Source organism: Megalops cyprinoides, chromosome 11 (genome assembly GCF_013368585.1).
Source record: "Megalops cyprinoides isolate fMegCyp1 chromosome 11, fMegCyp1.pri, whole genome shotgun sequence".
Lineage (NCBI taxonomy): Eukaryota > Metazoa > Chordata > Actinopteri > Elopiformes > Megalopidae > Megalops > Megalops cyprinoides.
Window position 1 is genome coordinate 36676135 of NC_050593.1, and position 72089 is coordinate 36748223.

A 72089-nucleotide genomic window follows, 5' to 3' on the forward strand; every position below is an offset into this window, starting at 1 on the left:
TATGAATATATGTATTATATCAGTGACCCTGCTCACTGTCAGGTAACACTTTGTGGTGTCGTGGGCCTGTGTTTTTCTCAAAGAGTGGCACCACACTGCCTGTTGTTTCCAGGCAAGATCTAATTCCTGGTTCAGCCAATCAAATTGTCTCTTAAGGCTTAACTCTGGTCTCCAGTTTCTGTTCTGGAAGCACTGCGGCTTCCATATGCTAACAGGTAGCCCCATTCCTGCATCCTCAGACTTGTTTTCATGCCATAGCCGTGTTACTGGCCTTGCATCCCTGTATGCTGGTAGGAAAATGAACTTGCCAGAAACACCCTACAGATGTTATTGGGAACACACCTGAAATGTAATTCAGTTCAAAATTACTTTCCATCAGTTTAACCACATTTCAGTGTATGGCCATAATGCCAGATTTCATTCTGTAGTAGACACGTGAAACCAGCCTCTGGTAGTCTAGTGATGCTCATTTATTACATGAATGAATATAGTTCAAAAAGAATATAGTTCAGTTATCTATCATAAGAATATTAGTATATATTATTAACATGTGCATGGGCAACTCTGCATGCTCTTGCTTTTCCAAGGCTCTGATCACTCAGCTAAGCACTTTATGATCCAGGTGAGTCTCCATGTTGCTGTCTGTATTAAATGCTTAATTTATTTAATTCACTTTATTCATGGACAACTGGATTCTCATCTTTGACAAGTCTACAAAACAAAATGTTGCTAAAGAATTAATCCAGAAGATGACACAACTCTTTCCAACAACACTGACAGATTGTGTTCTTCTTTCCAAAAACAAATCTTTCACTCATGTAAGTCACATATCTCCCATAAAGTTATTTTACTTTGAATGTGTTCATTAATTTTCTTCTCTTGTAGAGGTGGCTTGGCTTATACCTGTCAATACAGAATACAGGTGTATGCAGTTGTAATATTCATTATGCCACACAGATCAATGTTAATCAAAAATAATAATAATAATAATAAAATTGTCGGAAATTCATACAGAAACTAACAAATATATGTACATGTAAGAAAAGTAAACCTTAAAACCAGTATCATAAACCACATAAGGGTCACAGCAATGCTATCTGCAACATAGTGTAAATGAAAGTTATATTTAATTCAAAGACATGTCATAACGTTAATAAAGTTAATATCAAAACAGAGAAAGGTAGACCTAATTAGCACACACACATTATGCAGGTCATCCATATCTTCATGCTGAAAGGTGGCAACCACTGGCCTTTTGTTTGCTGTTGTATGTGAAAGCAAGTCTAAGCTTTTATCTCCCAGTCAATTAAAAAAAAAAACATTTCAGCTCACACCATCTAAAATTTCCCGTTTTTGCTCTCCAACTTTCTCTTACAGAATACGCAGTAATTTATAGCTGAAATCATATTTCACAATCTCAGTGGGTGACTGCAAGAGGCATTGTTTTTTATTTGTCTGTGTTCAGTTGTGTGCCTGAAGCCATTCAATCATGTTTTAATAGCGAGAGAAATATTAGTATGTTTATACTGCAATAATACATATGCCATGCTCAATTTAATATCTAGCTGTTCTTAAAATTTCTCCACTAATGATTCAGTCTCCTAAACCAATACTTTAATTGGTCATTACTGTTTGTTGGCCATGCTTAAGTATTAAACATTTGATTATAGCTGGTAGCACTTATAGCAACTTACAGCAATTATAACCCTCAGGCAAACAGCAAAGATGGATGCTGTGTCCCTGAACTGTTTTGGGTTTCTCTTTTTTTAGAGAAACTCATTTCAGGAGAGGTCAGGCATGAAATAACATCACCTCAGAGCCGATCCCTCAGGAATATACACGTGTAGAGGTAAAAGGTGAATGAATGAATCCTTCTTAGATTTATATCCAAGCTTGTTATGGCAGAAATGAAGCCGGCAATCTGAGTAAAACCATCTGATGTTTCTGTGCTCATTTATGAAAGAGAGAGAGAGTTTTGAGCTTTGTCCTCTGTGACTGTTGAAATTTTGGTAAGTGGCCAGCTCCTCCTCCAGCAACTCTGCTTCAAATGGCCTGAAGCTTGGCTGTGTTTAATTGCCGATCAGCATTCAGAGATAAATTTTGATTTATCGGTATGCTTTTTTTTCTCTGTTGCTCTTTTTTTCCTCTTCAGCTTTGCCTCCAAATATATTGGTTCACAGTGCTGTACAAGCCATTCTATGATTCTATATACATGATTCTATCATTCTATATACATACTGTCCTTGCTACGGGTATCTGGATATATAATTTATACACAGGGTTTTCGGAAGTATGCATGTATGTATGAAGGTGTGTGAGATGGAGGTTTGAAAAAAGCAGAGGGTCATTTTCTCCCCTCATCGTACTGAAATCTGAGAGTGTAGTGAACAGAGGTGGCCTAAAATCCTGTCAGTATCCCTCACTCTCTCAGTCACCACTGTCATCCCAATCAATCATTCACTCGCAACCACCTCTCAGTGTCAAGAAGCCATCTTTGTCTTGGATAAAATATGCCGTGTGCATATATAATGTGGGAAAGTGAGAGCAGACAGTGATTATAATCATTCATTCGTTTTTGGTTTACCAAAAACCTGAAGCAGACTCTGGGCATGGTTACTACCCCCAGGCAGCAGCACGGATCCCAGTTTTCGCAGTTGGTCCAGGTCGGGCCTCCTGGGCTTAGACAGCTGTATTGCTGAAAGAAAGCAGGCATTAGAGAAACAATGAGGCAGCTCAGCCCTCAAGAATCACAACTATTTCTTCTGCTAACTAACTCTTCCCGCTCCCTTTCCCCTCTCTCTCTCTGCCCCTCTCTCTCTCCCTCTCTCTCTCTACCTCTCTATCTCTCCCCCTCTCTCTTTCCCTCTCTCTCTCCCTCTCTACATCTCTCTCTCTCTCTGTCCTCGTTTACATTCAGGCTTACATTGGACTGCCCACACATCATTCCTCAGGGCTGAAGGCAGTCACTGTACATCAATTACTAAAGCCCTGCCACTTTTCATTGAATACATGTTACAACAGCCCATATCTCTCATATTTCTGTTCAATTAAGTCATACAATGTATGCCAACTAACTATAAATGCATCTAATTGTAGATCTGTATATTTTTTTCTTGCATGAAATATAAATCATACACATTGATAGATCACTTTGATCACATGATGGTTATCACAGTGTATATGTGCGGTACATTAAGGTTTAAAGATCTGTGTGACGTTCTACCTGGCTTGTTTCTGTATTTTACAGTACCTGTTATCCTGGACAACAAAGGATCTGACCACTTAACCATACAGAGTTTCATTATGACAAAGCACAAAGGCCGCTGTTAAAAACGACGTTACCCTTATTATCCAACAACGAACGCGTGTGTAACGCCATACACTGCATTATGCCAAATGCAAATTTCTGTATTTTACGAAAGGATACTAGGATATGAGGTAAACAGTTAAATGTGATTAGCCAAGCCTATTATTCGATAAACTTCACTTTCCATGCAATCTAGCTAGCCAGTGATTTAGATAACAAACTTTAAAAGTTGAATTATTGAACGATGATGTAAATTCCTTTCGGTGTTTCCAAACCGGATGGGTGTCGCGGTGAATGCGTGCGCATACTGGTTGCACAAGCAATTTGTGTCAACGTAAAGACCCCAGTTATCAGTTGTAGCAAATTCCGAACATCTATTTTGAATTTTATGAACTGGCAACTTAACTTTTAAGTAATATGGTATGTCTACGTGAACAAACTCGGAAACCCAGTGAAGCGGCCTAGCTTTCAGTGACTAGACTAAAGCCCATATGTGTATCTGGTTGAGAAACCGAACATGTTCAGCAAAGAAAAACTAAAAGCATACAAAATCACCAGATGGCTACAACTACGTTGCTTGCGGCCGTGTGCGGGATATTAAATACTATGATCTTAAGATTTGTGTGCTGAAGATTAAGGATGGCAGCAAAGACACAAGACTGACTTGAACAAGGCATGTGCTGTCCAGAACAAGACTAACAACTATAACCTGACAGCGATCCGAACATGGCTGGGGTAAGTGTTTTCATGGTGCTGCCAAAAAATAACCGTCTCTGACACTAACGCGACTACATTTATATTAGCCATAACCGTTGCTGTCACAGAATAGCGCTGTTAACCCTCAAAGTAACCTCACAGATCGTAATGGCGTACCGAGGTCCCGTTTTCCTCAGATTACTGAAGGTAATGTTATTAATTAGTTAACGCGACATTTCTGTAGGTGCTTTTGTTTATTTGCTTTATGCCAGCTTGACTCCCTCCTGCAATGTGAATCTCGTCGATATGGGGACCCTGTGCAGATTTGTATTCTTTAATATGTGTAACTACAAATGGAGCCACCAGAGTTTAAATGAAACCTGCGATCTTGGGTTTTTGTGGTATAGCTGTTCAACTACGTGTGCTCTGGGTTAAACTGTATCCTGAGTGCGGAAGTTGTTAGTACATTTCCTGCTCCGTTATCTGAGTCTGATAGAAATAATGTTGACATTGAAGTAATGGCGGACACCAGGGATTTCTTTCAGGTGATTGAATTTAAGCCAGGTTAAATACCTCAGTAACCACAGAGCCGTTTTCACCAGCACCATCATCATCATCATCATCGGCAACAGCGGCAACTGCAACAACACAGAGACAGTGATATAACATTCCCACAGTTATCTGCTAAGAGAGGAAAGACCTTGAAAGCCAACATGTTAACATGTCCTAAGGTGCATTTGAGTCTAACAGCTGAACCTTTAACACAGGAAAAAAAAAAGTTCATTTCAGTCCTTGTGCCAACTCCCTGCTTCACACTCCCTGACAAAATAGAACCACTGGCTCCTGCTTCACGGAGTAACTGGCACAGCCTACCCATCCAGCTCTGTTTTTATGGGAAAACTCCCCACAGCTGATTAAAAAAAGATATGTAGGGCATTTGCTTACTTGTAATTCAGGAGTGGAACAGCAGGTTGATATATTGCCTGTGTTACACAACATGCAACAATAACAAACAGCCCTGACAGCAGTGCTATGACCTTGTCTGAAGGCTATTTTTGAGCCAGAACAGTTTCTTGTGCTGTTCTGACGCTTAAAGTAGGTTGCTATGCTTGCTTTTCTCTGTGACAAAACCTCTGCAGCAGAATTTTCCCCGTTGGCTTGGAAGAAGACATAGTGTATACTGACTCAAGTTTTTTTAAAAAAAAAAAGAGAGAATCAAAACGTACCCACACCAGTTGGTTTTTACCTGTACATTTCAACCACTGCATAAATTTACACTAGCAAAACTTGTATTTGCTCAAATATTAAAATGAAGTCCACACTGAATTCAGCTGCGTTATATATCTGCTTGGCAAAAGTCCCTATCCATGGCAGCTTGCACTTTGAATTGTGTTCATTTGTACAGTTGGATACTGAATGCACTGATCAATGCCACGTTCAAGAGGACAACAGTGTAGTACCCAGGACTTTGAAACTGTATCCATCTTGTTACCCAGCAGCACATTCCTCTACCAATTCATGAGATTACCACCTAATTTAATACTATAGTAAAATGCAGTATAATATGTATAAGTTATGAATGATAGTTGTAATGACAGCCATGTCCTTAAAGTAAGCAAAGTGCAAGCATGGTGGAGATGGAGGAGTCCCACAGCGGTTTAACCTTTGTGACAGATGAAATAAGCCACTGGCCGTAGGCCTGCATCTGCTGCCTGATGTAATCTTGAGTAAAGCTTTTGAGTTAGTTGGCTTAAGTGAAAAAAAAGGCTCCACACTTCGTTTTGGGACAACAGAGCGATTTACTGCTTAAAATTACACACAGTGCGTAAGTGTCAGTGTCCTTGGCAAGCCCTCGTGGGGTCTGTACTGCGCTACACAGAGTCAGTGCCTTCAGCAAATCACATCTTTGACCGCTCCGCTACGAAAATGTAACCGATAGCATACTTTTATGTCCGTAACATTGAAAAAAAGACTATGTCTTTAGCAGACATGTTCTCCGAAATGACTCAGCTGCACCTTTGTCACCATTCCGAGCTGCAGCAGGTCACACCAGCTCTGAGAGGTGGAGTATGAGCGCTTGAATCAGTCAGTGTTCAGTCATCAACAGAGAGTCGGTGATGGAACACTCTCACAGCCGAACCCCACAGCCACACACAGGATGACTCCCATGCCAATATGAGATGTTTTGGAGCTGTGCAGATTGCAAATAGATACCAACATTAAATACACGGAGTGCAATAAGAGTTAACAAATGTGTGCAATAAGAAAAAGACAATGGTGGTTCACTCAAAAGGATTTGTAGACTACATTACATTGAACTCATTAAATTGACTCTAACAGAGAATCGTTCTCCTTGGATCCTGCTGTGTGCCTGTGCTGGTGGTTTGCCAAACATAAACCCTCCTGGCCTACAAGGTCCACATGTGATTAAGCAGCATCTGCTGGGTGGTTCCGTTGATTTGTGCAGAAACAGCATAAGATGTTTATCTTATAACAGAGAGACTCAGTCCCCAATATAGACCTCAGAAGGCCCGGACAGCCTACTAACCAGGGGGATTTGTGGGATGCATGGTTTGGCTTTTGTTCCTGCATTTATGTGAGTCCTATGACATGTAGGCGTGTGTGCTTTTGAGGGTACAAAAACCTTTTTTTTCTTTCTTGTCATGTAATGAAAAACAGTGATCCTGCAATCAATGTTTCACCTGCAAGGCCTCCAAAAAAGGAAGGTGGTATTTTCTACCCTAGGCTAGACTTGGTTATGACTCATGGCAATAAACCAAACTATACTTTGCAGTGTAGTTTAACCTCAACATTAGAGTTTTATAGACAAAAGACACAGGTGTCCAGTACACTGTGTTAACAATGCCAGACAGTACAGTCATCAGGTAATAATGTGATGTATGGGGATGTCTGAGGTTCCCTTCTCTCTTTTATTGGGTAAATACTGAGATGGGCATGTGTTAATTTGGGAATATAAAACATCATCGAATCACATTTCATTGTTTACTTTTCAAATTAATAGTTCAGTGTAGTTTCAGTTCGTTGTTGGATTTCCTGTGGATCAAAAACACTACAATCTCATTGGCTGCAATGAGGTGTTAAAGCAAACTTCCTATGCTTCTACCCCTGGCTCAGCCAGGTTGCTGAGAGTGTGGAAGACTTGCAGGTGTTACAACCGAAGTGAAATAAACAAAGACAGAAGGGAAGCTGCTGCACTTATGGGGTCTTGGAATCATTTCAGACACCTCCCCCAAATCAAGGGGTTCACTCTCATACAAATCCTTCTGTCACGGACCCTCAGAAATGAGTTTATGTCAGAAAGGAAAGTGGAAAGAGCAGAAACGCCCGTCCTCACACTGTGTGTTTCAGACTCAGACATGCCTGTGTTGGACTGTGCACAGTTTCAGACTCGGACATGCCTGTGTTGGACTGTGCACAGTTTCAGACTCGGACATGCCTGTGTGGGTCCGTGCACAGTTACAGACTCGGACATGCCTGTGTGGGTCCGTGCACAGTTACAGACCCAGGCTGTAATTGCATTGAGCTGCAGATGGCTTGGCCAGGCCCTGAATGGACAGAGAGAGGGATACAGAAGCCACCAGCTCTATCAGGCTGCCCTGAGAATGTCTTTTTGTTTTGCCTTTGCCTTCTACCCAGCGGGGGGAACTTGTAAGCTTTGGGAAGCAAACTGCATTCATCACTCATTTAAAGGGCCACAGCCTCTTCCCCCGGTGCCCCAGGCCCGGAGCGGGGGCTGGTTTTTCACTCATCAGTTGTAGCTATGGTCACAAAGGCTTTTCCACCACTTTTTGTGTCAACACATTTTGGCATATTTTCTCATTAATTTAGCAATATCCATAGTGACAGGTTTTTGTTGCTATGGTGATGGGAAATAAGAATTTACATGGTTGTGACTTCACAGGTTTCCATTAGAGCTTTTTTTTTATTATTTTCTTTTGCAGCTCTTGTTATGCATTGTGTGTGAGTGTGTGTTTGTTTAACTGTTCTTAACCTGCGTAAAGTGGATTTTGGGAGTTTTCTGGAGCTCTTACTTTTCCAGGTGCTCATTTCCTGCAGGGCACAGCCAGCTCCACTGTAACACGACTGTGTCATCAATGTTGCTACATCAATGGCCAGTGTTTAAACCTTGGTTGGGGCTTTAGATTCTGCCATTGATCTTTCTTATTTTATGCTTATTGATTGATTCATTAGTTTTGTACATTTTGGCTCAGAAATGTGAGATTCTTTGAGCATTAAGCTGTGTACACCGCTGCACCCAACCCCCCTCCGTAAGGACCAGGAAACACTGTAGTTTGGGGATTGCAGCTGACCCTCAGCCAGGCATTCATTTACAAACAGTGTGCTACAGGAGAGCCAATGCCAGTCCTAGGATTGGTGCACCTCTCGCTGACGATAACACAGCAACCTTTAAGCTGATGAGCTGCTATGTAGCTTTGAGTCCAGGAAGCCCTGTCTGTAGATGCCTCAGGCAGGGTGAAGCTAGTCATGTCTGCTGAAGACTGCTGGTTACAGTTTTCTAATGACATATTTTAAATCTGCAGAATACTCACACCTCACCCAATAAATGCCCCAAAGAGTGAAATTTAATCTTTAAAAACACTGTAATGATTTACAGTTATATGCAATATTTTTTGTATCATATATTACATTAAAAAACTGGAAGTTCATGATCTTAACCCTGAGAGCGATGCTCAGTGTCAGGCCTTAGACTTGGCTGTAGCAAGCATGCCTTTATGCTTGAGAAGATGACTCAGCAGAGTTAGCTAATAGTTTACATCTTTATGTGGGTCTGCTGCCAGAACAGGCATTTACGGAATCCTGTATGTGTGTGTGTTTTAAACTCTGAAGTAACCAGTCGCTTCACATATATAAAACATGGAAACTGCTCATGTTACTAGACAGCGTTCCCTCAGGGGCACCATGTCCTAAGAAAACCAAGATATAAATATTATCATGGCAAGAAATAGTTAGCCTAATGGTTTGTCTTGATGTATGATATTTTATTACTTTTATGATCGTTACATTGTTTGCTTTGGGCAGGGGTATACCACATCAGCTGAGCTTGAGCAACATAGAAACAAAGCATAAAATATCAAAGGCCTTCATAAAAGCCCTGAAGTGTGGGTATGTAATGAATCTCTCTGTGAACTCTGATCAAAGTTTCACAGAAAAGAACAACAAAAAAAACGTAAGTTTTTGGGTGAACTTCACTGAGGAGTACTCACAAGATCTTCAGTTCACTGAGAAATAAGTGAAATGTCGAGAGACATTCAAGATGATGTCATGACCCTGCATAATCAAAATGTCTTATGAGTTGCCATGGATCTAATTAGTAATAATACATAATATTCTTGCTTTTAAAAAAAAACCAGAGGGGTTAGGAAATATGCCAGTTTTCCATTTCAGTATAAAACTTCAAAAAGCAAAGCACATATATTTGAAATTTTGTATAGTAATAGGAACAATAAGAAAATCATTGAATCTGTTACAGATCCAGTAGTTAATGATTGCTCTAACTTGTTTAACCCCTTACAATAAAACCTTTTTAGTGCTGAATCATAGGTATTAAGGTATTATTTCAGAGCAAATTTGTGCAATTTGCTCTTGATGGGAGCAGTCGTGCTTTGCACTACAGGTGCACGCCAGGTCACCTCCTGTAGGGATTTCAGGTGCAAAGAAACAGGCGAAATGATAATGGTAACGGTGTGGCACAGTCTCTGACATCAGCGGTTTGGCGCTGCAGGGTAATGCACTGGAATGCGCTGATGCATCGCGGCTGCATGCGCGGCTGCATGCGGGGGAGCGTTGTCTGATATTCCTGCTGCAGGGTAATGCACTGGAATGCGCCCCTGCATCACGGCTGCCTTCGGGGGAGCGGTGTCTGATATTCCCGCTGCAGGGTAATGCACTGGAATGCGCCCCTGCATTGTGGCTGCATGCGCGGCTGCCTGCGGGGGAGCGGTGTGTGATATTCCTGCTGCAGGGTAATGCACTGGAATGCGCCCCTGCATTGTGGCTGCATGCGCGGCTGCCTGCGGGGGAGCGGTGTGTGATATTCCTGCTGCAGGGTAATGCACTGGAATGCGCCCCTGCATTGTGGCTGCATGCGCGGCTGCCTGCGGGGGAGCGGTGTGTGATATTCCTGCTGCAGGGTAATGCACTGGAATGCGCCCCTGCATCACGGCTGCCTTCGGGGGAGCGGTGTCTGATATTCCCGCTGCAGGGTAATGCACTGGAATGCGCCCCTGCATTGTGGCTGCATGCGCGGCTGCCTGCGGGGGAGCGGTGTGTGATATTCGGGCTGCAGGGTAATGCACTGGAATGCGCGCCTGCATCGCGGCTGCCTGCGTGGCTGCCTGCAGCCATGCGGCTCTGTCCTTCTGCTTCCTGCTCGTGTCTTTGTGCAGACGCCGCAGTGCTGTGGACGTCAGGAGGCTTTGCCAGCGCTCATGCTCGGCCTCTAAACGTGACCAGTGACCGCTGGGTCATGTCGCCTCGCAGCTATTTAAAGGTCAGGGCGCCGGTCAGCTAATGCCTTTTGCCACCACTGACCCCTCACCCCGCCAGACACTTGTTCAGTCTTAAAGGGAACAAAGGGCCCCATTCAGGAGCCAACCTGTAAGACATCTGTTGCTGGAAAGGGAGCAGTTGCTCCAAATACCGAGCAGTATCAAGCCTCCATTGGGAAGAGGATAAAGATTTCATTCCCTTCTGCTTAAACTCATGAAAGTAAGATACGCGTCCACACAAGTAAACCTTTTCAAAGTGCTGCAGCCTTTCCAGCCTGATCAGTGGAGCAGGTCTTCCTCTTCATTCTAGAAGGGATCCTGTGAGCATAGCTGTCTATGCAGAGGCATTCTGTAAAACTCCATAAATTAAAAAAAAATCAGAGTTAGTGTGAGACCATAATCCTAGTTTTAAAGAACTGGAATCACATGAGATCTCCTGCTATTAAATACCTAACAACGGTCAGTTTCTCTATTGATACTTTGTTTATGATTTAAGACATTAATCAGAATTAAGACGTTTCACTTGTAATGTTTTTAAATATGAAAATGTATCTTAGGTTAATAGGATATGAACAAATTTGGAGAAAACTTTTCAGTTTTTGTGCAGAGAAAGGTTTCCTTTACAGATCACCATATGATATGAGAGGTGTGTTACATAATGAAGAACATAGATTTAACACATTAAAACATGCGTGTTCATTTGATTTCATTGTTTTACAGTAGAAATGGCACAAACCTCAAAGCAGTAAAAGGTGATATCACAGAACATCGCATAATTCAACCTTTGGTATGTCAGAGCTCTGCTTAAGCAGAGCAAATAACAGAATAAAAGTGATTGATGATGTGGAGTCTGTGGGGATACAGAGCTGCATATGGCTTCCGTGAAACTTTCCATCTGACACACATTCATGTTGTCATAAAGCTCCATATAATTTAAAAACATACCTGTTCATGTCTCTTCCCATTTCTCTCTCTCTCTCTCTTGTTCTCTGCTTTCTCCTTCATAAATGCACACAGAAAAGAGCATGTTTTGTCAGATCCTCCATCTTGAGCGGTTGGTCTTGTATGGTGCTTGGTAAGCTTTTCTCATACAGTAATTATACCAAAGCCAAGCTGATTAATGTGGGAGGCTGAGAGAAAGTGGTGGCAAGGCGACACCACAAGGTAGTTTATCCCGATGCGAGCAAGGGCTCTATAACAGCGGCCACAGTGCCGAGGGTGTGGCAGAGGCTGTGTGTGTGCTGCTCAGGGTTAACACCCTGTTCCTCTTACTGCGAGGCAACATTACATTATTACATTATTGTTATTTAGCAGACACTCATATCCATAGTGACTTACATAGGTTAGTTTTTTGACATGTTATCCATTTATACAGCTGGATATTTTCTGAGGCCATCGTGGGTTAAGTACCTTGTACTTACTTAAGTACCCAAGGCTATAAGAGCGGTGTCCCAGTGGGGAATTGAGCTGGCAACCTTTCAGTTACGAGCCCTGCTCTTTACCGCTATGCTACACTGCCGTGACACAGAGCACACCACTGTTAGACATCTCCAGCAGCTCTCAGTTGATGTACAAGGGTGATGTGTCACCGGCAGTTGGGGTGTCCAACCTCCCTTCAGCAGCCCCCCATCCCAGCTCCCTCAGGCCCCAGAGCATGCTGGGTGCCCCACCATTCCAGAGCTTGCTGGGTACCCCACCATCCCAGCCCCCTCAGGCCCCAGAGCTTGCTGGGTACCCCACCATCCCAGCCCCCTCAGGCCCCAGAGCTTGCTGGGTACCCCACCATCCCAGCCCCCTCAGGCCCCAGAGCATGCTGGGTGCCCCATCATTCCAGATCCCTCAGACCCCAGAGCTTGCTGGGTACCCCACCATCCCAGCCCCCTCAGGCCCCAGAGCATGCTGGGTACCAAACCATCCCAGCCCCTTCAGGCCCCAGAGCATGCTGGGGAGTGCAGGTTTGAAAGAGGTGCCAGGCAACTGTTTGGACAGGAAAGGCCGAGAACAAAGTAAATCGCACTGTACAGAGAATTACACTGTATCTCACTCTATAAAAAGCACTGCCTGCAGGACTGGCCCTCCCACTGCTTCACAGAGCACATTTATCCCGGGCTTGAGAGAGCGGTTTTCTGGGAGATCATTAATCACCCTGCAGGCCCTGTGATGGATGTCTGCGCTCAGATGTCCCCACTGTAGACGTGCAGCTACACGGCCAGCTGACTCACTGAAAATCTGCTGATGCTCTGACTTATTCCTCCTCAGAAAAGGGACCAGAGTCTGTCTATAAAGTGACTCAGCCACTGTTGTAGTCTACCACAGAGCGTTCCATGTACAGTCATAACTTGTGGTTTTTGGCCCATCTAAAAAGATGGATATTTTTTGCTTATCAGCTGGGGAAAGGCTGCAGAGAGAAATGTTTCTCTCCAATTTCTACCCTAGGAAAAAGAAAATACTCATGCTCTGTGTTGCCAGATTTTAGGATATTGCAGCCTTTTTGCAAATCTATCTATGCATCTAAAACCATGTCAAATCGTAGTCCTCACTGTGTGCATACATAAATCCATACATACAATTTTCAGCAAAAATAAATGAGACTAACACAGCATTTAAAAGAAGGCACTTAAATTGGGAGGCATGGTGAGGGCGTGGCCTTCCGCTGGCCAATCGAGTTGCACTGTGACACTTAAGGAAGTGCCAAGTTAACTGACTGCCAGTGCATGACTTGACACTTGGCAGACTGTGTTTCACTTGGGCATTTGACTTTTCCCTTCACACTGTGCACTGTTCTTCAGCAGTGCTAGCAGTCCCATTGCCACTGCAGTGAATTTCATGACTGTGTCGGGGGAGATACATTGCAGTCAGTGTACTCTCCACGGGAGTCTGTTAATTCATGCACACGGTCTCCATTTTGAATGATTGATCTGAAGACTCTGTACTGGCATTTTACTCGCAGTCATGACAGTATATAGGATGCACTTTGATAACATAGCAAAACACAGAAGAAAGAGGTCTGCTGTTTTTTTCTTTTCTTACATTCTTAAAGAATCTTTGTGTTTCCATGTGTCCTACAGTGATAGCTGGTTTGTCAGCGCAACATGGAGGCATTGATATTGATATTGTTCTTCATCATGGTTTGACATGAGACCGAATTCCTGTTTAATTATCTTTTCCGTTGTTAAACTCCTTGGATTGTATATGGCAGCGTAACAGCAGAGTGAAAATTACAACCCACACCAGGGAAGCAAATTTAAGACAGTAAAAACTATAACAGGCACTAGCTAGCTGACTGGAGCAACAATAAATCAAAAAGCATAATGACAAATTAAACTTATTAATCATTACATTTATGATAACAAATGGGTACCTTGTCCTTGCTATGATACATTTGTCAGGGTCCTGACTGTAGATAGCAAATATGCACTGTGCTCTGAATAATGCGTATAAGTATAGCTATGCATTCTAATGTCTAATGGGAAATACATTCATTGGTGTCTGTTACAGGAAGGTAGAAAGTAGAATTTTCAGAAATATTTCAAGTTATCATGCGCAGGTCATCAATCAAGCCTGGGTTGATTTTTCAAAGGTTCACTTGCCAAGTCCAGCAGTTTCGTGATTCATGACTGACTGAGGCTACCACTGTTAATTAGTGTGACAAATGAACATTAGTTAGTGTGAGTGAATGAGAAATACATAATGTGTATGTGGTTACTCAGCATATTAACATTTGTGCTGAGATCAGTTGACAACGTGTTGAGTAAACACATATTTCAAGCATACAGTTGAAACATCTCATCTCATAAGTGGCAGAAACACTAGATTTGTTCAGGGGAGGGAAATAAACCAGGTTTTGACAAGCATCGACGGTGAAATTTCAAAACAACATTTCAGCGGAATGTCACTAAAGCCACACCTCCATAGCAAGGACCTGTCCCACCCACACTCTCGCACAACGCAGCAGACCGTATGGGCTGTGATCATCTCACTGCATTCGCTGCAGTGGCTGTGAAAATCTCTTGGGCTGTTTGTGCCCTGTTTGTATGTGCACCCCATTTTGCGCTTCCTGAAAACAGTGAAACCCTCGTATGCCCTGTTATGGTCTGCGTTAACCTGTTGCACTGTGCTGAAAAGCAGGAGTTCAGTTTTAACAGTTGTGTGCAGGGGGAGATACAGCAAACATACTGGTTCTGCATAATTTGCACAGAAGGAGGCCACAAGCCTAACTGGTTATCACATTGCAGGGTTTCTTTCCCAGAGGAGGTTTTCCTTTGACAGCAGAAGCCGCAGTGGTGTAACAGTTTCCCTGATAACCATTTACACTTCCATCTTGCTTCATTATTCCATAAAGGTTTGTAGTGTACTCTCATGCATCAGGTATGGAAACCCTAATATACAAATAACATTTAATCAGATCCCTCATTTATCTGCGGAGGTGTCGGCCTGTACCTTTCCTTTCTGACGGCAGGATTTGACATTTTATCACAGCGGTGTGCGTGCGTGCGTGCGCGCGGGCGTGTGCGCATGTGTATGTGTGTGCGCGCGTGTGTGTGCTTGTGCGTGCGTGCGTGTGTGAGCATGTATGTGTGTGTGTGTGTGTGTGTGTGTGTGTATGTGTATATATGTGTGTGTGTGTGCGCGTGTGTGTGTGCGTGCATGCGTGCGTGCGTGTGTGTGTGTGTGTGTGTGTGTGGTATATACCGTATGTGTGAGACAGAGAGAGAGAGCAGAGTTATGATCTGAGATCAGCAGGGAGGTACGTGTTCAGTCTGGGCCAGTTCTGGAGCTGCTGTGAGTGGATATGGACAGAAAGCAGTTGGGAGAGTATCTCTCTCCATGATGTCATTGTGCACATGCGCCCAGTTCAATTACTGCCTCTCTGGGTGTTTGCTGATTGGGCGGTTTTTCCCTCTCTGCGCTGTACCACCACAGGGCGAGGTGGCGGATAGGTAGGGTGAGACAATCGCAGAGCTGAAACTAATATGATTATCTGTTATGATGCAGGAGGAAAAATGTAGCCGGTAAAGACATTACTGATACATCTCCTGCGATGACCGATCTTGAATTTCCTTCTGGTCTAAATCATGCTTTGGAAAAGAATAATGTGAAAAGTATGAGGGATGTGTTTGGAAATCGGATGCGTATAATAATCTTAACCTGGCTTTTCCCTTCCTTTTGATTCAATCATGCAGCGTCCCCATTGAGTCAGTATTTGAACGTTGCACATTAGCTTACTGCCTTCCTCTGCCCTCATACTTTGGAGTATGAGAGTTTGGGTGAACTTTTGCATCATTTACAATTTACATGCATGTCTTTTTACACAGCCGTTTTCCTATGCAAACTTTTGTTCTGTTGCCAACATTACAGTTAGCAAATGATCTATGTTTTATTGAATATCAATGCTAATAATAATAATTGAGAATAACACAAAGGATGAAAAGACAAGACAGTGTGCTGCAGGTGGACAGTGCAGTGTCCAGCAGGGTCACAGGACAGAGGGCCACTCCTCTCAGCCTGTGAGAGACACTCCAGCTAGGTACTCCAGTACTCTGCTGCTCTCTCCCTGCCTGCTGCTGCTCTCTCCCTGCCTGCTGCTGTTCTCTCCCTGCCTGCTGCTGCTCTCTCCCTGCCTGCTGCTGCTCTCTCCCTGCCTGCTGCTGTTCTCTCCCTGCCTGCTGCTGCTGCTCTCTTTGCCTGCTGCTGTTCTCTCCCTGCCTGCTGCTGCTGCTCTCTCCCTGCCTGCTGCTGTTCTCTCCCTCCCTGCTGCTGCTGCTCTCTCCCTGCCTGCTGCTGCTCTCTCCCTGCCTGCTGCTGCTGCTCTCTCTCTCCCTGCCTGCTGCTGTTCTCTCCCTCCCTGCTGCTGCTGCTCTCTCTGTCCCTGCTGCTGCTCTTCTCTCCCTGCCTGCTGCTGTTCTCTCCCTCCCTGCTGCTGCTGCTGCTCTCTCCCTCCCTGCTGCTGCTGCTCTCTCCCTGCCTGCTGCTGTTCTCTCCCTCCCTGCTGCTGCTGCTCTCTCTCTCCCTGCCTGCTCTTCTCTCCCTGCTGCTGCTGCTCTCTCCCTGCCTGCTGCTGTTCTTTCCCTCCCTGCTGCTGCTGCTGCTCTCTCTCTCCCTGCTGCTGCTCTTCTCTCCCTGCCTGCTGCTGTTCTCTCTCTCCCTGCTGCTGCTGCTGCTCTCTCTCTCTCCCTGCCTGCTCTTCTCTCCCTGCCTGCTGCTCTTTCCCTGCCTGCTGTTCTCTCTCTCCCTGCTGCTGCTGCTGCTCTCTCTCTCCCTGCCTGCTGATGCTCTCTCCCTGCTGCTGTTCTCTCCCTGCTGCTGTTCTCTCCCTGCCTGCTGCTCTCTCCCTGCCTGCAGGTCTCTCTCAGCAGCTCTGACGTTGCTGCACCGTAGCCAGAGCAGCGAGGCGTGAATGCAGCTGGGATGGTAATCTGCATCTGATAAGGCCGTCTCAGACACGCTGCCATCGGGTGCATCACGGTGTGCTGAAATGGCCTGACACAGACTGACACAGCATTCACACGGCAAATCTGTCTCTCTCTCACTGTGGCTGATACAGCACTGATTACACAGGCTGTCTGTCGTGTAAAAAAAATAAATAAAAAAAATGAAGGAGGTATGCTGGAGTTTCAGGTGAGCCTACCTTAGGGTGCGTTATATTCTTGGCTGTAACCAAATTGGTTTGTTGCTTTGACACCTGGATGAGAACCCAAGTCTGAGTTTATATGCTTCTAAATGCTTAGGGTTTCCGTGTCGGTCCAGGTCGGGAAACTGAAACTAATTAATGATGGATCATCCATTAAATTTCCACCACCAGATGTGTTTCATGACCGAGTTACCAAAATGTTGTTTTAGTAACTAAAGGACAAATTTTCAGCCAACTGCAAATGTTACCTACAGTCACTATTTACTTTGGCATCTGATGTGCCAGTTGTTGAAGTCTGTTAAATATCAGTTGCAGAATACCTGTTGCCCAAATGTGCAAAATAACATTATTCATGAAGCTAGGCACCATGAGTATCTCTGCTTTACAGCAGTTGCACTGATTCACAAATCTCAACAAACAGAGGGAAGTGGCTTTAGCTAGCAAGCCCGCTGCCTGAAAATAGAATGTCTAGGTAACCAGTTACCCCTGCCAGCCAGCCACCTCAGTATCTGGCTATGTAGCTTGTTAGTTTGCTGGCTAGTTAACTTGAGATATAGCAGATATCAGTCATGGGTTCACATACATTTTCACCTTCGTTCCTGCTCTAATTTGACAAAGCAATGCTATTGTTAAATTGGACATAATGGGGAATGTATGTTAGAAATTTATTTACTGGAAGCTGATATCATATTAGCATCATCATTATTATTATTTATTACTATGCACTTATTTAGATGGCTAGCTATCTGTCAAGCTCAACCTGGATGGGCATCATCATCATCATTCTGCAAAGGGTTGAAAGTGACCTGCAATTGGCTACAATGAACTAATGTGGCAATTGGCTGAATATGAGGAGAAACCAACAGTGACAAAAATAAATTGGAGTACTGGAATATTTTGTGATGCGGTGTGGCAGGGAAATTAATATTGAGAATAAGAAGAAAATTATGACATGAAAATTATGAAAATTAACCAAATTTGAATGTCTTTTTTTTTGGTTCTTGCTCTTGTGGGGAGAGAGGGCAGAACCTGAAATCTAAAATGCTACGTTTTAGTGTGTGGTTCCATTTTCCATTTGAACAGATGAGACATATGTCTGGCAGGATGTTTGAGTCTCCTTGTTTCTAACACCTAACTTTGTAAGACAATAGGCCAGAATATTCCATATTAGTGACCGAAACCCAGCAACCACGTGTGTGTGTGGAAGTTTTGGCTTGGGAAAGTCAGGGCGATGGTGCTCAGAGAGGTAGTGATACTCCCTCAGTGGCACCAAGGACATGAGCCCATGATCCCGTGCAGCAAGATGTGTTTCTACAACCTGATGTGTTTGAGATTCCAGGGCTTGAAAAAAAAAATAAACTGGGTATCGGGAGTGATAAGATACACAGAACCTTTTGCCAAGGACATGACGAATATCCCTCTCGTGATCCTCTGTGAGTCATATCAAATCCTGGAAATAATGCTGGAAATATTACTATTGTGTGTGAATGGTAGAGTTTATCCATTCAGTGTTCCATTTTTTACTGCAAGAGAAGCTTGTGACTCCTCGTTATTGTTATTGCACAGGGGTAAGTTCATTGTGTGTTGAAATAAGGCCCACATGGGTCTTAATCACTGCTACGTTGACAGGCCAGGCGTTGCTTACTTACAGATACAGGGAGTATTGTTAACAGCATCTGTCAAACTCAAAACCACTGACATTATATCAGGACAAATAGGCCTGGTAATTACGAGATGTAACAGTCTACTGACATCACACTTGTGGAGTCCAAGCAGGATGTAAATCTAAGATAATGTGAAAACAGGCAAAGCACAGAGCACCAAACCGTTCAGATCCTGGCCAAGCCAAACTGAACCTGTTCAGTTAATCTGCACAGCCCAGCTGAGTATTTTTTTTGCTGTCAAACAGAATATCTGGCATTAATCTTTTGGTTAAATTGTGGTGTCCATTTGGGTGTGTCATCCCACCTGGTTGAGTATCTGTGTTGTCCACGCTGTGCAGTTGGGTATCTCATGCCATCCAGTTGGGTATCTTGCATCATCCAGTTGTATCAGGTGTGGCCTGTCCAGTTTATCTTGAGAGGCTAATCCAGTTATGTGGATATTATTAATTCATTCAAGAAATGAAAATTTTGTTAGATATCATATTCCACTGACTGTCTCACTGATGAGATTGACTGCACGGCTTAATAAATTTAATCAACTCTGTTGAAATGATCCATTTAAATCTGATTTTAATAGATCTGTGTTTATATGGTATTCCTTACGATGGCAATATTTTTTATTACCATGTAACTGTGCCTTAATGCTCCAGTTTTTAAACTGATTTTTATCAAATTTCAAAATATTTCAAATTTGATCTAGCTGAAATTTCATATACCAGCTGTACTTGTCATGGAACATCTGTTTGGCCAGTTTTGTTAAAATCTATACTTAAAGCACACTGGTTCAGTAGATCGTAATTTCTGCACAATCAGAGCGGGACAGTTGTGTTTGACGCTGCTTTACTCTGGCTTGGAATTTAATGAAGGGGTTGCGTCTGATGGTGGGCCAAGGTTGTTGACCCCCCCGTGTGGACATCATAAACAGGGCACAGAAAGGGGGGAAATGGGGTGGAGGAGGGATGCCGTCGACAGCTGACGCAGAAAGAAAGTGGAAATTGTGGTTTTCGTACTTGTGGGCGGGACTGGTTTGTTGAGGTTTGGTTATTTGTGTAGATATTGTTTCAAAAATTCTCCCAAATCTTCATTCAGAACTTAAGTTAGTCAAGCGTGAATCAAAAATAACTTTTTTTTTTTTAAATTTTATCTAGACGTTTATGTGTGCTCACAACCAACTGCTTTTAAGGAGTTTTAAAACACTTAAAAACAACTGTTGGACAGAATTTTCAGATTATCACAGTGCTGTCATTACATCAGCTAACGAGTATCTTTCCTTTGCTTGCTGTGGTTCTGGTACCAAGTTTATTTGTTTCATTTTAATCACTTTTCCCCTTATAATTATACTATTCTTAAGTTATCCTTTACAGTACACCCACACTTGTCGGTGTCTGAAGCTGCTGGTAAATGTAGTCCTCCGTGCTGCTGTCCTTCAGATACACAGAAATGTTGGACTATAAAGAAAAGAATGCATGGATAGAGGGACTCTTTCCTGTTGTAATAAAAGGCATACTATGCATAGAAATGGGCCTACACATAGTTAAGGATGAAAATTTCCCCAAAAATCTTTTTCTTGTTAAACAGTTTAGCAGATGCAGTTATCAAGGACAACTCAGTATTTTAAAGCTGACATTTTCTGTAATCCATTTTTGCAGGTGGATTTTCTCACTGGAGGAGCTGTAGTTGAGTGCTTCACTCAGAGTTATAACAGCAGTGTCCACCTGCCATTTAATCTCTCTGCTTTGGTCTTCTGTCCACTGTGGTACAGGTGCTATAAGCGTTAGCAGCCCCGCCCTGCACAGCTAGCGTTAGCACTAATAAGCACGCACCGGGGCAGAGGGGTGAGGTCGCCCGACACACGCCCCCCCTCGGCTGTCCCCGCGGTGAGTAGTGAGCAGGCGTGAGTTGGTCATATGGAAAAATCACCAGGAGGGAGAAACAGTTGCTTTCGCCAGGGCCACGTGCTTCGCAAACTGTGCTAATTGAAAACCCAATGAGGTGAGAAATGTGAAAACTTCAGTCCCTGTTTTCCCCAGGGGCCTTCCCTTCCTGTGGGGCACCAGCTGGCTCTGATTGTGACATTTTTCTTTCCAAAAGTGACAAAATCACTATGACCCAGAATTCCATGTGTCCCTCTGAAAGACAACATTTGTTATTTTTCCGCTGCCAGTTTTCTGTCTTGCCTTCCTCTCCAGTCCAAGTTAAAATATACTGTTGTTGGAGAGCAGTGATGTGAATGCATTAATGAGAGAGATGTAATCCACTGTGACAGATGGAGGTGGTGTTGAGAGCAAGGCCACCAATGTGATAGAACAGCCTCAGCTATTATTAGGTTGGGTATATCTGAGTCACAGTGGAGTGAATTATGTTTATGAATTTTGATCAAGGAGCAAGATTGACAGGCGGCTCTGCTCCACTTGCATGTTACAGTTATGAATTTCCGATGGTCCTGCTTCAGGGAGGGGTGAGAGCAGGAAACTCTGAAACTGTGTTTATGTGTGAGCGCTGAGCACCTTTGCTGTAATGTGGACCACATGCATGCCTTTATCTGCGTCAGAACATCCAAGTCTCTGATGGATGCGGTCTTCAATTCGCCGTTAGAACAGGCTCTCCCATGTCAGTTGACTCATTTTATCGTTTCGGATAACCAAATAATTTAATTTGGGAGGGCTGGCTGACTGCTGGACAGAATGTGAATTACACCACAAATCAGAATGGACCAGAATCAGCTTGCAAGCTTCAGTAAACCCGGAGGAGCTCCTTTCAGCAAACGGAGGTACCGTCCATGGAATAAATTACCAGGCCGTGTCATGACGGCTGACTCACACAGACCACTCGGTGAATTGACTTGATGAGACTCTGGAATCAATAAAACACAGGAAAAACGGTTCAACCATGGTGGGCCTCCACGTGTCTCTGAATCTGCCAGGACTTCTAATGATCCTGCACAGATGGAGCAGCATCGAGTTGGGCATGAGGGCGGCCTGCTTCCTAAAGTACACACTGAAGAGCCTGGCGTTCAAGCTGCTGCTTAATGATCACAATCATTCTCTGTGAACTCTTCCTAATACAAGAGACGCCTTCTAACCAACAACTGTAATGGAATTTTGAAAGGTTTTCTTAATAACGAATAGCCAAGCGGCATTAAAATAAATGAGTGCTAGTATGTTTTAGGACTGAACTCTTCTGGAGGAATTCTCAGATGTTCCTGAGATGTTCTCGCTCATAATGTTTGTACTGTAACACTGTACTGGAGTGTATATCAGTGTACACGACCTACTTGCCCAACATCACAATGGAGAAAATGGAGGAAACACTTGCTATCTTCAAAGGTGTTCCTGAGCTTCTTTGAAGCATCTGACGCTAATCATAATTATGTTTGTCGATTTTTTGGTTTATATTGAACTGCACTCTTTTACCGGTGTCAGATGAATATGTTGAAGGCCCAAAGGTGATGTGCCGGTCTCCTCAGTATGTGTGCTGTACATTTAAAAGAGAATTAGCTACTGTGATCTATCCCACACATGCCCATTCTACCCCCATGTGCAATGACTGCCTTTGCTGTTGTACCAAAGTGATTAAATCACTGTATATAATAAGTAATGAACAACAGTGATGTCACCTGGCATCGTTTCAAGGCCAGTACTGTCTGAGTTCTTTGCAGAAAATATGCATTTATGTAGCAACCAACTCCCCCTTTCTGATAATGCATGTTTTCCACCTCTGTTAGATGCTACTAGCAGCTGAGAAAGAGAGGTTTAATTACTATATTTTAGACTGGCATTACCTTAGATCATATGGGTGAAATGAGACCACATTAAATAAAGTTGTCTGATTTGGTTAAAAAACAATGAGAAAGTATCTGTACCTCACTGTAAAATCCATGTGAATGCATTTCTCTGTAACCCCAGGGCTATGAGAATTTGTAACATCTCCAACGGTGAGAGGGATATGGACCCACCCAGTTACAGCTCTGAAGGCAACCGCACTTGTCTCCAATCTGGCAACCACACTTGCCTCCAATCTGGCCAGGTCCCCTGAGGTGAAGAATAAAACTCCCCCTCCGCTTCCTAATGTGCGATGAATCACCACTGCTTGGCACAGATTCACTACCGAAGGCCATTGTCTTTGTGGGGGATTCTCCTGGGTGATGAATGATAATCTGATAATTGCACTGGAAATTGAACTTTCCCTGGTTTAAACTCCCACACAAGTAACTTTCCCAACGTGTAACAAGGTGAGATAATGGTGAAACTGTATTTCCTCGTGAGTTACAGAAAGGGAACCTCAGATCTAGAGTTTCCCCACAAGTAAATAATAATAATAAAAAACATTTTCTGAAGATGGAACAAATTTGGGTTGGTCGTTTTCATGTTTTGTATTACAGTGCTGCCAATTTGTAGTTTGTAAGTGTTCATGTCACCAGTTTTCCACTGCAGTTTCCCTCATTGTATGACATGTAAGCAGATACATGGTTTGCTCACAAAGTTTAAACTGCGGTCACATTACAGTTGCCCCTTATAAATGTGTTTTTTCAAAACTTTTACAGGAGAATGTGTTATCTTAAGCATTCATTACTTTATTCCATAAATTCAAAATGATTGATTGCTTCTTTTCCTTGCTGTCGTCTCTGAGCTGAACTTTGAGGAGAGAGGACTGGCTCGGGCTTATCTGGATAAGTAGACATTCTGTCCTTTCGTCTGGTTAACCCACATCATTAACGGCCTCTTTTAAATTTATCATGCACATTTACTAAATCATGAAAAGGTCCTTGGAATTTATATATGAACAGAAATGCACAGTACACCTATGAAGCAGGGCACATAAGACCATATTAGCATACTCTACAGCATTTAGTTATGAAGTGCTTTTATTGTATGAAAAAAATGCTTGTTGTGAAGATGCTTAATTCCATCCTGCTCTCTGACAAAAGTCTTTGTGATTATTTTTTATGGCATACATTTTGAATTACATATATTTTATGGCATACATTTTAATTACGTATCTTTTATGGCACACAGGTTTTAAGTGCAGTAAAACTGAGTGATTCAGACAGCGTTACTGAACACACACAGAGCTGATGTTTCACAGTGATGTGAGTGTGGTGGTAGAGCAGGTAATGACTTGCCTGCCCATTCAGGTGCAGATCTGCATCAGGGCTGCAGAAAAATGTGAGAGAAAAGAGACAATTATGCATATTTTAACTGTTTGCAACTTAAATATCAGTTCTTAAAAAAAATATACATTTAGATCTGGGAGGAGGTGATGATGTACACAGATTGAGGTCTTGCTAAAAACCACCTTTGTTTGAGTGTGGCTTGCTGGACGTGAGTGTTGCTCTGTACGCCTCAGATCATATTGTCTCTGTATTTGGACTCAAAAGCGGTGCGTAGACATTGTGGGGTCAAACCCGGTCAGCAGTCAGCGCGGTGGCTGGATGTGAGGTATGGGGTGTGTGTGTGTGTGTGTGTGTGTGTGTGTGTGTGTGTGTGTGTGTGTGTGTGTGTGTGTGTGTGTGTGTGTGTGGTGTGTGTGGGGGGGTGGGTCCGTCTGCCTGTATGTGAATGACAATAAAGCCAAGGACAGGCGCCAGCCTCAGAGGGGCAGCCCACAGGGTCAGTCCGCCTTTGTCTGCTGTAACCGGCCAGCCCGCTCAACCTGAGGGGTCCTCATGTGGAAAACAACTCTGCTTCACATGTTGCAGTAAGAGCTTCGGAAACAACACAGTGCCTCTCAGCTTCAGTTAAGCTTTTGAAAACTAAACACTACAGGTATATATGAATTAATATAACTACCACTCAGCTGTGTGGCAAGGGGCCAAGCCAAGATATTGTTTTCCTAAAATAAGCTAAACACTAATTGAATTAAGACAGATAATAAGATTTTAATCCTTTAATGGATGGATGGGCTACATTAAACCAGATAAAACTGGATTTAAAATGACCTGCTTACTCAGGAAAGCAGCAGGCAGCCATTTTGATGACCTCTGACCTCCTCCTGAATTTGGCAAACATCACAGAAAAGATGCTGAGCTTAATCAGAATATATTTTGGAGATTTCTAATGACCACAGTGTTTTTTTTTCCAGTTTTAAGAATTAGAACACTAAATAGAATTACTTAACATAATTAACTAACTGCATTTAAAAATCTGGCATTGCATATATGACCAGGTCATCGTATTCTCACTCCTCCTACCAATGGAATAAACCATCTTTGAGTAAATGTCCTCTTCTCTAAATCACAACAGGAGGGAAACTGAGCAGAGGACAGAGCTGGTCGACAGGCATGGAGGGCGGCACATTCTACAGTGTAATCTTCTTGTGATCCTTTGCAGAATTAGGATGTACCTAAAGGTGCTGTATAGAGTCCAGCATGAGCAATTGCAGGCCTACAGCAATCTGCTTAGGTGCAGCTAGGAGTTATGGTGACTGCTCCTCCTGAATTATGTTGTGGTCATGCTCTAAAACGTAAAGCATTTGCCACAGGGCCTTCAGACACGTGTTCTGCCTTGAGCACACTGCGAATTTGGGGTACCTACACCTCTGACCATAGTCATGACCATCAGACGACCTGCGTTTGCGTTTCTTGCTGTTCAAGAACTCTCACCCGTGTTTCTTAGCCGTGGCTAAACCTTTTTTATTCGGCCAGATTTGGAAAAACCACGGCAGTTGGAAATGACCTGTGGGTCTGCACAACATACTGCAATAGTTTGCATGTTTCCCTCCAGTCAGGCAGAAAGCTTAGTTAATTACTGAATTTGTTAATCATATCCTTTAGTCAGTCTTTTTATCATTATTTTTTAAAAATATTTATTAATTGAGTGCAGTTGCAATTGCATCATTAATCAGTCTCTTAAAAAATGTCAAGAAAGAGAAACATTTCTTATCTGTAAAAAATGAAGGCTACTGTTCCTGTATAATGAGAATAAGATAAGCAGTTTCTAACTTTATGTCTCCCGTATTCGCAAAATTTATAGTGTGTGTCAGGCACCTACCCCCCACCGGGCGCAGAGTTACGACCCCTTCCAGCCTGAATGAGAGGGCCGTTCATTGCCCTCTGTGTACGGCGTGCTGCCATCATTTATGCTGTCTGAACCCAAACACCGAGCATATGCCACGTGCGCGTCTGATTGGTCCAGCCCTGCTCATGTGTCCCGTGCACTCGTCTTCAGCATCTTGCAAAGGTTAACACAGCACCATATTTCCCCAGAAGGAGGCTTCAACTGTCAGCTCATGAGGTGTGACAAAAAAGGAAAAAAACTTTTAAATAAATTGAGGCTCTTCCTGTGTAATGTCTGGCCAGAGCTGGCTTTAACCTCGGCCTCAGCTGCCCTTTTGAAATGGTAGGATGGCAATATGTGAGGTGAACTTCAGCCATAAAAAGCATGCAGTGGTTACATCGTAATTCCTCCACATTTTCTGTTTATTATATGGGAATTGGGGAAAACATATACAAAATGTGAGCAGTCAAACAAAATAAAATGTCCATTGTGTTTTAGGAGTTTTCGAGTTTTAGGAGCATTTGAATGTGTAGTGGCTCTATTATCACTGCAAGGTTTAGAGGGGTTTTTTAGGAGTGGAGAGGTCTTAAGCATTTTTAAGCATCTCTGAGCATGCATCCTGATGAAATGTTAAATATTTACCAGCCCGTCACTCTCTGAGTAACAGATGCAAGAGTTGTGCGACAGTGGAGATTGGGTGTCTGACTCCCTGTATTATCGGAGGGGATTTCCGATGTAACCTAAGCTCATGCACTGTTGTTCCATTACTTATATTGCAAAGCCAGCGTAATTTTCAGCATCCTCAACAAGGCCAATGCGGTTGCAATGCCATTTCACAGAAAACAACGTCCTGAAAGAGCCCTAATGATGACCAGTGTGTGCAACTTGTATGATTTGTTGTTTTCTCTCTTTTAGGAATTTGTTGCACAGATGCTGGGTGTGAAAGACCTTAGATCAGGACTCTGTCAGTCCTTCACATTCTGTCCTTCACACTGTCTTTCATGAGTAAAAGAAAACAACTTTTACTCATGAAAGACAGTCCATGCCTTCTGTGGTGAAGTGGCTTCAGGCTTGAAAGGCATAAGGGACCAAAGGATTCTGGGTTATTCTACAATATAATTCACTGTAGACCTCTCCACACAGGCCATTAAACACATCATGCATTTTGCAATTTTTATGAGGAAACTTTTTATGAAGTAAGGTGTAGCATATCAAATTATAACAAATATCAGCCAGACAAACTTTAATAAGTTAAAAAAAAAATGGATTATGAAGAAAACTCAGTGGGGACAGGCTCTGCCAACAGTAAATTACCTCTAGTCTGTTTTGTTCAATTTAGGACACTGTCCCTTACCAGCACCAAAACAAGAGTATCACTTTTGAGTGTTTATTGGTAGGGGGGTATCCATTCTTTGTAGAGTATTAGGCAGCCTCCTCGGATGAAACTTGGAGGCTGATCGGTGTGTCAGGTTCCTGTGAGAGAACCAGCCATGCTTCACACCTGTCTGTTCTGTCAGGGTGCGAGTGGATCGGGTGTCAGGGGAGCAAATCCGTGGTGCATCGGGAGAGTGGGGCGCGCAGCACGCCAGCTGGCCGGGCTGACAACAAGCGGGTAGTTAATCACGCCATGGCTGCACTCGCTTAGCGGCCCGGGGAGGCAGGCAGCACGGCCCTGCCTTTACAGCGAGCACCGCCCAGGAGGCTCGTCCGATGGGAGAAAACCAACACAAGCAGCGTGCTCCACGTCCTTATGGGGAAAAAGGGGAAAGGATGTGCGCTCGAGCTAAGCCCTTCTTGGTACTAGACTATACCTGTTTTAACCGAATGCCATTCAAATTCCTGAATACACAGTGACAGCTTGCCCATTTTGGTTTAGTTTCTCAAGATTCCTTTTAAACTACATGATTAGCAGCAGGATTGATGCACTGTTTATGTAGAACAAGGTAAAAAGGTCATTTTTAGAAGTCGTTAAATCAGAGACTGTGGCAGTGAAATGAATCTCAAAATGTTATTAAACATATTAAGTAGAAGTTGAGAGAAATTTCAGTATCCTGCCATATTTTGACATGTGACATTTGTTTCAGTAATGAAACTAATACACAGTCTTTAGCTGATATCAGTTTAACCCTTTTTTCCCTGACTTCACCCACAGTGAGTGCTTTTTCAGTCTGTGATCAGTAAACCTCGTGACTTTGTCTTATGTTTCTTCTTTTGTTTCCTCTGTAACTGATTTTCTTTTCTTTTTTTTTTAAACTATTTTACCATTTTTCTCACTCTTTTTTGGGGAATACAGTATTGTGACAGGCAGGGAAATGTCCCATGAGCAGCCTGGACGTCCCATGACAGCGGGGTCGACGGGAGCTTTTCTGTGTGCAGAGGGGGAGAGGTGGCCGCTCATACGACAGGTGATGCATGCCGCACAGCCCCACAGCCCGGCAGTCTTTGCACCCTGGATTCAGCACTGTTTGGTCCTCGTATGGAGCGCGATTCTTTAAATTGCTAAGTGAGGAGCAGCAGGCAGGCATTGAAAGTACCTTTTGACCTGTGTTAAATGCTTTTCATTTAAAACACATTACCAGTGGCATGGCACGCTGTCAAGTGAATAGACTAGGTAGCTAGAATTACAGTAGCTTGCTATGCAGCATCTTGGAAACTATGTTCAGTATTAGGTGTAATTGGGGGAAAAAAATGTGTGTGTGTGTGTACGTTTATGTGTATGTGTATGTGTGTGTGTGTGTGCATGCGCATATGTATATAAATAACATAAAAACTGATTTGTTGAAGATGACCGACTCCCATAACAGCCTGGGTGGCTGTAAATCTGGCCTCTGTCTGCGGTTTGGTTGCCATTTTGATAATCCATTCCTAGTATTCAGCTCTGACACAGATAGCTGAAAACAAGGCTGGGGAGGGGCATTCCTGCTGACGGCATGTCTCGGCACGGCCAGCGTCTCCCCTGTCCCCGGCCAGACGGCTCAGGCTGAAAGTGGGGTGCACTGAGGCTGGGGAGAACACAGGGATTCTTCAGTGATGCTGTGGCGTTGGGTATAATCGGAATTATATTGAGATGCTGAGGGTGGGGGGAGGGTGGAGGTGGGGGGGGGGTGCGTTTGTGTGCCCTCTACCTCAGCCCCTCTGTGGCACGTCCTCTCCCACGCTGTTGCATCAGCTGCTGCTCTGGGTTATAAATACGGTGGCGGGTATTCGCTGGCGTTGGGTTACGCAGCATAGACGGGTTCCAGGAACTGGCTGCTTTCAGGGTGGCGGGGGGGGGGGGGGGGGTACCCAATCTGGGAAAACTGAAACAAACAGCGGGGGCCAAACACACCCCGAGAAAAACAGCACCCCAAATCAGATAAGGCCAGACAGAGAGACCTGGCACATGGACAGCACAGTGTTACTGAGGGATATGTAAACCTTCGATTGATTGGTTGTGCTGGAACACAGATGAAGCAGTCTTGTAAGGTATAGTGGTACTGGGGGACTGAAATCCTACTTCTGAGACAGAGCTTTTGAAATGAAATACAGTCTCAGCCAGTGATGGTGAAATCTGAAGAAAACTGTATTTTCCATTAAGTGTTTTTTAATTGGAAACACATTCAAAGCCCTTCTCTAAAGAGCCGTTGGTGCTGGTTAAATTATTCAGTGTCATCGGTTCTCTGAATCACCTTCCTGGCGTTGCCATTGGTAACTGCAGTAAGTAGCGGCCTGTTAAAAGTATAAAGTGCTTCAAGTGGCTTGTGGCAAACTCACAGTGTAAGAATGCGTGTTCAAACTCGGGCTGCATGTCAACAAATGGAGCCCTACCTCCATATCATCATACAAGAAAATACTCATAAAATCATGAAGAAACATTGTACGGGTATATTACATGAGCAAAAAAGGTTTAATTCCATGTCATAAGCCGTTAAATGGATGCACCACACTGTCTGGAGTGCAGTCTGTTTTACTGTGATCGTCAGAGAGTGTCCGGGGACCTTGATTCCCAGAAAGGGATATGTATATATTTTATAAAGGCTTGCTGAACTTTCCTTATTATGTTGGGTACACAATCAAAAGTCTTCAGCACTTCACATCCCACGAGTTCTTTGCTGTTTGAAGACTGTGTCAGCTTCTGCAAAGATTAAATAAATGTAATATATGGTAATAAACATCTTTCCTTGATGAGTCATAACTCTCCTAAACGGCGTGCGGTATAAGCCGTGCTGCACTTAGAGGTCTGCTATCTGTTGAGAGTGTTCAGTTACTGCAGCTAAGGTTTATGTGACGATGAATTTCAGGACGTGCTGATATCGGGAAAGACGGGCTCCACAGTCTGGTGTATGAATGATGCTCAGGATGTTTTGTGTTGAGGCGTTTCAGCTGCCTGTAGCCCTGTAGGCGCTGTGGTTCGTGTAGGCTGGGTATAGCTTTTTCCACTTAGGAGTGCAGCTTCTGAAGAAAAATGCCTGCGACAGATTGCTTTCCTTCCCTCGCATAATTCACTTTGGTGGCAGAGAAATATTGTGATGCCATACTGTTTTAGGACTCCCAGGCGGCTGCGGGGTGACAATACTTTGAGGATTTATGAGCCCAGCCCTCCCTCGTGCAGTTAATAATGTGCTGGAGTCCTCCAGCAGATTCATCCACCCGAAAAGGACAATGCCTGCAGTAAACGGCCTGAACCAGCCGTGATTTTTAACACACAGAAACAGTAAATATTCATGATACGTGTCTTGGCTGCGTGGACCTCCTGCAGCACCAGCTCTCACTGAGGGGACTCTATCTGCTCTGCACGTCTTCCAGGAACATTACAAAATTCTGTGGTGTTTGTCAATTTATTCTGCTGATCTCCAGAGAAAGCTGTGAGTCAGTGACAGAACAATGGATCTGTGAGACTGAAACAAATAAAGTCAGAGAGTTTCCAGGCAGAGGAAGAGTGGTTAAGAGTGTACACCTCAACTCGAAAAGGATTCATCAAACCACAGTGTGGTGAAACAGCACTGCAAAAACAAGCAGAGAGGAGCAGTAGAGATCCCTTTGTCTGTGTGGGCAGGGCCGTTTGAACGCATGACAGAGACGATGTCAGTTGCGTCATTTTGCAAATAACCTTTGGTGCCGCTTTCCCATGCTGTGCAGATTGTGTGAACGCAGCGGTGATGAGCGCTCAGGGACTTTTCCTCGAATTTATCTTGCTGAGTTTTGGAATGATTTTATCTTGGAAGGTCCAGATAACATCTTATACTGATTTACACTGAACATATGTTGATATGCGATGTGTATCTCTGTAATGTCCTGTGATGAAACCCCCATATCGAAAATGCATAACATATTCTTCGTGCAGACAGCGTCGTTTTACAGTTCACCGTAACATAAATATTGAGAGCTGATTTCCTTTCTTTGAATCCTTAATTTTTCTCTGGTGTAACTCCAGACGCTGACGATTTAGTGCTTATTGTATGATAGTAGTGTTTTTATACTGGGTCAGACTACTCCTCTTTCACTTCACAATAACTGTCACAGAACACCACGCATTTTAAACTATGACAGCGAACAGTCTGATAGCTTACCTTTTTCAACATCAAGTTCAGGCATAATAACCTGTCTTGTCTCCAGAGCAACTCATTGTACGCCGTGTTTCTTTTCCCCAGTGGTGTAGGTTTGGAGCGCTGACAGTAACTTTTAGAAAACTTCGTCTGTATTCTTGAAAAGAGAAAGGGAGCGGGGAAGAGCCCCACTCTTACAGGAGAAAGGTAACGTAATTACTGTAACCCTCTCCACCCCCACCCCCCTCCTCCCCCAATCATGGAAACTCTGAGATAAAGATCCCAGTGGCTGAGCAGAAGAACATGGCCCACTTGTTTCAAACAACCATGAACACGCTGTGGAGCCAGATAAGACCTGATTAGACCTGTTACGCTCGGCACGCCCCTCTGTGCCCTTTCTCTGCCAGCGCTCGACGCCACCTGCATCTCGCTCTCTGCCTCCCGTGGAGGTGCTCTCGGCAGCCAAAGACGCTGAGTCGCTGTTTTCTTTTTCCCTCTCTCCCTCACTGGCTCAGTTTTTTTTTTTTTTTTTTCTTTCTCTCTCTGTCACTCTGTGGTTTCAGTCCCCAACCAGTAACACATGGTTGCCAGTGGCTATGTGTTTTGTTGTGGATTCCTTTTCCAAATTTACCCATTATGGTTGAAGATTATGGGCTGAAACGGTCTGACTGCATCTGAAGTCTGACTGGCTGTATGTGCTAATGAATCCGCAGGTTGTTATACTCTTTGGTAAGACATGCATTCAGTTAGTGTTTTTAATCTGCTCCAACCCTTTTTGGGTTGGTGTTCATTCAGGGAGTGCAAAGCTGTCTTTCCAGTGTTACACGTGCTGGACACACAGTGTGTGAACATGAAAATATCAGTCATGCTTACATGGAATTTCATTTTTCTGCTGCTAACTGACATACATTTGCGGTTTCCACAGACTGGCTCTGAGCCTGCAATTAAAACAATGAATGTGTCAACAAGATGTGTCGTAAAACAGCATCATTAATCGAGTTTATCTGTGATATTCCACAGTTAGCTGCGGAGTAAATCACATTTTAGTAGGTTGAGCGTGCATTGTTCAGGCTTTATCATTTGTCATACATCAGAATCAGGTGCTGAAACGTTCACCTGACCAGGCCTGGGAGGATGCCGTACCTGCTGATCAGCTAATATGACTTTGGGCCTTGTGTTCTCTGCTTGGTCACTATTAATTCTTTTCTATTGCCTTGTAGACCAGTAATAATCAATTCAAACAGAAGCGAGCCCACCCCCCCCAAATCCCGTCCCTAACCCCTGTCAGGTGGAACTATCGTTACAGTGCCCTCTGCTGGAGAGAAGTGGAAGGGAATAGACTTTCTGTCCTGCAAACGACTGATGCACACCTCATGTAGGTGTGACACTCAGGGCGCGTAGCTGTGCTGCTGTGTGCTTTTGCACCCTGTCACTGTGCGCATGGATGCGCCAGTAGACTCAGAGCTGCTAGGTTCTTCGTTCTGTCCTGCGCAGACACATGCAAGAGTGAAGAAACGCTCCCTTCGATTATTCACTCAGGTCAATGAGTTGTGCGCTAACCACACAGTGCTTGGCAGCCAGTGCTATCAGTGATCCCATTAGCTGAAATAAGAGGACGCTCTCAGTCTCGGAGCTAATTTAATTCCTGCTCGATGATCCGAACTCTTTATGTAAGATTGCATGTCCTGTTCTCAGTTTCAGCTCTGCGTCTCTGAATTTCAACAAGTGAAAGAAACCAACTTCACGTTCCCCAGCTGGTCTTTGCAACATACAGACTGTGTCTGTATATCTTATCTTTCCCGTGGCTTTCATGAGTCTGCTCTTTCCCTCTCTTCTGTGCGTTATTCCAGCTCCTGTATGAAAGGAATTATGTGAAACAAATCGGCAGCAAATGGCTTCATGTGACAATTTTATGCTTGACCATCTTCTGTTTTCCAGTACTATTCAGGCATTAGATCACCGTGCTCCTCACACCTTGCCAAAATGTTTCTTTTTTGCTTTTTTGTTGTTTGAAAGGCCACGTATGTAGTGTCTACACAAATCGATACACTGGATATTTTAATGGGCTTCATTTGTGTGTTGTAAATTGTTTGGAATTTTCCAGTTAATGCACACTTGTAATACCTGCTGCAAGGCATGTACTGGGAGACCTGACAGCTTTCAGCAGCAAATCTCATCCGCGGTGAAAGTGTCTTCAGCATGTCTGACTGGGAGTACTGCAGGCATCTATGCAAGACTGTTGACCAGCTTATTAACGTACAGGAGCTGGAACTCTGTGAAACCTTATGCAGCTATTTACTTTTGATAACACCATTCCTCTTATCTGCATGAGGTTGAAGCTATAAATAGCTATATAAATATGCATGCAATGATTTCTTCAGATAGTATTCAAATAGTATTAAACATGCTAAAATGTCAAAATATGAAAATAAGAAATGTAGGTTGCAACAAATATGTATTAAAAAGAATTTGTTTTGTTGTGTTGTAAAGTTTACGATTCAGTTTTTACTGTTACATAGCCCAGAGCAAAGCAGATATAAATAAAATAACAGACAGAGAAATGGTGCAGTTCTGTCTGAAAGAAGCGGTCAGTGATCAGGAATACCCAGGTGATTTGTGCCATCACACAGCAGTGATCCCTGACCTTGTATTGCTACTTCCTAACAAGTGTGGTTTCATTTTATTTCTTTTTTTTATGCAGTTACTGACAGGGAGAAAAACACAGCACCACTACAGGCTGCCCAACTCCATGCCTGTTCTCAGAGACTCCAGCACAGGCCAAACCAGTTTCAGCCAAACACAGGCAGGTAGACAAATGGTTCATAAATACGTTAGTAGCGCAAGAAATAAGAAAATAGCATTCCAGAGATGGAAAAATACGAGTGAAAAATTAACTGCTACAGCACTTGGTAATTATCAGCTAATTTGAGAGCAGGGCTATAACGGGGTGCTGTATAATTTTACTGTGTTGTACACCTCACGTGTGTCTGTGTTTGTTCAGCTTTCTACGGAACGGGACTTGCTGGCTGTCACAGCCAAGGAAAACACTATTAATTGCACATTAAAAAGTCGTTTGAAAGGTACATAAATGAATTGCACATTTGTATGTTGTTGTATTGTATGTTATTATTATTATTATGATTTTTTACTCATTAATCTGTCAACCCTAACAACAAGCTCTGCATATAATCAAAATAAAAAAAAGTTGTGCTGAGAGTTAGGGACAAATCCTGAAAACTGAACCCAGGGGCAGCACGTCGCTGTAGAAGTGTAACACAGAGAGGATGATTTTGCAACAGGGATGGACATTTGAAGCTTTATATATTGATCACTGAAAGCTGTATGATGGTAGTCTCAGCAGTAAACAGTGCAGGGAGTAGAGAGTTGTGGTCCTTGGTGAAAGATGACAGAGTGTGACCTGCTCAGAGACACTGCTGCCACGTCAAGGCCTGCACCATCAGACGCTTTCAGGCGGGATTCTGGAGCTTCAGTTTCAACTGGAAAGAGGAAGAAAATGCAACAGCACATTGTCAGCGTTCTGCAGCCAATCTCCCAGGCTCTGGCACAAGGAGCGTTTGGGACGGAGCTCTGCGCTCCAGCCTGGGGCTTATGCTGTGTGGATACCATATCCCCATATCCTGCTGCCAGGATCGCCTCCAACAGCACAATGCTATACAGCGGACCCAGCCAAGGAGAGGTGATGTCATCGCTACAGCAGTGCATCACTGATTGGCTGCATGACCTTGAGTGTTTTTCATTGACAAGGAAAAAAAAAAGGACGTAAATAAAGCTTACAGTCCTGAGAAAAAAGAGGACAGAGAGAAGGAGGCAAGATCCCACTGATGGTGCAGATTCTTATCGGCCGTGCTGAGAACGCTCCTCCCATTCTCTTCCTGCCTGGGTTCTGGCAGCAGGAAGGTGATGTGACAGATTTTGGCCTCCATAAGGTATCTAAGGAAAATAGCTCAGGCATTATTCAGGCCCATGTTGAGGCTTGCTTCTCAACAATATGAGGTAATTGCCCATAAAGTGGTCTCTTTACCTCATCTGTCACTACTTATAAAATGTGTTAGGCTGGGCCTGGTTAGTGAACGAAGCGGATGCCTACTGAAAGGCCAGATTCAGCTTGAGTGTTTTTTTTTTTTTTCCAGTTTTGAGCCTTTTTGTCTCTGCAGAAAAGTAAAGCTGTGAAGCAGGGCGTACTGTAAGAGTCAGCCTGTATGCTCGCTGCGAACGTGAAAAAGACTGTGGCAGTGGTTTTTATAGACAATCTGGGGATTTTACGCCAAAGTCTTGTTAAAACCCAGTATTTTTACCCAAATGTCCTGTTAAACATCAGTGCATGTTGCAAAACAAAACCTGTTTGCTTAAGCACTCATGCTGCCCTTACATCGTATGGTAATTGTTAAAACACGAGCCCTTGTTCCCTTGTGGTATGACTCATGTAACATTAATTACAGAGGCATTGTTAACCTCGAATGCAAGGCTCATGACACAGCTTGACCTCAAACTGGCTTGTTCATTGGAGGATAATGAAGCCATAAGGAATAAGGGGCCATGCTGTATCAGGAATATGAGCATAATATTGACCTTAGGGGTACGCTTAGAACCAACACCCAACAATGTGCCTTACTGATTTATAAAACTGATTTATAGAGCTGGACATTCAGAACTCCAAACACTAAAAAAGAGGCATGTAATAAATATTTCATAATTTAAACATTCAGTATCTTCCTGTTATGGTATAGAGTTAGTATATAGTATGTAGTTCCGTTAATCTTTTCATTTCTGAAATAACTTAAATCCGTATTTGTAGTCTAAACCTTGAGATGACTTGAGATGGTGTTTTCCCCTCTCTTTTTCCCTGTAACCCCAGAGCTGTCATTTGCATCTTGCCATATGAAGTCATCCTGTAAACTGAAGTTAGTTAAAGCTGAAGTTAAAAAATTAAAATAGATGGTTTAAACAAAAGCTTGAACTCATCATTGGGTCCCAGCAATATAAGCTTGTGTGTTAGGCTCATGGCAAACTAAATAAGTCCTTACCGCTAGGTGATTTTATATACTTAAGAACTCAGGTATGCTGGCTGGCGAATTACTCTGTATTCGATAGATGTTGTACCTGCTGAAATGGCTGAATGCTTTCCCTCTCGCTGTGTCTCGTTTCATGGGCTTTACGTAGTGCTCTACACTCGAAATGGCACCCCAGCACTTCCTGTTTGTAAGAGATAGTTGCCAGTAACTTGCGAAACACTGAAATTTTGAGTTTGTAACCTGTGTAATGTCTCTACCCCTGGGATCCGCATTTGCTAGGTTCAGTTCCAAATTACTGCAAAGGCTGTGATTACTGTAAATTTTACATGTACTGGCAGCTTTGCAAATCTTTGACAAAACTGTAGGAGTAATTAGTACAGAGAAAACAAAAGTGGGCATGGTGCAACCTGAAGGAAAATACTGTAGATGGAGGTATGTGCAGCATTAAAAGAGGGTAACATGCAATCTAAGGCTAACACGCAGTCTCAGATCAAGCTGAGCATTCAGCTGGTTCAGCATGTGAAGACACAGGCCTTGAACCTGCTTCAGACTTGGACACACCTGGCATGGCCAAACTCAGTACTCATCACCTGTACCCTTACAATCAGCCATTTTGATAGGTGATTCCGCTTGAACATATTTCCAGTTGTTCTTTCAATGCCTGTTTGATTTCTGCCAGTCAAAATCTGTCCTGTGGCACAATCATTTCAGTGCCAAGAATGTCATTCTTTGTTGTGCTCTGTAACTTGTTTTTTTTTTTTTTTTTTGTTCTGGTTTGTTGTTGTGTAGGATGTAAACAGTACTTTAATTAGCTATTGATACTGTAGCTGACAAACCACAGCTGCAGAGAAAAGCGGTGTTAGCTGTAATTTTAGCCTAGCACCTAATTCATCAGCACAGTTAGCTGAGCGTGATGGCAGTGTGCTAACCTTTAGCATTGCACCAGAGTATGATATTATTATAAATATCTGCTAGTAACGTTGATACAAACCTTGTTACTTTCTTGAATTGATTCTTTCAATGTTGATAATGTGCTTCTCTGAAGAAGGAAGGAAGAATTTATCAAGCCAACAGTATGTGCCATTCTTTCATCTATTTTGTGTGCTAATGCAAAAACATAGTTATAGATAATGACAGACCTTGCAAAATATATAGTAACACAATATTTTGGGGAATTTTTTTAAGGTCAATTAATAAATGTAAAATATGTAAATTATTGCCTTTGTGGTGTATTGCAGTATATTTGTTTTCCATCAATATACCTGTATTTTACATGTTTTTTACAATATTTTCTTGGGCTCAACAACTTATTTCTCAGTATATCATTCCCGTGTGGGTCTCGCCACTTTCATCCCATCATTGGCGTAACTGCAGAATCTAAGACACGAGCTGCTTTACGATTCACTGAAAGCCAAGCTTTGCAGCGTGTCTGTGCAGGCATACTTTTTAAAGCGCTACTTTAAGTTATGTACATCAAATTTTATGTAGCTCTTGGTGTGGCTACATTTTAGTGTAATGTAATCTATGATTTTTGGTGAGAATTGGACCCTCCCTCCATGTCTTTGACATGGTTTTAACTTTTAATGCCTTGGTAAAGCAACACCCCTGCGCTCCCTCTATGCAATCAAAATTTTCTTGGCTTCTCAGTGTTTTAGAAAAGTTTTGCTGTGCTCGGTCCTTTTTCTGTAGGGTTATATACAACGAATGAAAGATCCCAAGTGAGGTTTGCTGGGGTAACCTCTGATTAATTGCTCAGCTACAGTGCCCTCATTTGTGGTGAAAGCACGCAACTATAATTTAGCAGCTGCTGTCTTTAGCATGGCCAGTATGATATGCACTCCGGTTTGCCTTCCAACCACACACCAGAGTGCTTAAAATAGTTCTCTTTCCCAGGTCCCTCTCCATCAACCCGTCGCTAGACTACATCTGAGCAGGAATTTTCAGCCTTGTATCCTCTCAAAAATCAAACTACAAACAGCACAGACTGATAGTGTGGAAGGGTTAGTCACAGACTGATGGTCTGGAAGGGTTAGTCACGGACTGATACTACAGAAGGGTTAGTCACAGCTGAACACTGTAGAAAGCATGATTAATTTGAAGTAATGTAATAAGAATGCATGTGTTGTTTATATGTATATTTTTTCCTTAAAGGCATCTGATAGAAGATGGTGCAGCTACGGTCACCTGCTGTATGTGTGCTTCCGTGCTGCCATGTATTTAAAATCCTGTAGGGTTTGCTTCTCCCCCCAGCAGCCCCGGTCACTGCCTGGGTAACTGAAATTGATCAGCCATGCTCTCCCTAAACCAGGGGACGTCGCCTGCCAGAACAGGCTGGACATTCTCTCAGCATTCTGCAGGACAGACCATTGTTACGCCGGTGCGGAGCCAGACCGTCAGGCCCAGGCTGATGTCACACTCAGCCCCATGATGTGGCAACGCTGTCACCAGCGCAGAGGTGCAGGCACTGCGTGCCAGACGTGTTGGAAATGCATCTGTAAACATGCGATGGATGCGTGGTCTTGTGCAGAGATCTGAGTGCAGGCTTAGAGCAGCTTAGAGCTTAGAGCTTACGCGATGCAGTTTTGCCATTACTTATTCAGAAATCTCAGCCGTGCTCTGCGAATAGGAGCACAGACTCTTTTTTTTGATTAGCTGACATTTAAATGGGTCTTAAATGGAAGGGATTACAGGTGACGGAATTGATTTCACAGTGTCTGATGTGACGTTGCTATTGTTTCAGTTTCTAAGTCTTAAAACCTTCCATTTTACAGATGGTCTTTGCCCAGTCATTCCAGTCTGCTTTAGGAATTCATGAAATAAGACAGGCCTTTTGAAGAAGCTAATTAAGTATTCACTATAGATTAGTGCACATTCAAGCTGATTAAAAGGAGTAAATACATTCCCCTGAGTCTTGCACTTTTGGAAGTCTCAGGGGGAGGAACATGAAGGTGCCTTTCAGAGTTTTAAGCACTGAACTTTTGAACCCTTTACCTCTCCTTTCACTTCCTGCTTGGATGTGGATTCACAGTGCCTGTCTGCTTACCCAAGTTTGAATCTGAGTGTTTGGACTTTCTCTGAACTTTTCTCATTAGCCATTCCCCCCCCCCCCCCCCCCCCCCCCCCAAAAAAAAAAAATCTCTCATTGAGGAGAGCACCGCCTTCAGTGCCCTTACTGAAGGCAGCTCATGCCTCAGTGCACTCTCAGTGCAGGCTGCTCTGCTAAAAAGATGAGGTGATCCAAAAGATTAAGCGTGATTATGCTAGTATTTGAACTTAATTGCTAAGTCTGAGTGCCCACAGATAAGATGCTTGGCCTTCCTTATGCAGCATTATCTGTAGGATATTGCTCACAGTTCCAGAAAGCAAAGGCAGAGATTTCCACTCTTGCAGGAGCACCTGGACTCAATTATTTATGCTATAAATTAAGCATTTCAGAGTTGCTGTTTTGGCTGGGGGTGCAGCCCGTTCCCTAAGTGGAAAGACAGAATGCTCTTCTGCGCTTTGCTGCGGCAGATTCAGCCTGCTCTGCTGTTATGTGGGATTGCGACACTGAGGTGAAATTGAGATGGTACACCCTTAACCTCGGTAAATGGTTTCAAATGTCCCGGCATGCATAGGGATTGCTCTTTAAACATCATCACTGAATGCACTTATTCTGGTGTCACTCAAAAAGCAGCCAAGTCTCTTCTCAGATGCGGTAAATGTCTTTAGGTGTGCATGTGAAGTCTTCTGTTTTGCATGCAAACAGCTTTGAATAATTTGCCAGCTGTTTGGCAGCGACCCTGTAAAATGCTTTATGGTAAATGAAAAAAAAAGTAGTAAATCTAATCTGCCCTTAGAAAGTGGTAGGTTCCTATTTGTTTCATTTGCAGTGTGAGCTGCATGTAGATGTTAGAACGTCGCTGTGTTGAGTGATTCACACATTCATAATAGAACATCGTTGTGTTGAGTGATTCACACATTCATAATAGAACGTTGTTGTGTTGAGTGATTCACACATTCATAATTTCTGCAGCAGCACGCAGTCCTCAGATTTAACGGCAACCATCCCCTCTGAGTGGAACACCTGCAGCAGAGGTTGCCAAATTCTTTCCTGTGAAGGGCCAAAAATTAATCTGGATGGAGGGCCACGGGCCAAAAATAAATGCTGATGTTATGTGAAATTACATTACATTAAAATGTAGAAAATTAACATCTAACATTTTAAATCCAAAATAAAATTTCAAAATAATAAAAACGCTACTCTTTAATCCGCTTAACAGTAATTTTATTAATCTGCAGAGATGATTGTCAAAAACATAAAACATCCATATGCTTCTTTTCGGGAGCATAAACATACGTAAAAGGAAAGACACCTTTCTGACAGAAAGTGCATACAGCCTATGGTGCTTCAGAAAATTAAGCCGAAAACAGCTGCAACCTTTGTAATCAAGACTGGAAATTTGACTTCAGCTTGAAAAACTGACAGGAATATAAAGTTAAACGTCATAGTGACAACACTGAATAACAAATCAATATTGGATATTAAGTTTACATTGAGCAATGTTTAAGAATAAGCAATGTTTATGCTTATTCTTCTCTTATTTTGAAAGTGCTGTAAAATCCTAACCTTAATGACTACGACACGTAAATTTTGCGCAGCTAAAAAGTACATAATCTGAGTTTTACAGCAATCTACAGCACAGTGCTGTTAAGCTTCCCTGTTAAATTACGTACGTCTTATCTGTTACGGTATTCTGTCTCCCGCTCTCTCCCTTGCGTTTTTCATTTTTAATATTTTGTTTCAATATAATTTTTACACAACCACAGAAGGGAGTGATAATGATAAAATATTGCTCATCTGAGGTATAGATGGTATTTTAATATTAATATTTTTAAAGAAATGCTCACGTGCTGTGCATGTATCTCATGTCACTGGCTTTGAGTCAGCCAATCAAGATGGAGCGATCGTGGCAGTGGCACACTGAAAATTTAGAAAAAAATTGGAAAGACGACTATTTTTTTACAGAAATAAATTTGAAAGCAGTTTGTCTCATTTGCAGACAGAGAGTGGCTGTTTTGAAAGAATATAATAAACATAAACATATCCGTTGTCACTACAAAACAAAACATTCCCTTGTTTTTTCAAAGTACAGTGGCGAGGACCGAAAGGAGAAGGCAAGTGACCTGCTAGCACTTGGCGGGCCAAAACAAAGGGAGTGCGGGCCAAATGTGGCCCGCGGGCCCCAGATTGGGCCGCTCTGACCTACAGTATACCGGAGGCTCTTATATAAACTTGTGATGGCTGAAATTTGACCTGCATTTAACCATGTATTAGTGTCTCTGGCTGGTAAGGTGCTGGCTTATGTTGAATTATTTCACCATATAACATGGTCACCATGCTGGGTCTGCGAGAACAGACGTGTGTACCTCTGTATGGAGCGGTGGCCTGAGGGAATCTCGGCTGTGCATGAGGCAGAATTTAGCCGAGGTTCATATTTTAGTGTCAGTTGTAGACTTTGTGGAAACGTGACACCCCCATATCACTGGATACGCCCCCCCCCCCCCGCCCCCCCCCCTTCTGTGGTGCATAGTGATTGTAATGGAATCGGGCCATACATAAAGACCAAACAGTATGGCAGCTCCTCTTTCCCGAAAACTGGCAGGTGTCCCACGTATGTAATCCCTCCGGTCAGACTGAACAAGAGGCATGCCACGCATCCCAGGTTACTCCCTCGGTGACCGGGCTTCTGCTGATACCGGTCCTTTCAGCGAGAAATCACAGAGCCTGGAGTTCTCTCCGCTCCATGGAGCGCTGCCCCCCCTCTCTCAGGGGGAAGTCTTCATTTGCCTCATGCTTCTTTTCTTCCTGTGGGCCTGTGAGTTGGGCTTCGTTGGCTGTGCAGCATGGAGGCTTTGTCACAAGCACAGACTGTCTCCCTTAGTCCCCATTGTTTCTCGGGGTGGTTACTGAAGCTTAAAAGACGGGGAGAAGACCATGCGGGCCGCACTCCCCTATAGGACGGGATTTCATGCCTTCTGTAAACGCTAATATGTGAGCTCAGATGTATTAATAACAGTTGTCACAGTTTTCACCTTATTTTTTCCATTTGCTTTTCCTCCCGTCGGGATATAAGCTGCTGCCACTGCAAATCGGTCTCGCTCCACGAGAAAAACAATTACACCCGACCTCGGTCGGCCATTTGCATGTGTTTTCTTCGTTTTTTTAAACTGTGTCGTGTTACTAAATGAAAGGCATATAATGACCTTGTGTGCTTTCACCTGCCCCAGTTATGTATGGGAAGCTTGCAGGGTTTCTGAAGCTTATAGTTTCTCACATTTAAGGCTAGTTTAAAAAAAAAATGCAAGAAAAATAGAGGAAAACTTTAGCAACGATTCAGTATGTATTGTTCCTGGTAATGCGTATTAGGCCATTATTTAATTTATGAAGGCGATTTCATGGTATGATGTCAGTGGGTGTTGATAATTGCTCGAGGGATGGTGTTTCCCCACTACAGGCGGCCTGGGGCTCTCTGGGAGATCCATACAGTACACAGCTGCGATAGACTAGGTGTGGTATTTTATTTTGGTTACTACTTGTCCATGTTGTGAATAAACACTGTACATTTCTTAAACAAGGGGAGTTCCACAAAATGATGTCAGTTCTGAATAATTCCAGAAATCTGCTCTGTCCCGCAGTCTATAGTAAGGTGAGAGCGTAGATGAGTATATCAGCGGAAGTCTCTGACGTGGAGGGAGTCCTCCCTCCTCCCTCAGGGAGAGCAGATATGGTCTATGAGTGAGGCCTCAAACAGAATCCAAATCTTTCGTGAAGTGAAAAAGGGAACGGTGAAACTCAGCTGACATTTCTTCAGATCAGCACCCAGATGCCTGAGGAGCATAGCTCCGTACAGGGTCCCCCCCCTCCCCCCTTGACTCACAGTGCAGTAATTAAGCTGTGTACTGGGGGGGGGGGGACGACTGCATCAGCCTGCTCTGGAAACGAGTCTCCAGCGAGCTGCTGAATGACTCTCCGTCCCCAGCAGTGGAGCTGGGCAGCTGGAGGTGCAGCCGGAGGTGGGATTGTCAGCTCCACCATCTGGGAAAGAGCAGGCTTCCAGGGCCGATGGAGAGGCGGGGGAAGTGCTTCCCCTTCTCTGCACAGTGCGGAGGCATTAGCGTGACGGTGTTAGCGAAAGGAACTGCTCTCACCGCTAACGGCAGGGCTGACAATGCCGGCCTCACGTCCTGCCACCTCTCTGAGAGCCAATAGGAGGGTCTTGTATAAACTACCCGAATCCATATACTCATGTCTAATCCCTGTGCAGCACAGGAAATAATACTCTGTCTAAAGTGATATTTTCAGATAATGTTTGTGTAAGCTTTTGTGACTATTTTACACTGGTAATTTATAAGATGCATTAAAATTGCTTGGACCACTCTCAGTCTCACCTACCAGTATGTTAGTAGATGTTGCCATGTGGCGAGCGCAGGGACTTTCTCTGATGTGTGTTCATGTATGTATGTGTGTTGCATGTATGTGTGTTGGTGCTTGTGCGATCAGGGCTGCCTTGTATGGATCCCAGTTTCACTTTTGGAAGAGGGGAAGGGTGGTGTACGATCAGGGAGGGCTCTGTACAGTCAGTTCAGTCTGTGTATTGCATGCATCCCTTTCACATTTCTGTCACTCACCTAAGGGAGTTTCACTTCTTGAGTTATGGCGGTTTTAGCAACTTGATCATCAGAAATCCCCTTCTTCACTGTAAAGTTTCAGCGCTTGGAGTTCTGTCTGCAGGCAAAACGGTACCCTCTTTTGTACCAAACTGAAAATTTCAGTCTAAAATGAGATGCCTTTAGTGGCTGTGTGACCATTGGCAGCCAGGGGCCATATTCAAGTGCTGAATCGAGATGTCATTACCGCTGCTATTCCAGCACATTTTTGTTGGAGTACGCCACGGCATGAGAGAAGCGGGCCGATCTCCTCATTAGCCAGCTCACTTCAGCTCCAACTGGGTGACAGGGCCTGCCATTATCGGGTGTCGGCCAGTGCGCCGTGTGTGTGTGCGTGTGGAAAGGCCAGGGAGATACGCGCTCAGAGTGCTAAAAACTGAAGGCTTGGGCAAATAAGGGCTGCCTTTGTGCAGAGGTTCTATATCAGCGGCGTTAATGCTACAGCTCCGAGTCCTGATTTCCCTGTCGGTCTAATGCGACCTGCAGCTCAGCGCTCAGGGCCGGGCTCGGAGCTGGGAGTGCGGCCTGTTGGTGCCTTATTTTGGAAACCAGAAGCGCGGGGCTCTCAGCACGTCTGGAAGAGACGGGTGAGTGATGTGGCTGTGCAGAATGGAGCCTAAGTGTGTGAAAATGGGGCCTCGATAACAGCTTTTGGGATCACTTCCACGGCCGCCTGTTTGTTTTTGAACGCGTCGCTTAGCAACGCTCCATCTAACCCTAAACAGCCCTCCCGTCATTCTTGCTGGACATGAGTTTGTAGGGGAGAGAGCTCTCACCACTCCATCACTGCCTCTCTGTGACAGCATGCGGCAATGTGCGTCACGCTTTCAATCTGCGAGCGTGGCTAAAATTAAAATCTCCACTTCATGGCTGTTGTAGACAGTGTTTAAAAATGCTGAGATTTCATTAAAAGTACAGAGTATGTAGGCCTCAAATACACTTCCTACACGGATACTGAAATGAGTTGTGTAAAACCTGTGAATGTTTTGTAAATGTCATGCCACTCCATGTAGTAACACAATGTTTCATATCCCATAAAGTTAACTAATATTCCAGCCACAGACAATCACATTTAGTGGCAGTAACAATCAGAGGCAGTACTGTTGTGAAATTATTCTCATGGAAAATGAGTATAATATAACAGACCGCACTCACTTGGGGATATAGTGACCTTGATTTCATAATTGTGTATATAAAGTCACATCCAGACATCTCACTCTTTTTGTTAACCATGCTATTTTGTACCTCTCCAAAACAAACAAACTGAGAACACTTCTGAGCATTGTGGCTTCAGAGCTGCTTAACATGATTTCTATATTGAATGACATGCACTTCCACCAGCCGGGACTAGCAGCGCTGACGTCATGCTGCTAGCTGTGCCTGAAAGCCTGACAGCCTCTCTGCAGCTCCATATTTAATTAGAGACACTCTTGTTGATTTAGTGCCATGTTGAAAGTGCTGCTCTGCCGCCGTACCTGTCCTCTCCCCGAGGGCCTCCCGCCCTGGCAGTCACAGCCACGTCGTCCGACTGCCTTTTATTCCCTCTCTGTTTTACAGCCACATTGGAAGGTTTTTTTTATTTTTTATTTTTTTTTTGGGGTAAGATTTTCTTTACCGCTTCTTGTTGCCAAGAAGATGGCAACTGTCATGATGATATTAAATATTTTCCGGACTCATTTTCTAATTCATCATTAATATTATTGCTATATTTCCCAATATACGTTGCTGGACAGAAACATTTTACACTTTGACAGGGGATCACAGAAAGCTGGACAAGTGTACAACTGGAAATAAGTAGAAATGTCCTCTCTCTGAGGTTTTCCTGAGGATTTAACTGTGAGCTTGAGTTTCTCATATTTTTATTTTCTTCTGCTTTAAATGATATCAGGCACTAAAGGTTAAGCTCTATCTTTCGTTTGCAATTTTAAAGAATTCGCCCTCTCCCCCTTTTAAAGTATTCCCATGTGAACAACACCTGCTATGAGCTGCTATTGAGAGAGTGAAAGAAATGAAGCAGTCTTGTGATGAGAAGATGTGGTAATACAGCGTTTCTCATTTCATTTCCTCTTCCTCGCAGCATCTCCAGGTTGCCATGCCTACTGTCGATGTGCACTAAGAATAACAGAAAAACATTTCAGCAGACTGCAGGTGGATTAGTGAGCTATCAATTTACTGTGATTTAAATTTCACTGCACTTTCAATTTGCTTCACAGATATTTCAACCAGAAAGTACAGATAATTCAAATGGAGCTGAGAGAGAGAACATGCGGGAATTACTGTGAGCACCAGCCAACGCCAGTGCTTTGATAATCTATTCAATGGTGCTGCGTTTTTTACTTATTTTATTTTAAGAAAATAAGCGCTGCTTATTCCAAGGTAACACTAACTTCCTTGGAAACAAAAAAACATGAGCAGTTCGTATAGCAGGTATCACATTTTCTGCAACCAGACCTGGGAAGCTCAGTCCTTTGGCTTGGCGGCTGACGGCGGGAGCAGCAGGGCTGTGTACCCCTCGCCTTTTATCCCTCCTTGGTGGTTTGGCTTCCCTCACAAAGGACGGCGCTTTTGGCGAGAGCCGCTCAGGTCACACCTCCAGCGCTCAGGCCTGAGTCATATTGTCTGAGTTTTAACAATGCAGCCTGGATGTGTGCCAGGCGGAGCGACCTTTGGTAGAGTTTATGGAGCCTGTGAACCCTGACTCACCGTTTAATGTGGTCAGGCGGCTCAAACGTCACGTAATTGATTCAGAATGCGAGTTACGTAAACGCCGGGTCAGAAACCAACGACTCCCAGGATGTAAAGTCAAAAATGTGATGTTGTCGACTACACTTTGAGCATGTGTTTTGCTATAAGAGTAAAAAGTTGAAATTAATGATGGAAATATGAACTCATTTCATATCAGATGCAGGTGCATAAAACATACTTCGGCCATAAAGGGGAGGAATGTGGATCAGATCAGAAGGGAAACATGGTTCTGCACATTTCAGATGGACCCAGTTTGGAGGAAATGTCATAAAATGTTTGTTACAAGTGGAATGACGTACAGTAAAGATGTTTGGAAACAAGTGTATATTACTGTACTTATCTAAAAGCTGGTAGCAGTTTACAGACACATCCCATAGGCAGCTTTGTTATGTTTCTGTTTAGTTTCTGTTTTAAAATCAAAAAATATAATTTATTTCGCCAGTCATTGAAACAGTTCAGTGTACAGTACCCACTGTACTTTTCTCGTTAGATTTTTTTCTGACTTTTTCTGACTGTTTTACTTACCTACATGGGCACACCAGACTGTTTTTTTGTTCATTCAGCTAATGTTAAATGTTTACATTGTTATCAGTGCATTGCTGATTGGTTATGGGGTGTGTTTGATTACGCTTTGCTTGTGCGTGCAATAATCTTTTTAATGATCAGGTATGAAGTTTAAGCCATGTTATACCATGATCATACACATGGCTCAAAAGATGAATTAACACATCAGATAAGAGGACCAGAACTGTGTGTATTTAAGTGTAGAACTTTAAACATCAAGGCGACTGGAATTTACCCCTGACAGAAAGTACATTGGTACATTTCACTGTGCTTCAGTTCCCAGTGGTGTCACAATGAGGCCATTTTACGTAAGGGCAGCACAACCCGGGAGAAAACAAAGAATGGAAACCAGTTTAAGCCATTTCTTCACTGAGGGGTAAACCACTTCATTGCTTTTTGAACTCATTACTGTATATTATGGTGTAATGGATTAGTATTTCTGTGTAATTATGAAATTGTGATACATCACACCTCTCTTTTTCCACTGATGTAAGCATGCTTTTCTTTTATGGTACATTCAGGAAATCCCATTGAGCATTCACAAGGCAATGGAATTAGGCTTTGATACAAGACTGCTAAGCATGTATTTAAGGGATCAGAGTGTAATTCAGCTTGGGTCTTTAGGCTGCTTTTTAATCAGACTTAAGCAACAGCAGGATAGTATTTCCCTGAGTGTAGTCCAGTCTTGTAGCCAGTGGCTAATTCATATTTTAACAAATGCAGACATGGTCACTGATTTATTTCACCGGCCATTACGTCGTGGTGCAGTCACTCTGTGAAAGGGATATTTATGACACGTTTAGGTCAACATGCGCAAGGTCAAGTCCAGTCTGTTTGGATGACTCAGCGTTTGTGAGACCAGGTGATGTTGCCTCAGGTGAGGGCATGTTCCCAGCGAGCTTTACTGCGTAAGCACTTACGGGTCATCAGGGACTGTGTTTCTCTTATCCTCATCAGCACAGGTCACTGACCTGTTGTGTTATGGAAAAAAGGAAGGTGCTTGGGGTCAGGTTTCACAGTGCTGGTAGAATTATGGATTTTTCCCACATTCCTTTGCTTTGGTTAATTTCTCCTTTTGTGGAGGAAGCAACAGACTAGGGCACATTTTCTTGAGTGAGGAAGCTGTGATCTGATGACCTATTTGCAGAAAAGGCTAAAAATTGTTTTTAGTACTTTGCATCTTTTTTGTTACGTGTGAAATGTCTTTCCACCCAATCTTTCCATGGTAGCAGCCATCAGACACCACCCACAGTATTATAACTGAATGATCTGAGAATAAAGAAGACCTAATATGCATAATGTGTGATACAATCAATTTTGATTATTTAACCCTTAATAGGTTTGATTTTGCTGAAACAGATGATATCATAATGGTTTCTAAGATAAAGAAATTATTAAGTATGCATCTGATTACAGTTGAAACTGAATTTTGAATTCAAGGTGTAAGGGACCATTTTTGCAATTTGTATTTTTTGCTGTTTATTATGAAATAAGTATGGGTTGGGATGAGATATTTGTGCAATTTGTTCTGTAACTTAACAAATGTTTGTAATTTGAATGTCTTTGTGATTCGTGTGTGTGTGAACTTTGACTGTACACCTGTAGCATTGAAAATTGTCCTTCTGGTGACACCATAGTTTTTGCATCAGGTGAGATGAGCTTTAAAAGTTGGCTGGCGGGTCTGAATGGGGGACGCTGATTTGTTTGGGCCTACGTATAACTATAGAAACGTGTGAACGATTTTATTGTTGTACAATGTAGATAAACTTCGCCGCTGTTGATATTTTCATATGATGAGTTTGGCTGTGGAACAGGGTTGTAAAGTTGTCGTTTATATGTTCTGATATAGTTGCTGTATGGTGTACGGTGCTGTATGGTGATTCGCCGATATGGAATTAAGTTGCCGTTTGAACGAACTGTTGCTGAGATGAACTTAAATAAAGAAACCCGACGCATCAGTTGAGACTCTCTGGATCCGAGGGCTGCTACACAAGGCCATCTGATATGAAGGGGGTGTGACTGTGAGAGCTTTCTGTTTTTCCCAGCATGCCTCAGTCTCCAGGATTGCATTATATGGCTGTATATTGCTGCACCCTCACAGTTAGGTGAACTGCAGAGTGCAGTTTGGTAGAGAGGCAGCTGAGAGCCTCAGTCATTCCTGCCTGATTTCTGCAGAAACTGCAGAATAACTTATAGTTTCTCTCTTGCTGTAAACCACAGATTGTGTTTACTTTGAGCCCAGGTCTGTTTTTTAAGCTTCCCAATGAGCACGCAGATACTGTACCAACAATGGGTCAGATCTCTCAGGATCATGTTTCTAGAATATTACAGAGGTTTTTGAGAACAGCACTGATTAAATAATAATAACAAAAAGAAGAAATGTGGTTTCCAAAGCAAATGCACACTAAGATCACAGTGTTCAAAGCAAAATACAGTAAAAGTCAAGCACATAATGGCCACATATTGTTATGTAGACAGGAACACTGGGATTGGTGGAGAGGACTGTTATTTTAAGGACTATAAAATCACATGGTGGTTCTGTGGAATTATTCAGCACCCAAAGCCCCAGCTGCCTCCACTGTAATAACCGCTGGGCCTGACAGCCTCCGCAAAAATAGCCTGCGACTGGAACTCTCATCACAGCTGTCCCAGTGGCAGGAAGGCAAATGGAGAGAAACGGCTGATTTAACATCCCAAGCACCTGATCGGCATCGCAACTGTGAGAAATGCATATCGCACGCTAACAAGTAAACACAAACTGAAAAAAAGGTAAACATTCGAGGGCCTTGTTAGCTTCTGTTTGTGTGGAAGGGAAAGAAGGAATGGTGGAGTACCGTGAGGTACTGGTGCTGTAGTGTTTGCCGATGCGAGGCCTGCGTGGCGCTCCGCCGGTCCCGCCCCTGCGTGTGTGCGGCAGTCGCTGTGTGTGTGAGTGCAGACTCGCCGCGTGTGTGCGGCAGTGGCTGTGTGCAGACTCATCGCGTGTATGTGCGGCGGTCACTGCGTGTGTGAGTGCAGACTCACCGCGTGTATGTGCGGCGGTCGCTGCGTGTGTGCGTGCAAACTCGCCGTGTGTATGTGCGGCGGTCGCTGCGTGTGTGAGTGCAGACTGGCTGCGTGTTCACGCAAGCCGTGCAGCTCCTGCAGTAATGAGCCCTGGCAGGTGTGATGCGCCTCAGCGTCAGACAGCTATTTCAGTCCGCGCTCCGCGGTGATGCAAGATGACCCTGACCCAGGCCTGGTGGTCCTGAGCTGCTGGACACCAATAAAGCGAGAATCCCTGCTCTGCGTGACCATATATCAGCCGGGCCTTCGAGGGAAAGGAGGGGAATAAACCAATCAGCCGGGCCTTCGAGGGGAAGGAGGGAAATAAACCAATCAGCCGGGCCTTTGAGGGGAAGGAGGGAAAAGGAGGGGAAGGGGGAGAGGGTGAGGAGCGCTTGGAGTCTTGACCCGTTTTTTTGGACTTGTTTAATTCTCTTAAATTCGCAACAGCTGTAATGATGTCAATATGCAGTGAGTAGAATATTCCGGCACTGGCGCAGTGGCCGTATAGAGATGTGTGTACTCAGGTGCGCTCTGTGAAGTCAGAGCCGCTGCGCAGCCAAGCCGATGTCCGAGGGGAGCCTTCTCCCCCGGCCAATCCCACTCTGGCACCGGCTCCTTCCCATGATCCCGAGCCCCAGCAACAAAGTGCAGGAATAAATTATCTTTCTCTCGCTTAGCAGGGCTGCTCTCCCTGCCTGTTTTTTTTTTTTTTGTCTTTGTATTGCAAATCCAGTTAGCAGAGTGCATTGTTATGGCATGCGGGTCACTGCTTTGAACCTGTTTTTTTAATTATCATCCATTGTCCGTCCAGGCGATGGAGTTACGGGAACTTAAAGGCATCAGATTGTTGTCAAAGGGGGCAGTGATCAGAAAAATAAGCATCCCGTAGGTTTATTCTAAATAACTCTGTGTCCCAGGGGACATCTTTTTAATTTTTTTTTTTAAATTATAAAATAATAACAGTATTGTCATGCAGGCTAACCTCCTTCCAATCAACAGCTCAGCCAAAAGCAAGGAAGATCAGATGCAGTCATACTCACAGAAAGTGTCTTAAATTTAATGGAGTTGTTGGATTAAATTGAGGAGCTCTGTGTAGATCTCTAGTATTAGTGTGGGCAACAGTGTAGCATAGCGGTAGGGAGCAGGGCTCATAACCAAAAGGCTGCTGGTTCAGTTCCCCACTGGGGCACTGCTGCTGTACCCTTGGGCAAGGTACCTAACCCAGAATTCCCTCAGTAAATGCAGAGCTATATAAATGGATAAAATTGTAAGTCGCTCGAGATAAGACAGCAATGTAATGCAATGTAGTTATATCTGTATAGGTCTGTAATACAAGTGAAAGGCAAACAGAATTATTTACAGTGAAGGTTTGTCTGTAATTGAGTCTGCTTGTGTTAAAGGGTTAAGGGGGAGACTGGGGGCTTGGTACAGATTGCAGCGATGCTCCATCCTGCCAGAATCTGACCTGCATAAATGTTCTTCTCTGAAGAGGGCAGCCGGTACCAGCTGCGCTTCCGTGCTGCCTCCATGCAACAGTGCAGAAACGGAGGGCCGCAACCCTCCCATGCAGCCTCTGCACCACTGAAGTGCTCTCCTTCCACACTGTTGCTGTGAACAATGTTTTTGTTTCTAATATGCGTCTGTAAAAATACAGTTTAATCAGATGCCAGGTTATTGTTGAGTATTACAAAACACTCTGCAAGAATATGAATCGTGGAATGGAATATGGGAAACATCATTGCATGCTGTGAGAGAATCAAGTGATTCATTGGATTCTTTTTTTTTTTTTTTTTTTTTTTGCAGCTTCATTTTATCTGTTGCTGTAATGGCCTGAAATGGGTGCTGAATTATGCTGAAATAAATAACTATAAACAATAATTGTACATTTTATTAACAGTTTGAATGTGGTGGTCTTGTAACTGAATAGGAAAATCCATTCTTCTTCTGATTTACTTGCACAGCAGGTGAACTAACTAACTAGCAATCAAAAACCTCACTGCCCTCCCTTGAATGTTAAGAGGAGCAACAGCAGGTTTTGATGAGTATTATATTTGTAGATTTCACCAATACCACAGTATCCCATTGCTAATAACTCTGCAGGGATAAATAATAACTAATAACTGTGTGTAATGCTGGAAAAAGTGATTCACAGCGCGGTCCAGGGATCTGTGGTGCAGCTGTGATGGCTGGGTGGGGGTTTCAGCCAATCAGGAGAGGCTTCTCTGCGCATGGCCGCTGTAGTGAGGAAGTAGGACCATGCTGTTTATGTTTTTACTGCACTTTTTTATATTTTTACCATGTTTTTTCTGAATGATACTATGCTTTAAGTATGCCAAAGAAAACACTGGATGGCCACTGGTTTCATCCAGGAAATATATACACATCTGAACACATAAAATGTTTTTAATATGAGCGGATCACACAATGCTGTTAAAAGCCAGTTAAACCAATCCGCTTTAGACCTGACTTTCACGTCTAAATATTTTCAGTTCCTTTCTAGGCATCTCTCAACGGATGTTAGGACCAATTAAAGTTTATTTAATAAATAGGAAGCAAGGTTTTGGACATATGGGTTCTCCAGTATCTGGCTGCACAATCTGTGCTTTTTTGTAAGTAAGAGGAAAGTTTATTGAACATTTTGGAACAATTATCAATTATGAAAATTTGCGAATGCAGTATGAAATGAACACTTCTAACAGCCAAGTCTAGCTCTTACCTCATCATAACTTGCTTCAGTGTTACAACCGCATATCAGCATTTACATCATAATTTACCATGTTTCAGCTCTCTTCCAGACATGGAAAGAAATGTCAATAAATTAATGTAGCTGTCACTTTAATCTCCCTTTTTATTGCTGTTCCATGTGTTTTGATGGAAGCAGCTGGGTGGTAGATCTTCATTTTAATCACTGTGCACAGCCAAAGTAACCAGCGGGATTTGGGCCGATAAGAGAGGTGTGCTGGGTCACAGCAGGTCCGCCCATCCTGTGATGGCATCGGAGGGGAGAGCCGCACAGGACTGCCCTGCACTGGCATTTAACCTGGGCAAGGCTAGGAAAGAGTCAAGGACAGCAACACCCATCATACACGAAAAATCCATTACATGGATGTCGGCTTTATTTTATTTTTCCCCATCAGTGACTCCGTTCAGCGATTATTAAAAAAAAAAAAGAAAGAAAGCTGGACTGCCCCCTTAGAGCCGGAGCTGGACCCAGCCTTTTGGGCCCGCCAGCCAGGCAGAGAGGAGCGGACCGGCTCCAGGCACTGATCCGACTGCCGAAAACGGCCTTCAAAGCAGAACTGCTGATGCCTGGCACTGATACAGGCCTGTGAAGGCTGTACTGCAGGGATTATCTCTCCTCCTCTACAGCTACAAAGGAGAGACTGTTACAGCAGAGGGGCTACAGCCTATTAAAGAGGAGCCTCGCAGTTATTATGCTGAAGTCTCTGGACTCTTACAGGCCGGACAGATCAGCCCTGCAGGGCCCTGTGGCCGGAGCTTTGGTCACGTGGACATCAGCTTTAGTCACAGGAATAAACGCTGAATAAGAAACGAAAAACATTTTGATCATCGCTAATGCACTGAAATTAACTCCTGTAGTTACGTGCCACATTAGACCTGGGGTGTTTGTACGCAGTTCCCCTGAAACCTGCAGGAACAGAGGGTCACTCACACGCCAGACAGGCTTGCAGATGTTTGTATCTGTTAGGCTAGCGGGTTCTGTCTGCACAGCGATTCTGGCGTTTAAACAGTGGAGCAAAGGCAATGGAAACAGATCTCACTGATAGTGCGGAGTTGTAATGGGTCAGGGTTAGATTTAACACTATGTTTATTTTCCGAAAGCTCTCAGAGGCCTGGTTTAGGCATAGAGATCGATTGATGTCTCTCCAATTAAATGCAAAAAAAACAATGAAAAATCGCCTAATAGATTTGTGACCTTCACCGTGCTGTACAAACACAGGGTTTTTTCTGTTTGTTGAGGAGATGTTGGCCCACCACAGCTGAGTCCCAGGAGTTTGTAATTAACGGTCAGGTGAGTCTGTGTCTTCCTCATTTTGGCCTTCATTCCCTTTCTTTTCCCATTCTGATTTTGTTTCATAACTCAAATTGGAACCACGCTGGTCTTGTCAGTGTGCAAGCTTGTATTTTCAGTGCGTTGCTAAATGTGGATTGTACAGCAGCGTAAAATGTGACAGCATGAATTATTTACGTATCAGAGAGTGGAGTACTGTGTTGACTGCATGGGCTCTGACTGTAGAGCTCAGAGTCCAGCCGTCTTCCACCAGCCTCCCGGGAGCAGGACTGAGGTCCCCTCCCGGTCCCCTGCGTGACCCGGGGGACTGATACGCAGAGATAATGCCCACGCCGGAGAGCGCAGCCTGGGCCGTGGGCAGGACGCACGCGGGCTTCCACAAACTCTCCTCCTTCCACAACCACTAACCCACAATTAACAGGGAACAATTGGAGTATAAAAACCGTGTTCCTGACCCAGATCCCTTTTGAAATCTTTTTGCAGCACATTTTTTTCTGGCCTCTTTAAGGAGCCTACAGGAGTTACAGGCCGTTTTAAGAACAAATTGTCCCTTTTCCTACTGAACAGTTCAATGGCCACGTTGTTCTTGGGCTTTTTTCGCCATTGTCTGCAGACAGTGTCATTAAACATTACTGGGGGCCCTTTATTGAGTGTTTTAAATTATGAATGATGTGGCACTGAAATGGCACAGCGGTGCTAGCAGAGGGATTAGCTCACCCCCGGGGAGAAATGATCAGCGTTTCTTTTCTGCACTGCTGCAGCAGCCCCTGTCACTGTGAGGGGCTGCTTCTGGATTGAGGCTAAGAAAACAAGAGCTCCCGCTCACGCCAACGTAAATTCCTCCCTGTCACTAATTATAAAGAAAAGTTGGCCTTTTGGGGGAGATATGTAATACCATCAGTATCCAAAGCAAACAAAAGCAGCGCTGACAGTAGGATGGGCTATGGAGTGCCCTGTGTGCCAGCGCAAGGCTCATTAATGTCCCGGCCCAGATCGCTTTCAGCGGGAGAGCCCGGGAACACGAGGAGGGAGAGTCGGGCATGCGGGAGAGGGGTCTGCCTTCCACTGACTGCTTTAGTGAACACTTTGCACATCTTCTTTTCGGATTTGTCTCATCACCTCATCGGCTGCTTTAATGTTGCGTTAAACTTATCCTCCTGAGCCAACAATCCAGGAATTAGCTTTGAAATGGCCTGATTTTGTTTGAAAATATAATTTTACTGTTGGCAGTGTTCAGGGTTATGTGTTCTTCTCATAGGTGAACAGTAAAAATGAGATGAGAATGTGTACTGTGTGATCTGATCACCCTTATCTCTGGATAAGATCAGCGTTTGTGATTTAAGTGTAATGTAGCTGAAATTTGATGTAATGTATATGCTGTTTCTTATCTTTGCTGTACTTTACTAGAAACTCAAACAAAAGAGCATTTATCTTTTATCTATTAAACAAAAAAACAATTAGAACATTTTTTGTGGTTTTGTGATACACAGAATTGTAATAAAAGTCTTACACAAACCCCTGAATGCAGTTTGGGAAGAAAGGAACCTTAAACTTCCTCTCTGTGCCCTTGGGGCTCGAGAGACAGAGGGTGAGGTTAAGGGGATCTCTGTCCGTTTCAGCTGAAATCTCGAAGTCATGCTTTGAGGGCTACCGCTGAGATCACAAAGAATAAAAGTATGCACTGAAAAGTGAGAATTATTTGCAAGTCAAGGACAAATATTTATTGAGCTGGAGTACACTAATTGCATGCTAATGTTGTTTGTTGTGCAATTCTTGATTTTAAAATAGGGAATCAAACTTCACAGAAGCACTGATGCTGTTAAAACAGCCTTGATGCCATGGTAAATGGCAGTTGGTGAGTGTGGTCTAACAGCGATGAGGGTGAATGTAAGGATCTTCACTATGGGAGGCACTGGGATTCTTATATACTTGAGAATCACACCTTCAAGGCCAGCAGCCCAAATGAATGAATGAATGAATGAATGAATGAATGAATGAATGCTGTTCAGCTACAGACTGTGCGGGATTTCTATATACTCAGTCCAGGACTTCACTTTTCATTTCACTAAACTGTAAGCTGCACAGCACTACGCCGAACTGAGCTACTTCAGACCGAATAGCATGGTTATGAGCAGCTCGATCATTACATGGACTTGTGGCTTTCTACCTATCATAATGCATAGCTCGTTAGTAAAATGCATGTGTTTTTTGAAGGCATGCAGGAGCTTGATCTGTTTGAGTTACCCTGTCAGTGTGAGATGAGTCGCAGTGCAGTTCAGCTGCACATGAGGCTGCAGTGGCAGGCTGGTGCCAGTGGTGTGAGGACTGCCAGGCATTCTCTCCAAGCTGACAGAGAGGAGAGCTCTTTCCTGCCAAGTGCTTTTCAATCAGTAAATCTTTTCCCCCTCAGATTTCACCATTCTCATGCACTGAAATGAAAGGGGAGAAGAGAATGAAAGCTGACTACAACATGACAAAAGCACAGAGGCAGCAGCTTCTAATTATTCCTTTATATTTTATCTCCGACACCGTTACACTCCAGCTGCAGCTGCGGTCACAGAGATCAAAAGCAGAAAACTGTCCATCAAAACCTACACGTTTCTCAAACCAACAAATGCTTTCTCATGCTTTTCACACAACTGGAAAACCAGAACATGCTTTTCAACACACTCAGAATGGATCACCATATTTACTGGAACTTTCAGACAAGAGTTATCGTGCAAAAAAGGCATCACAGGTTAACTAACAAGTCTTTGTTGGAGAGAGAGAGAGAAATGCAGGAACAGAAGGAGGAAGAGGAGGAGATAGTATCAAATGAGATTAAAGCCCTTAGTTTGTTAATTAGTTGTGATTTGATGTGGAATATTCATCTGTGTGTCCCGAAGACTCTCTCTCTCTCTGCTTTGTGTTAACTGCTTTGAGAATAAAGAATATCATTTCAGGAGATGTGTCAAAGCAATTATTAGTTTAGAAAACATGAGGCCTTACATTGCAAAATGTCAGTATCAGTATACTATACACACGCGTGAATGTATGTAATTTGGCCGGTAGAACTGAACTTTTTGTCATGGAATGACCTACTTTAAAGCATGACTGCATTTTTTTTTCTACCAAAATAAAAAAGAAAGCTGTCATTTATGACCTTTAAAGCATCAAGTAATCATATAACACAAAGAACTTTTAAACAGGCATAACAAACTACAGCATGTGTGGGCAGCTGTCAGAAAAGGCAAATATAAACACACTTTGCCTTGTACCATATGTCAGAGTACTGGGCCGATCAGTAAACCACAGCACATAAACCACCTCAAAGACTTGATGAAATGTTATATGTTCCCACAGAAGAAACACCTATTTCTCAGAGGCTGCAACTGTGTACTCCCTTCAAGAAGAATTAAATGTGTTAGCCAGAGTTTATAGGTCCAGAGGCATGGTCTTATGGGATATGGGGGCGGAGTGACATGCAGTTGAGTGGCATTCAGAGTGTAGATGTATGTTTAAATATAGAGAACCGAGAAGTTACATGTTACATAATGTGTTCGTGTAATGAGTCATTAAAAGCTTTTCCATTTATTACTGTACAAAAAAAAAAAAACTGAGATTCTGTCATGGCAGGGAAGAGCTGGTTTTTTACGCTCCCCTCTGAACCCTGTGTCTGCTTAGCCTCCAGGAGCGTTTCAGTGAGATGCCTCTTCCCTTGCCAGTCTGTGGTCTCTCTCTGTTCTAGAATTCCACATCCCGCCACGCGGAATTGTCATGGAACATTTCACAGGCGGAAGGCTGTGCAGCGGAGTGGCTGGCCTCTGCGGGAGACAGCCAGCATTCGGGAAGAGCTGGAGCATCCAGACATTCCGCTTGTGCACTTAGTGTGTCCCTCAAATGTGCCTGTGTCAAGTACAACAGCCTACTAAAATAAAACACCAGCCAAGCCTCCCTTTGTGCCTTAATGACAGCTAGTGTAAAAATATTATTCAGAAAAAAATACAATATTTATTCAGGATTAAAAATGGTAGGAGGTATTGCTCTAGCTTTAACATTATCATTGTTATTACTGTTAATCGATGTTATGGAGGAAGCCCTTCATGTGCTCGCTGTATCTTTTGTTCACACAGTTTTGCTGTCTGAGTGAGTCCTCCTATTTTGATTTGCAGTGTGAAAGAGTCTTGGCCCCTTTTGTTAGGGCTTGTAGCATACTGGTCCCAGGGAGCTGGTTCCATTATTACATCATGTGTAAGAACAGGACCAGGATCACAGTGTGCGGTTTGTGTGTGTGTGTGTGTGTGTGTGTGTGCGTGTGTGTGTGTGTGTGTGTGTTTGTGTGTGTGTGTGTGTGTGTGTGTGTGTGTGTGGTGGTGGTGGTGGTGGGGGGGGGGGGGGGGGTTGTGAAGAAGGCTCAGGAAGGGAAGGGAGGAAGAATACCTGGAAGGAAGAGAGTATTGATGAGGGATTAGAAGCAAAACAATGGAGAGGTGGAAAAGTACTGCACCATCAAGAGTTACATATTTATGTACATAGTCATACGGCTTCATTTCCAAAGGGTGAATAGGATTCAGGGAGTCATACATGACAGATTAATGGCTTTTAGTGCACATGGTGTTCACTTCGGAGGCCTTGGATGAAGTATTCCTGACTTTACAGTATGTTCTAACAGCCTTTTTTTCTTGTCATCACATTCATTATTTTCAAAAATGGCACAGTGACATATCTCTGATCTAGCACAGATATTTATTCATATTTATTTTTATTTATATTTATTTATATTTATATTCGTATTTATATTACAGATTCTAGTGATAATCATACAGCAGATCACATGCGTCATCTTCTAAACGAGACTAAGCAGTAACATTGCTTCAAATTTGTACCAAATTGTGCCAGTGTTTTAAACTCTGAAAATAACTGTTCAGGGAAATGTTGGCACCAACTTCGACACGTTTTAAAGGAGCTTTGATTACAGCCTCCAGATGTCTTTATCCAGTGAACTAGATGATGTTTTTGAAATCGGAGCCAATCACACGGAACATACTCCATTCAGCGCAGATAAATCTGAGGCTTTATATTTGCATCCAGCTGTTCCTGGGTTTGCCAAGACACTTTAGCTGGACTGAGATCAGGTGATTGGGAAAGTCTGTTCAAAGGTGTAACCCGTTTCCCTCTGATTTTCTCTTATCCAGCCATAAGCTTTGCATTTTGCACTGCATTGATGGCCAAATTCGTCATCAATGACTTGCATTTACACTGAAGCATTTTGTTCTCTCTTGTGTTATGATGCAAAGCTCGGTCATCTTATGGATGTGTTATTGATGTTTTATAGGGAAGTAATAGGGGTGTTATTAAGCTGATATTCTATACTGGGTGTTTGTGCATGTTATATAGGCTGCTGGTTGTCTGTGATAGGCCCACCACTTGTGTATATGCTGTGTTTTTGTTTTTGGAAAAGGCATTAAGTGGTGAGACGGTTTTTAAAGTATTGATTTCCTGTCATGTGTGGATGGGTGCAGTTCCTATGACAGTTAACAGGGTAATTTCCTTTTCAGCTGATCGAGTCGCCTTACTGCACTTGAATATCCTTAATGAACTTTTCTGGTGGAGCCTATATTATGTTTGCTTGCATATAAATGAGTGAAATGGAACACTAGGATTGCACAGTTGCTCAGAAGTTTATAGACAACACCATGTAACTAGGAGTGGGCATGAAAAGTAGTTCTGGTTGGAATGTTTTATTGGCTCTGGCCATTTGAAACTGGATTAACCAGAACGCCTGTGTATCATAGATCACTGATGAAATACAGAGGCATATTATTTTTGAGAATGGAGATATCATTCTAATATAATGTCTCTAAGGGCAGGGGCAATCTTAAGACACAAAGAGGTACCCGGCTGTCAGGGACCAGGGTTCTGTTCTGCTGATTATCTGTCCCATTTTAAAATACTGCTTACGTGAAAGTTTCAACATAACTGCTTTTTACTGGTATCTTTGGACATTTCTGAGAGTTTGCTTCTGAGCAGATATCATAGGCACAGCACAAACAAGCCAAAAGCAATGCTGATTCACGAGGTCAGGTTGCAATGCAACCGAATAAAACAGAAAAAAAACAAATGGAGACTCTTTGTGACTGCTGTTAGCAGGAGTGTAATCAAATTGGTATTTTGTTACGAAGGTATGTCTTGTGTAGTTTTGAAATGGTGCAATTTTTCGTTGTTTATTAGCTTCTAACCGGAGATTATTTTTCTCCCTTAGACTTGCTTCACCCAGATCCAGCCTGCTCTTGGGGCAGCTTGGAAATGTATCAACTGGAGTGCCACCTTTAAAATGGCACCCAATTAAGGGTCAGTGTGTGAGCGCTTGAGCTGCTGTAAGTGGGGTAATCTGATCGCCACTTTAATTGCATATTCCCCTGTTGCAGCTCAGCTCGCTCTATCTTACACAAAGCTTCTGGTTTACTGGCTGGAATTTTCCTCTGAGCTCTGAAATAGCCAGGCACAGAGTTCAAATCCAGACACTATGTGTCTCAAGCAGTTATATTAGCAAACTAAGTTATATCACTATACTACTAAGTTATATCACCTATATTACACATGGGAGTTCTTGTCGACTTTAAACTTTATTAATGCAGCAAACTTTCCTCACATGCACTGGGATCCTGACCTCTCCAGTATTTCTGATTTTTCTCTAAGTGGCATAGAAATCAATTTTGGAGCCACTGCAAGGAAATGCTGTTAAATAGTGCCAGCTGAATCTTCTTCTTAATGTTTAATGCACACTGGATTTGTAATTCATTTTCATAAACACTGGAATACATACAGTGACCTCTGAGTGCGTCTGTACAGCAGAGGCCAATGCATATTTGCCAGGTTAACACACCTCCCATAAACACGTTTCTACCTGAGCTGTATGGCCTTTCCGTCACTCTCTGTGGATGGACCTAATGAAAGACAGACTCTCTGAATGTCTCTCTGAAGTTTGGACCCCTTTTTGAAAATATCCCCTGCGTGCTTATCCCACAGTTCCTACTCACTGCTGTCTTTGAAAGGCCCTGGAGGATTTGGTTAAGGTCTCACATCTTCATTGATTTTCTTTAACTAGTGATCAAAGGAAGCGTCCTGGTGCTTTTCAACTGTTAAATTGTTTCAAGGTATTTGTCTAGGTGGCCTTGGGGCTAAATTTAGGTCCTCCATGTTACGCACAATGGAAACTTATGCTTATTTTTTCACAGGTGGAAGAATTGAAAGGATTCATATCATAAATAAGCCGTCATCGCAAACATACCCCAGCTGCAGTATTATTTTTCATTCAAAAAACAGAGAGAGAAATTGGCATTGATTTGAACATTTTTAAATATAATTAGCCAGTGCTTACATTAATTGACAAATTATTAATACTTATGTCAGTGAATGTTAAATTTTATTATTATTATTAGTAGTAGTAAAAGTATAAAAGAATTTCACGTTACTGAAGTTTTGTGCTCACCAGAGAAGATCACTGATCCTAAGAAAAGAAAAGAAAAAATCTAAATCACCAGAAAAGATGATACAGGAATCCACGTGAATGCGAGTCCCCCGTCTGTGCCTGTATACGCGGCAGTATGGTGAGCCGTGGCTGATTTATTGATTGGGGGAAATCAGTGATGAAAACGCAGTGATTGTGCCATTACATTCCTGCTTCGCTGGCTGCAGAGTTGCTGATTGGCTTATTGGCGTGCTGAATAAAGCACAGTGTTATTGCATAAACAGATATAAAACAATTTAATGACAGGACTGGAAAAGTCATCATGAAAAATAAAGAGAACAAAAGATTTTTTTTAATTCCCTGGGCCAAAGATGTAATTTCTACAACTGACAAGTAATCAAATATCCCACAAAGTTAAAACACACGTGTGTGTGTGTGTGTGTGTGTGTGTGTGTGTGTGTGTGTGTGTGTGTGTGTGTGTGTGTGTGTGTGTGTGTGAGTGTGAGTGTGAGTGTGAGTGTGAGTGTGAGTGTGAGTGTGAGTGTGAGAGAGAGAGAGAGAGAGAGAGAGGGAATGAATCAGTGAGTGAGTCAGTCAGTGTGTGTGTGTGTGTAAGTAAAGTGTCTGATACACTAACCCACATGTCACACTTGTAAGTTGCTTCAGATAAAAGCATCTTCAAATGAATGAATAAATGTAAATGTAAACAAGCAGCAGTGCAACTGATCACACCCAAGCTCCATTTATACACAAAACCATGGTTCTCTTTTTGAATAGAGGGACCCCTGTATCAATAAAAGAGTTGCGCTATCCTGTCGCTACCAGCTGGCTTGCTGCCTGCCTGCCGTGCACATGGCCTATCTCTGCCTAAGCCCAGGCTGTTCTCATGCTCTCAGCTTTCACTTCTTGCAAGCTAGCAGTTCTCCATGCCTGTCATGCTAGAGGAACATTCACAGCACCATGGAAAATACTGGCAAACAGAACTGCAAAGACAGGAGAAAAACCTCAAGGATTAGATCAAATCAAAAGACTCCTGTCTGTAAATTTTGTCTAGGATAAGCCCTGCAAAAGTGAATCTGTTTAGCCTCTTGTTCTGGGAGAGAAGCAATCAGCAAGTCAGGCTGCAAGACCAAGCCCTTAGTAAACTTTGCCTCTTCTGCTGTTGGCTGTATCTGTTATCTCCAGTGAGAATGAGCTATATTGCTTCACAGAGATTAAAAAAAACCTGAATGACTGAAATGTGCATTCAGGTCAGATCAAGACATCTACTTTCTTGTCAGGTAAACAACAACATCCAGCGATGGTTGCATTTGATAAATTTCGTTTGCATCGTCAAATACTGTAAAAATGGATGTGGTTTATGGTTTCACTGTCTGGTTTGATCTGGATGATCTCATAGTTCTCTTGTCTTTATTTTGCAGTGTAATGATGCACTTATAGTAATCATGGACTGTGTACACAGCAGTAGGCTGTACTCTGGTACTTTCCCACACTCTGTTACACAAAATCAAAATGGATGTCAAAATGACCCCTGAAAAATTCCCCAGAAAGCTAGCTCTTCATAGGTAGGGCTCCCTGTCTTTTTATGCATATGTTATGAAGCTGTGTGTGTGCATATTAGCATTGAATGCTGGTGTAAGACTGGGATGTGTCTGGAAAACAGAGTTTGTAATCAGGTATTGCTCTGCATGCTGGTATGGCTGCTGCTGGTGGAGGATTCTGGGAGATACGGTTACAGGGGGCCTGTGCTATAGGGTGGCTGAGGAATTCCATCACTGTGGAGTGGTGTTTGGACCCACACCGAGCGTGACCTTTCACTCTCCAGATCGTGTTGTGGAGTACAGGATGGAATCTGGATCACGGAGGGTAGCATACCCTTCTCTCCCGTTACAGACGTGAGGGGCAGTCTGCTGGAGGCCGAGGAAACAGGAGAGCGGGACACCGCGAACGTGTCCTTCGGACCAGGGCGGGCTGTGAGCATGCCCAGTTTAATCTGGTGGCAATCAGGATAGTGCTGTACATATACAGATGGTGAATACAGTAATTGAGAGCATTTGGAGAGTCTTCTCTTTCAGTGAGGTGGGTTCATAACTGGAGTTGTAGGCAGTGATGAGAAGAAAAAATATTAAATTACTACAGATACATGATTTGTCATTGACTTACTTCCAGATCTGGTAAAATCTGGGTAATTCTGTGCGCTTCTTTCAGTTAGGAGTTGCATCTTGAGGTGCATGCATAGAGCGTGGCATAGCTACTTGACAGTCACCACACTGCAATGCTGAGCTCATGCAAGTGTCCCCATTATCGTATACGCTTTAGTCCAACAACAGCAGCAAAGGAGAATAAGTACCATTATAACCTGCGACATCTGGGAGGTGATTAAAACCCACTGATGGAAACACATGTATTCCATGTATTTCAGTGATACCATGTATTTCAGCGATGCCGCTGGGGGATAGAATCACTGGGCTCTCTGTGCTGGGTGAGGGCTGATGGATAGCTCTGTGCTGTTGGATTTTGTCTGTATCTGTGCCAGTGATAAGCCATCATTTCTCAGGTCCCGTCATTATGAAATGTCTTACAGAACATCAGTACTACAAAAAGGTTACTGTGGGAATTGTCACAGCAAGTTAGGGTGTAATTACACATAATCAAAACACTTATGGAGTGGACGAGTTATGTGTATTCTCCCTCTCTATCTGTGTACGTGTGTACACATTGTTATGTGTTTGTTGTAAGATTCACTAGGTGTGTGGTTTAAGACTTTCTTCTAACAGAAAGGAATAGCTGAGCTCTTTGTTCTCCATTATTATTCCTCAGATAAAAGGTGGAAGTGAACAGCGCATGAGGAAGCACTCCCAAAGGCCAAACTCAGGGACAGCCATGATCCAGGAAACAAAGGCCAAACTCAGGGTCAGCCATGATCCAGGAAACAAAGGCCAAACTCAGGGACAGCCATGATCCAGGAAACAAAGGCCAAACTCAGGGACAGCCATGATCCAGGAAACAAGGGCCAAACTCAGGGACAGCCATGATCCAGGAAACAAGGGCCAAACTCAGGGACAGCCATGATCCGAGGAAGAGATGAGGTGGGCAGCCACAGGCCAGAGGCAGCTGTGCATGTGTACAGCTGTTTAAGGGAAGAGAATGGCTCGGAAACATGCCGTGTTTTATCCTGTGTATTTCTGTCCATTGGCTATTGAGTGTCTTGCTTTTAAATAGCCCCTCAATAAAAAAGGTCATAATAGTTATGAATCATATAAAAAAAGCTTTTAAATGTCATTGAGGGAGAGATATGGTCCTGCTGAATGATACTGATTCTCAGACACAATTTCTCATTCCAGGGCAGTTTTCTCATAAGCCTTTGCTTTTATACATTGGAAACTCCACTGCATCCTGGTCCAAGTTTATGACAATAATTTCACAAAAAGAGATAAATTTGTATATTCTGGAATGGTAATGTTTGTCTTGCAAACCTTCCCATAACAAAAAGATCGTTTGGCTTCATTCATGGATACTGTTCCAGTCACCCACTGTGTGAGGATTCATATGAACGTTTTTTAAGATAAATATAATGCATGCAAATTGAATATCCGTCCACAAAAACATTTTATGGCATTTTTATGGTGTTTGTATGCATGTCTGTGTGTGTGTGTGCGTGTGCGCGTGTGTGCGTGTTTGTGTGTGTGTGAGTGATGAATATGAGCCAGGAGATACTGTTATGCAGTGTCTATGCAGTGTAGCATAGTGGTTAAGGAGCAGGACTCGTAACCGAAAGGTTGCCGGTTCGATTCCCGCTGGGACACTGCTGCTGTACCCTTGGGCAAGGTACTTAACCCACAATTGCCTCAGTAAATATCCAGCTGTATAAATGGATAACATTGTAAAGAACTGTAACCTATGTAAGTCGCTTTGGATAAAAGCGTCTGCTAAATGAATAAATGTAAATGTAAATTTATACAGCACTGGTGTAGTTACTAAGGCTGGTTCCAAGATACACAGGAAAGTTTTATCATAAATCATGTGTCACATGGTTGATGAGACCAATCAACACTAAGGTAAACTTTTGGCTCATAATTCCAAACCTGTTCTTACACTGTGGTGCTGAGGGTGGTTTGACTTTGTCTTAGTTCTCTGTTTTTGTTGTTTTGGAGAGCACAGGAGGAAGGACAGTGTGTTAGCTTTCTGCATGTGATAAATGCAGACTGGGGGTCAGTCACCACTGCTCCTGTCACTGTCCTCCACCTTAGAGAGGGTCTCCTCCTCCACCACACCATCCTCTACTTTTCTAACTTCACTCTGAGAGAACGCTGATGTTCAAAGAAGTCCTGCCGATAGGGAAGCCCCTGCAGGGGTTTGGATGGTCCCTGCCACTTTTCGGTAAGAGGTTGCCCCTCCATGCTTACAGAGCTTCACCCTGTCTTCAGCAAGGTTCACTGCTTCATAATTACAGCTGGGCTTCAGTGTTTACCCTGTGTGTTATTCTGAGAGACAGGCCGTGGGGCCCCGCCGACCTGCTCGTGAGATGAGCTCATTGACGGTCATCTCCACTGGCCCCAGGGGAGGGGCGGCTGGATCAGGTGCACCTCATCAATGTTTTGGAAGAACTTAGTCATGACTTTGGACCGATCCAAGAGGGGAGAGTTAAGAGAAGAGGTGGGGGGAGGGGGGTCTTCACTGGCCTCTGTGATAATCCCGTTACTAGATGTTAACATTTTGCAGTTAATCTAGCAGTTTTAAAGAAGAGTATGCCTAATTGATTGCTCAACACAAGCTCAGTTGGGATGTGAGTTCTGAATCTGCATGCCAGTGCCGTAGGCTGCAAACTGGAGACAGATGTGTGAGATCCGTCTCCTCACAGCGCTGTGAGCTGGGCTCTCAGCAGCTCTGTAGAGTAACTGTAAAACACGGCATGGAACAATGAACGTCAACAGTAATTACTAATGAAGAGAGACAGAGGGGGCTCACTGAATGGGGTTCGGTGAGGTGAGGTGCAGCTCTGTTCGGCAGGAGCGGAGAGACACAGCTGTGCGTGTGACTCTAGCACTTCATCCCCTTAATCTTGTGGCTTGAAAATAACAGAGCACATCCACATGCCTGATTCTTTTTTCTGTCTGATTGTGTCACCACATGAGCCTGTCAATGGCAGGCTCTCTCCTGTCTTCTGAATTCAGGACTAATTAGTGCTCATGCCAACATGGTAACGGAATTCCTCTGTTTTATGCATAAAAAAAAGACAGACAAAAACAAGTTATTCCAAGATAAACACACATCATCATGTTTTGTTACTTTTGATTAGTTAATTTGCTTAATGAATAACATTAATTATTAATAATTAATTAATTAAAAACATTAATGAATATGAATTGAAAGATCCACCTGGGAAGAATAGAATAAAAGTCATTAATGAAATGGAACATGTCTAGAGATGGATTCATTACTGTTATTAAATGCTATTCAGGGAGATCAGTATGGCCTTCATTGCAAACAGAAAATGACAACAGTGAGAGACTAAGCAAGGCCACCACAGACCTCTACCTGCCCCAGCTTTTAAAAGGCAGAGGTCTTTCCCAAAAAAAGAGGAGGAAGCAGAAAGCTGGGGATGTGAAGCATGAATAACCTGCAGAAAGCGCACTGTGTTCACACGATGCTACCTGGAGGGAAACAATGTTTTTTTGCTGTGGGGTAGTCTCACAGCATTATCTTAAAACATACAGTAGCATCTGATATTTCACTGTATTCTCTTACCCAATATTCTCTGCATTTTCTTCTAGACCTTTTTCCATTGTCTTTCCAGGATACCTCACAGTATCCAGCACTCTCTCCACTGGCATATACTACAGGATCGTCCACTTACTGTACAAAAATGAAAACTGAAAACAAGTAATTGAAGGAGAGTTTCCACCAGAGAACGGTTATTTGAATGACGCGACCAATATGTGATTCTCACCATTTCAGCCATTTTGGCCAGGTCAGCTGCCAGTGTCCATGCTGAGGATGGCAGTGTCCTGTACTGTGTGTTCCTGTGTTGAAATGCACAGGGCAGCTCACTCCTTTACTCCTTTCACTGCATTGCACTGAGTGGAGTTTTTTAACTGAATGAAATGGTCTTTAACGTCTTTCCATTTCACCCTGTGACACTTTTAATAGTTTCAAACAGCTGTCTTATCTTGTCAGGGAAGTAATGTTTTTAAGAAAACACGGGCGTGGGCAGGAGTGCTAAATTCTGCACGTACAACATTCTGCATTTGGCACAAAGTTCACAAGTTCACTGCAAGGAACACTGACAAGAACTGAAGTATGCCAGTACACTTATTTTATGGATCAATGCTTGAGTACACTGCTTGGCTTAACAAGATGAAAAGATTAACCACAAGAAATGTTATTTATGGCATCCTCATATTTTTACATCATGACTCAGGAGGTCTCAAAAGTGAAGAGGACACAGCTACAGTGCAACTTTATTTAGCCTTTTAGGTCCTGTAGATTGGGCCGTAAAGCACACAGGCGATGGCCAGGGCCTGCGGCCAATTCCAGACTGTTTCACATGGACTTCCACACGTTGCATCTGTTTCTGAGGTTCGCATGCAGTAAATTTTCATGCCCTCCACTGAGTTATTTCATAACATTTCAGCTGGGTTTGGTCCAATTCTTATTGTATGAATAATTTAATAAATTGAGACCAAAATAAAACCAAAGTAAATAAAAAAACCCCCTTAAAAAGGGCCAGGGGCCTGAAGTTGTAATGTTTGAGACTACAATGAGCTTCCTCTCTGTTACCGTCATTACACTTCTCCGCTTCCTAATAACTATAATTAAAGACTATAAGCTACATCACTGCCATACACCTGTCTGCTCACTGATAACACAAGCACCAAAAAAGCCATTTCGCTGATTTAAGGAGCCGTTTTCTTTTGAAGTGGACGCAGTTCTTTCAGTAAAGCAGCGGTGGTATGGTTGCACATGTCCCCCCACATCACAGCCACACTCAGAAACGAGGCCTGATCACGGTGGAAGTGTCAGATTCTATTGCAGGCATGTGCCGTATAGAGTTCTCCAGAGGAATCTGTAACCCACTCGTCCAGTTACCTTACACCACCAGCCTGCATGAGTGAAGTGCAGTCTAGCAGGGAGAACAATGCGGTGTTAAAATCCCAGCCCTCAGGCCGGTTTCGATAGCTGAGATTCCCCGTAACGGTAACCGTGTAAACCACACTGCCACAGTCTCAGACGAGCACGGCCATTCCCTCACACCCCCGAGGGATGCCACAGCACCCCACAGAGGCTGCAGTACGCCCCACCTTTCTGCCTCTTACACTTTTTTTGGGAAAGACCTCTGCCTTTTAAAAGCTGGGGCAGGTAGAGGTCTGTGGTGGCCTTGCTTAACAGTCTCTCACTGTTGTCATTTTCTGTTTGCACTGAAGGCCATATTGATCTCCCTGAATAGCATTTAATAACAGTAATGAATCCATCTCTAGACATGTTCCATTTCATTAATTACTTTTTTTCTATTCCTCCCAGGTGGAATTTATCTTTTTTATTACTTCATTGCAATTTCTTTCATCCTTGTAAATTTTTTTGTTATGGTTGTCTTTACTGCAGTTAGTTTGTCTCATGTAATGGAACCTTGATCCCTACTGTGGTACTACTGTTATTATTACTATTACTATTATTATTAGTAGTAGTAATAGTCGTAGTATATGCACAGGTATTACTAGTAGTAATGATTATTGCTCACCTCTTTAAGTAGTAATGATTATAGCTCACCTCTTTAAGGTGAAATGTAAATTGCAATAAACATGTCAAAGTGGAAAGGAGTTGTGAATTGCAAAATGGAAAGGTTTATGCCCTAACAAACACAGAGGGAAAACAACATTTCTTTTAAACGTGTGTCTTCATCTTGCTACATTTGAGTAATTTGTTTCTGAAAGAAAAAGACTGTTGGCAAAAAATGAAGTCACATGGGTAGAAGTGTATTTTGTGGAGAAGCCCGTACCCCAGTCCCCAGCCCCGAGCCCCCTCCTCTGTGATAAATTCCTGCTTGCGTGCCTGGCAGTGCTAGCTTTTACAACGAGAGAGCAACCTCATGACCCGGGGAGGGGGGTTGACAGTAATACATAAGACTGTACTGAGGGCTGGAAAGTGAAACGTGCTGTTTTACGTCGTGACAAACTGGTGCTTCTGCCAGATGTCAGTCATCTGCGCTCCCCTACCTGCAGTGGGGATATGGCAGGTCTGCACCCATCACCGCCCCCCCCCGGCCCACAAACAGCCCTCACGGCATTCCAGGCGCCAAATACTATATCTGAGGGGCATAATCATTCAAAGATAATCAAGCAGCTCTTATTATACGCTAGCCACGTAGTGTTAGTATACACAGTGTGTGTGTGAGAGAGAATGTGTATATGAACTGTATGAGAACACATGATAATTTTAAAATAGCACCAAAATAATACCTTTAGTTGTACTTCTTAAACTGTGGGCATTGAGGCTAAATGGTTTGGATTGTATTTCTTAAACTTTAATGAACCATATCTGACATGTTGCTTATGCAGAAATACAGTATGAAGACAGAAGTTACGCTTTTTGTGCCAGAAAGATAATACCCAGGATCTCCCACTGTCCCGAGCTGAAACCTTTCTGAACTAAAGCCAGTGTTAAGAAACCCTGTTGCTACTGAAGTGTTAAAAAGAAACAGCGGCATTATGACATCACACAGGTCGCAGGACATATATCACTACCATCATAAGCTCCCACAAACAGACAGAGCTACATACTAAATTATTGTATGCTAGAAGCATATAATTATTACATTATTATTTATTATATGCAGCATTTTAAGAGTGGTGCCATCTGAAAAATCTGTTGGCATTTCATGACAGAACAGTATATATATGCATTGTGAATTCTAATCTTCATTCTTTTTCTCTGTTTGAAAGTTCAATAAGTTTAGCAACATACAATGGAAGAATGGTCATTTTTTGTCTTCGAATATATGTAACTGTTTTGATTTTTTTGTGTACAAAACATCTGAATTCTACACAGCCTCCTGTGCAGGACACAGACTGGATGCCGCTGCTGGTTTAAAGACCTGTTAGTGATCCTATCTGTGGCTTTCACAGCTTTGATGATTTAATAATTTCTACAGATTAGATCCATTGTGTGTGTGTGTGTGTCCGTTGGTTAATGCATCTTTTTGCCAAGTCTGCCTTACCTTGGATTACTAGATGAGTCATTCCTGACAGGCTAGTTTGAAAAAATGAGATGCTGAGATTTTCCGGGCTGCAGCGAAATGCAGTCAGTATGTTTCTTATTCTGGCACCAATGAAATGATGGAGAAGGCTTGGTTAAAGACAGAGAACATCACGAGGAGATGTATAATAACAGTAGACAAACTTCATAGTCATTCTCAAATAGAATCTCAAAGGGGCCATATTCCTTCAAGGTTCCAGAAATAGCATGAAGTCTCAGGACATTGTGTGCTCTTTGGATTTATAGATTCTTTCAAGGCCAGCTTTCTATGGCCAAAAATAATAAGAAATGGAAGTATAACTAAATATCCTCCCTCTTTAAGTGAATTATGACTGCTGTTCGAATAAATTCAGCACACAAAGTTCATATTTCCTATGATATGCACGACACTGTAATGAAATCTCGGACTGCTGTGGAAATGCGTGAACAGCACCGCAATGGAAAACTCTGCGCGGGGTAATCTACTGTAGGGCTGAGCGCGTGAACAGGCCAGCACCCGGGAATGCCAGGACCAGGCGTAATTAGACAAAGAGCTGACATACCTCACGAGCAGGGAGACACGCTCGCGCTGTGCAGGGGCCGGGCAGGGACCGGGGAGCCCACATGAGCGGACTCTGCACAGACATGCAGGGGCAGGGAGCAGCATCACTTAGGGAATACCTCAGCTGCTCGGCAGGTATTCAGGGGCTGACAGGTGACCGATGCTGTACAGCTGTTGCGCAACAGCAGTGGAGACTCACTGCAGTGCTCTGCGTTTTTATTATCGGAGAGTAAAGAAAGACATGTTACTGAGATCCGTGTGTGTGACGTTTACTGTGTTGCCTAACCGTGTTTCCGCTGTCCGTTTCAGCATCTCCGACAGGCTGTTGCCGGTGAAGCCAGGCTGACTCGCCTGTGTGGTATTAT